Source organism: Panicum virgatum, chromosome 9K, assembly GCF_016808335.1.
Source record: "Panicum virgatum strain AP13 chromosome 9K, P.virgatum_v5, whole genome shotgun sequence".
Classification (NCBI taxonomy): domain Eukaryota; kingdom Viridiplantae; phylum Streptophyta; class Magnoliopsida; order Poales; family Poaceae; genus Panicum; species Panicum virgatum.
In genome coordinates, this window is record NC_053144.1 from 19,743,002 (window position 1) to 19,813,926 (window position 70,925).

A 70,925-nucleotide genomic window follows, 5' to 3' on the forward strand; every position below is an offset into this window, starting at 1 on the left:
TACTGAGCATTCGCAGCTTTGCAGGTGGGCGGGTGGGTGGGTGTGGGGGGCTCCTATGCATCTTGTGGAAGTGGATAAGCTAGTCATCTTTAAAATCCATTTGGCCCAATTAGCTACTGTAAACTGTTCAACATTTCTTTTAAATACGTTCAACATTTTTTTAAATACGTTCAACATTTGACGTTCGAAATGTTGAAACTCTATAGATAAAATGTTGAAATTCTAGATCTCAAATGTTCAAATGATAAATTTAAAATGTTGAACCCTTTTTCTCCGGCAACCAAACGGCGGCGCGCGCGGCCTAGTCAGGGCGCGGCGGTGGCCCGACGGCGGCGCGGAGCGGCGCCCATGGCGTGGAGGGGGCCAGGGGCGGCGTCGCGCGGTGGCCAGCCGCTGCGGCGGGGGGGGCGGCCATGGCGCGGCAACGCGGCCCAGTAGGGTCGCCGGGGGCGGCGGCGCGGGGGGCCCATGGCGCGGCCACGGTCGGGGGCGGCGGCCGACGGCAGCCACGGCGCGGCCGCGGCAGCAGCCGGAGGCGGCCAGGGGCACCGTGGGCGGCGGTGGCGGCGCGGCCCAGTAGGGGCGCCGGCGGCGGGCACGGTGAAGGATGGAGAAGGAAGGGTTAGGTTTGAGTGTGTAGATCCAATGGTTGGTAATAGTTGTACGAATCTCAAACACTAGAAGTTATGTTGGGAAAAAACTTCCGGAAGATGTATAGGTTTTCCGTTGCAGGTGTGCTCGTCACGTTTCGAGCCCAACCCGCGAGTAAAGAGCAGCCCACTACCAATAGCGTCGAAGCTAACTGATCAAAAAAGAGGCCCACTACCATCCTCCACAGTCCACACCACAAGTACCAGAGCGAGGACAAGCTGCAACTTCTCGTTGATTAGTACCACCTCGGCAGTTAGCACAGATCCCAACAAGCTTAAATGTCCCGTGCTCACTGCTTCGCCGAGCCAAGTAGCGATGGCTTGTCACCCGAGCGGGGGCGTTAAGGTGGTGAGGATGCCTCGTGTGGCCGTGCAGGCTTTGGACCTGCAGCTGCATTCCGAGCAGCCAGCCCCCCTTCCAAGTTGCGAGTAGCGATGGCTTGTCACCCGAGCGGGGGCGTTAAGGTGGTGAGGATGCCTCGTGTGGCCGCTTAGGCTTTTTGGACCTGCGGCTGCATTCCGCGCAGCCAGCCCCCCGTTCCAAGTAGCGATGGCTTGTCAACCGAGCGGGGGGCATTAAGGTGGTGAGGATGCCTCGTGTGGCCGCTTGGGGTTTTTTTTTTTTGAGGGCGTGGCCGCTTGGGCTTTGGACCTGCGGCTGCATTCCGCGCAGCCAGCCCGTTCCAAGTTGCGAGTAGCGATGGCTTGTCACCCGAGGGGGGGCGTTAAGGTGGTGAGGATGCCTCGTGTGGCCGCTTAGGCTTTGGACCTGCGGCTGCATTCCGCGCAGCCAGCCCATTCCAAGTTGCATAGTGGGCTTTGCGCAGCCAGCCCGTTCCAAGTAGCGATGGCTTGTCAACCGAGCGGGGGGGCATTAAGGTGGTGAGGATGCCTCGTTTGGCCGCTTGGGTTTTTTTTTTAGGGCGTGGCCGCTTGGGCTTTGGACCTGCGGCTGCATTCCGCGCAGCCAGCCCGTTCCAAGTTGCGTAGTGGGCTTGCGGCGCCTTGGCGAAGGCCTTGGCGTCTCGGCACCTAGAGCGGTGTCACAGAGCAGCGAATACCATCCACTTCCAACGGTGGGAGGCTAACCAAGTAGGGATGTCAAGTAGCGATGTCCCGTGCTCACTGCTTCGCCGAGCCAAGTAGCGATGGCTTGTCACCCGAGCGGGGGCGTTAAGGTGGTGAGGATGCCTCGTGTGGCCGCTTGGGCTTTGGACCTGCGGCTGCATTCCGCGCAGCCAGCCCCCCGTTCCAAGTTGCGAGTAGCGATGGCTTGTCACCCGAGCGGGGGCGTTAAGGTGGTGAGGATGCCTCGTGTGGCTGCTTAGGCTTTTTGGACCTGCGGCTGCATTCCGCGCAACCAGCCCGTTCCAAGTTGCGTAGTGGGCTTTGCCCCCCGCGGCCACACGAGGTGGGTCATTAAGGTGCCTCGTGCGTAGTGGGTCAACCGAGCGGGGGGCATTAAGCCATCCTCCTAACGTCTCATGTGTGGCCTGCGCCGTGGGGGGGTCACCACCTCGTGAGGCGCGGCGGGAGCAGCTGCAGGTTAGATCTGTGAATCGACCTCCGGCGCCGCTAATCGAGCTCCGGTGCTTCAAATTCGCTGCTCCATGCCACCGGTGAGTGCCACAACTCCAGGGCAGAGGCGGAGCTCCACGAACCTCAGGACAACGACTGGAGATTTGGGGCCGCCGTGCACCCATCCCGTGAACCCATCGCGCGGTTGTCGACATTCTGCACCGCCTCCGTCGCCGGAACGGGAAGTGGAGGGAGGGGGTCAACCGCCGTTGCCGGCGGAGGGGGCGGACAGGGCCGCCGGGCTAGGGCGGAGGGGAGCAGAGAGGATGGTGAAAGGAGGGAGGAAGAAGAGGAAGACACATGGGTCCCACATGTCAGTGGGTGTGGAGGGGAGAGAACTGAAGCAGCTGTTGAGATATGGAGGGTGGAAATAGAGAGTCTGTTGGAGGAAATCTCTTAATATGGGTAGCAATTTTTGTAGAGAATCAGATTGAGAGTCCAATAGAGAGTCAGAAATAGCTATTCTCGAAGTTGCTCTAATTTGTGATGCCGTTATCGACGATTTTTCTCCAGCACCTGACTCGAAGCCTATGGATTTTCCCCACGCGCGTACGCTTTACCCTGGCTGCTCCAGCTAACCCAAGGCGAATCACGAGACCGCCCCCCACGCGCCCGTCCCAACGGTCGACGGAATCCTGCCCTCCACCATCGCCCCGCGTCCACCTCCCACCGTCCAGATCGCCCACGCCTGGCCCGCGCCGAGGGCAGAATCGTCCGACCGCGATGCCCTCCTCTTCCCTTTTAATCAGGCCCGGGCAGCGGACGCCGCCCAGTTCGAAATCTCAAATCCATCCATCCCACAACCCCCCCACCCCGCTCCACGCCTCCACTCCACTCCACTCCACTCCATCCCCATCCCCCGATCCTCGAGCGGCGGCGGCCGGCGATGGCGGCGAGCAACATCGGCATGATGGACGGCGCCTACTTCGTCGGGCGCAACGAGATCCTCGCGTGGATCAACACCACGCTGCAGCTCGGCCTCTCCAAGGTGGAGGAGGTAAGCGACGCCTGCGTCTCCTGTCCCCGATCTGGGTGGGGTGCCCGCGCCGGTGTGGTGCCGGAGGTTTCTCGGGTTTGCGGGGAGGATGCTCCGTTTGTACGGGTTGGGGCCGGGTGGGTTCTGCGCGAGGCGAGTCCCTGAGAGGCTGAAACCAGCGGTTGATTTCGGTGGTCTGCACTCTGCAGGCGGCGTCGGGCGCGGTTGCATGCCAGCTGATGGATGCGGCGCACCCGGGGGCGGTGCCGATGTACAAGGTCAACTTCGACGCCAAGACGGAGTACGACATGATCCAGAACTACAAGGTCCTGCAGGACGTGTTCAACAAGCTCAAGATCACCAAGGTGAGTCCCGGATTGGTTTATCTCCCCTCTTGCTGCCGCCCGCGTGCGAGATCACATCATGGACATTAGATTTCTGCTACTAAAGTAATAAGTTTACATGCCATATTTTGCTAGGTATTTCTCATAACCAATTTTGGTGGGTTTCCTGCGTTTAGGCTATTGCTTAGTTTGGGGACCACATAAAGGGATCTTAAATTTTCTGGTTTCCTCTGCTAATTCAAAGTAGATTGATGACGCCATAATCTTCTTACCATATGCCGCGTTGTTTCGTAATGTTGGAATATGACAAGAAGAATCGGACACTCTGCATTCCTAGATCCTTCTGTTCGTACTGCTAGGAACTTTTGAAATCATGAGTTAGCAATGTAGCTTTTCTTGTTTAGGTTGTTATTAGTTGCTATTCTAAACAGGCTTTTGGTACAACTGGGATCTTACTCTTTGTTGTTTCCTTTGTCTCAGCACATAGAGGTGAACAAACTCGTCAAAGGAAGACCCCTTGACAATTTGGAGTTTATGCAGTGGATGAAAAGATACTGCGATTCTGTCAATGGTGGCTTCATGACCAGGTAATCAGTGATCTGGTCACTATTTATAGCCTGTAGATGATTTGAGTTCGAACATTTCCCAGTACCTAGTTTCCGTGATTTCCACCAAGTGTAACTGATCTGTACTGTAAGAAATTATCTGGATGCTTACATTTTATTATCCTATTCTGTATGACACAAACAGCTACAATGCTTCTGAGAGAAGGGAAAGCAGCAAAGGTGGAAAAGAAACCAACAGAAGAACATCAGTGCCCTCTCACACGCCGGCCAAGTCTACATCTACAGGACACAAGGCTCAATCTTCATCACATGGCGCTAAGCGGGGAAGTGGGCAAGCTGCGAATGCGCCACAACGCAGTGCTAAACCATCACCAGCCAACTCTGGTGGACCAGCTTATAATGAACAGGTTATTCTTAGTAATCGGTCTATGTGAATGTTTCTCCAAATTTGTTCTCCATATGCAACATTATGAAGACTTGTGCCATGGTTTGCAGATCACTGAGCTGAAGCTCCTGGTTGATAGCCTGGAGAAGGAGAGAGATTTCTACTTCTCCAAATTGCGGGACATTGAGATCCTGTGCCAGAGCCCTGAAGCTGAGCACGTGCCGGTGAGTACTGAGTAGTTGCAGTTTATCTATCATTTGAAGGACTTCTGAACAAGTACTATTATGTTGTTCTATCCATTGTTCAGAGTTGTGTTTTGATGATGGTGGTGATGTGTCCTCTGCTCTCAGGTCCATGCTATCCAGAACATACTCTATACATCAGAGGACGACCCCGCAACAGTGGCTGAAGCTCAGGCGATGGTTTCACAGCAGCAGCAGCCGGCGCTGAGCCCCATCCTGGAGGCGTCCGATGAGAGGCCGAAACCAGAGGCGGCGAACAAGCGGAAGAGCATCTCCGACCTGGAGGAGTTTGGGATGGCATCCAGCTCACGGCAGAGGCTCTCCGACATCTCTGACGTGCAGCTGTCTGGATCCCCACTGATGAGTTTCAGTTGAAGCAACTGTCGTTGCTACAAAATCGGTCTCGTCATTGCTGTTATGACCTAGTTTTTGTAAGGCAGTGAAACTATTGGATTGGTTTGTGGATCCGTCTGGTGTACCGGTCAGTGGTGAATTGTCGTGTGCCCTCGTTATCCGCCACAGAATTTGTGGCCATTTGCTACAAATTCATATATTATTTTATGATCTAAGGTTGTATTACTCGTTGCTTCTATGACTCTGTCCGATTGAACTATTTTGTGTGGCTGCATGCTGCGGTCAGCCTGTAGGTTGCCGGTTGCATGGATGGCCATGTTTGGTTAGCATTTTGAAATTTTTTTCGAAAAAGACGAATGTATGTATAGAGTACTAAACAAAATTTATTTGCGAATTTTTTTCACGGATGAGTGTAACTTTTCGAGATGAATCTAATGAGACAAGTTCCACCATGATTGGCTACATCGATTCTACAGTAACCGCCCCTAATCATCCTCTAATCATGTGGTCAAAGATCTTATTAGCTACATCACATGCTACAGTATCATAATTGTGGAAATTGTTTTGTAATTAGACTTCATTTAATACATCTAATTAGTGGTCAAAGGTGTAAAAAGTTATCATGAAAACTTTTTCACCCCTAACCAAACAAGGCAGCAGATGCTTTTGTCGAATGCCTTTCAGACCCATCTCCTCTATGACAGACCAGACTATTTTTTTTGGACAACATCAAAGTGGTCAGGTCCTGACTCCTGAGGTCCTGATTTCTATACGTCCTTCAAATTTCTTGAGCTGCGCTGCATGACATCTTTCTTTCTTTTTTATCGGCACTGCAAGAAATCAAAACACTCGACAACATTTTTTAGAGAGACAACCATCAATCAGGAACTTGACATGAAAATCACGAGAAAAACAGGCGATGGTTACAGCTGTGTAGAAGAATAGAATAGAGCTGCTGTCATTGATCTGATGATGACATGATTTTTTTGGGACATTTGGGAAAACTAGGGGAATCTCTCCTCTGAGTTGGTTTGTGGTTTCATCTGCTGTATGGTGGTGTAATGTCCCTAATGCAACGTATTATCTGCCAGAGTTTGTGCATTCTGCAATGTATAAGCAGGCATATAGATCTAATGTTAAGCATGATGTTACCAGTAGGCATATAGATCTTTTTATTGTTCTGACTGTTTGGAATGTGCTTGCATTCAATTGAGTGAGAAAGCATTTAACAGCACTGGAGGAACATGCAGCACCCTTGATGGCCGAAATTCATAACCCTGCAACCTTCAATCGTCTGAAAGGCACACGAGATTAAATGCTCGCAAAGAGTACAGGCAAAATCCTGATACTGGGTAAACAAGACCAACCTGTTCTTACATGGATTCAATAGAAATGAATTGATAGTGTTAATTACAACGGGATGTATCAGCTGTTTAATAAACACAATTACATCAGCAACATCATGTTTGATGCAAGCTAGGTAATCCTCCCATGGTAAGGAAAAGGGGGGAAACGTATCTCTCTATGCAGCGTTCTATTCTGCATCAACAAAAATCTGCAAGGCAGAAACATGTGTTGGAAGGGTTTCAGCAGCTTCATGAAAGAACTGGAGGGTGACTTCACATGATTGCTGCTTAACAATGTGAAGTGCTAGTGTGTTAATGTTCACAGAATAAACATGATTTTGTACCTCTATGTCAGGCAAAGGTTCATAGTACTTCTTTTCCTGCACGGCGTACATGGTAATTCCGGAAATCTTTTGTACTCCTAGCTGGGTGGCTACCATGCTCTGCATATTATTCCAAAGACAGTCATTTCACCTTTATTGCCATGAAGGGGGGAAAACATTTCATTTTATTGGCCAAAGAAAAAAAAAGAAACACACAATCTCTCACTCATAGACATGTATGGTCAGACAAGTATAGTTAACATAAGAGCAAAAGTAAAAGGATAGACTTCTATGCTCACTTATAGCTACTAATTTTTAATAGTATGCTTTCACTTTAAGGCCACCTCCAGCATGTGGGAAAAGCGAACCGAGAGCTGGTCGGATCGAATCATCAACATAGTGGCCACTGAATTGTTGGTGTCAGAGTGAAAAACGATGCGTGCAGACGAGTCGGCTCGTGAGCTGCTGCAGCTGATTGAGTGATTTAGTTGGCCGCTGCGCTGGCGGGAGGGAGGCTTCCAAGTGATTGAGTGATTTTTTCCCCCGTAGGTGGGCCCAATGAAAACGATGTTGACACAACTAGAATCGAACACTAGTGCTATTCGATTTGTGATGTCAGAAGGATCCAAACCAGCACTGGAGCTGGCCTAAGCATGCTTCTATGCAAGAGACATGAGAGCAGTGCTAATTTCTCATTTATCTTATTATCTACCTAGGCTTTCCTAATTAATCAACAAATGACAACACCTTTCAGATTATAAATAGAAGACAAGAATGGCTGAAATACAATTAAAAACTGGCAGACACTTGAGTTTTGAAAAGACAGGAGATATTTACGAGTTCAGATAATTTCCTCACCAGATCAAATTTGATAGACTCAAAAGCCTCCACCAAAGGTAAAATCTGCACGCAGGTAAAGCAGGATATAAGAAAACATGCTGCCAGGATTATGTTCATGATGTTACTTGCAACCTGTGGAGGAAGATGGTGATTTAGTGGGTGTGAAAGTTTGCCAGGATGGCTCCTGAACTCAACTCCCCACCTCCCTCCACCGCTCCCCCTCCCACCCTCCAGCCCCACGCCGGCGTCCACTCCGGGCCCGGCGGCCACTCACACCACCACCACCACCGCTGGTCGTTCGAAGGCCCAGCGGTGGAACGACAGAACCCCCTCATCCAGTGGGTCCTTTGGTTGTTCTCCCTATCGCTCCTTTCGGGACGTCGTCCTGGCAGTTCCTCCGGCGGCGTCACGCGCTGCCGATATGCCGCAGCTGCAATCACCATTGGTTCCCCCCTCCTCGACGCGCATCGTGCTGAAGGTGGACCGTCGTCCAGGCCGGGCGGAGTCTCGCCGTCCGTGCCCCGATGGTTGGGTCACCGTGGTGAGCCGCCAGGCCCGCCGCGACCACCGTCGTCGACTGGACTCTCGGCGGCCGGTGCCGGCGGATCTCCGTGGCCGCTGTTTCAACTGCTTCTCCCTGCGTCACCGAGCCGCCGTGTGGCGGGACAAGCCCCGCTGCTTCCACTGCCGTGCCCTAGGACATCTTTCTTACTCCTGTCCCCGCCGGCAAGCTCCGCCAAGCCCTGCCCATCCCCAGCCTCGGCAGTTGGTCTGGCGGCCAATTGCTTCGGGGGAAGGCCGGTGCAGGAAACGGCGTCGGCGCGTGCGATCTAGGCGCGGTCAAGTGGCTGGTCGTGGTGCACCATACTCCAGGGGAGATGGCTGTGACGGTGGGGATGTGGGCGGCGATGGTGACGGTGCTGACGAAGGCTCCTCGCGCTCGCCCGTCCGATCTGACCCCGGCGACGCTGCGGCGCTCCAGAAGCCCCGGCGAATCCTTGATCGTTCGGCTGCCATCTCTGAGCGTGAGGACGACCTCGCCCGTGCTCTGGTCGTCACCCTGATCGACGGTGCGGTCGAATCCATCTCCAGCTTCATTGCCCACCGGTTTGAGATCCCTGAATCCTCGCTGGCTCTGCATCATCTTGGCCCAGCGAGATTCTTGCTGATCTTGCCTGGCATTGAGCTGATGGAGAGGGTGCTTAACGGCGGACGGGCGCTCGTCACCCCGGACCTACGGCTGCACGTGATGAGATGGACTCGTTTCCTATACTCCTCAGCGAACTCTCTGCCGGCCGCCGTGGAGATCGACCTGAAGGGTATCCCGGCCCATGCTTGGGACTACAAAACTGCCCAGCTGCTCTTGAGTGATCATTGCTCGATTAGCGGAGCGGACTCCAACCCCTCAATGAGAATCGCCGTGATGTCTTCAGGGTGGCGGCGTGGTGCTCCGACCCTGGCCAGATCCCGTCGGAGATGGTTTTGGAGATCGTTGAGCCCTCGCCGGCGACAGGTGATCCTGCTACGGCGAGGAGAACCCTGTCCTACCCCGTCACGATTTCTGTCTCGCCCTACGAGCTGCCGTTGAGCTCCGGGGATTCGCCTCCCCCAGCTCCGGTAGATGACGATCGTCAAGGTCATAGAAGACGGCGCAATCCTTCCTCTCCGAGGAGCTCGGCACGTCGGGCGGCAAGCTCGCCGCCGACGAACCATGGTTCTCGTGCCTCGGTGCATGCACGGCTGGGTCCTCTCCCAGCAACATCCCACCACGTGGCAACGACGGACCGGCGCGTCAACTCGGCTCCTGCGACATCCTTGGGTCCTGCGTCCTGCATGTCTCCCGTCTCGCGGGGTCCCGAGGAGCTTGCGCAGCCTTCACTCGAGGCGACGCCGGCTGTTTTGATGAAGGCTTCAAGTAGATGCAGCCCAGCACTCGAGGGACCGCCCCTCCCTCAGCCTCTCTCAGCGGCCGCCGGCCTGCCTTTCCTACCTGGGCCGTCATCTCCGCCGCTAGGAGTTGATGGGCCAGAAGTAGCAGGCTCCGACTGTGATCTGGCTGCAACAGGGCTCGAGGGCTCTGGGCTGGTTGAGCCGTGTTTGGGGACACTATCTAAGCCCACGGATGAGCCCATCTTGGAATTTTTCCTGGAGGACGGCGCAGCCAGATCGCCGATCCTCGGAACTCTATGTGCTACGCCGCCTGCTCCCCTGACTACGCCTGTGGGCGCCAGTGGTCTGCACTCTGAGCCGCCTGTCGGCGAGGATCCACCGTGCGCGGCTGGGTGTCTGGAGGCGCCCGTTCCTCCCCCTCATCCAACAACTTCTAATGCCTCGTTGATGGTCCCTCCTGCCGCCGGATGCTCGCCGGACGAGGATTCGACGGGCCCAGCGGTGCCCTCTCCTCCGTCGTCACCGGCCCAAGACAGGAGGGAGGTTCACCCACCGCCGGATGGGGTCGTCGCCTCGCCCCCACTCCGGGTCTACTCTCGACAGCGGCGCCGAGTCAGGACTCCGCCAGCTGCTGCAGATGGCTCCCCAGCTGGTTCAGGGACGGATTCTCCTCTCCACAAGCTCGACAAGGTGAGGAAGCCGGTGGATATGCTGCTCCCTCTACCTGTGATTCATAAGCGCCGGAGGAAGGCCCCACTGCCGGGGTCATTACCTCGCCGTAGCCGGCGGGTCGCTGGCGCTGGTCCCTGTTCCCCAGGACCGGTGGTTACGGCGGCCCAGAAAAGGGTGATGCGGCATCTTGGTTTCGAGGAGAAGGAAATAATTGACCCAAGCGCCCAAGACAAGTACTGTAAGATCTTCAGCCCTTTGCTCTCCGCAACCCATGCGCGAGCATTGTCTGCCATCTTTGGTTGGGAGGTTGGTGAGGGGGAGGAGGTTCGTGCTACGAATGTCCTTACAGTCTCGTAAGGTTGTTGGTTTCTGTTTTTTGGGGTCGTTCTTGTTTCTGTCAACATGAATCCTGCTGCAATTTTAATTTGGAACGCGCGAGGCCTAAACCCTCGCCGGAATTCCGTCAGAGATGTCATCTTATCTAGCAATGCTGACATTGTGTGCTTGCAAGAAACCAAGGTCGCAAATATGTCTCAGCACTTGTTTCTCTCGGTCTTTGGAACTGCTTATGGAAATTTCGTTTCGCTCCCAGCCAATGGCACCAGGGGGGAGTTCTGATTGCCTGGAAGGATAGCTCTTGTCAAGCAATTGCCTCAAGGGTGGGTACCTATTCAGCATCTGTATTGTTTTCTGAGCAAGAGGGTCGCAATTGGTGGTTTACTGGAGTTTATGGGCCACAGGACGATGATGAAAAGATACTGTTCTTACAAGAATTAAGGAACATCCGGGCCCTATGCAATGGACCTTGGCTTGTGGCGGGAGATTTCAATTTGATTTACCAAGCTGCTGACAAAAACAATACAAATTTAGATAGGGCCATGATGGGGAGATTCAGGCGGTTTCTGGATGATACTGACCTTAAGGAGATACCGCTCTTAGGCCGGAAGTACACTTGGTTTAATGAGAGATCACCTACTCTTGTTCGATTGGACCGTGCTTTTTGCTGTGGTGATTAGGATGGCCTCTTTCCTGATGCAGTTTTACAGAGCACGGCTGCAGGAGTCTCTGATCACTGCCCCCTAGTTCTTGGTCTGGCTGTAAGCACAAAGGGCAATCGCCGATTTCACTTTGAAAGTTTCTGGACAAAGATCCCTGGGTTTCTAGATGCAGTGAAGCAAAATTGGGAAGCTCCTGTACAATCTAATTGTGCGGTTGAGCGCCTGTTCATGAAACTGCAGCGTCTCAGTAAGGGACTGCAAAAATGGGGACAGCAGGAGGTGGGGAATATCAAGTCTCAGCTTGAAATGGAAAAAGAGATCCTCCATCGTCTGGAAATTGAGAGACTCCAGGGCACTTTCTGAAACTGAGGAATGGCTACGCAGGAAGCTTAAGCTCCATTGCCTTACGTTAGCCTCGTTAGATCGAACCATTGCCCGCCTGCGTTCCAGGATTCTATATCTTCAGGAAGGGGATGCTAACGCTGCATTTTTTCATCAGCAAGCTAGATTCAGAAAAAAGAAAAACTTCATCCCCAAACTGCAGGTTGGGGACCAAGTGATCGTCTCACAAGAAGGGAAGCAAGCAGCTGTGTTTGATTATTATGAAAATATTCTTGGCAAAGCTGAAGAAAGGGAATATACTTTTGATCTAGACGTGTTGGGCTTTCATCAACATGATCTGTCCTCTCTGGATGTTCCTTTCTCTGAGGAGGTGGTGTGGGCTACCATAAAGGACTTACATCTAGACAAGGCCCCAGGGCCGGATGGTTTTGTTAAGGGTATAATGGTAAATGTACTAGTGTCTAGGGTTTGGGGTGTGTCTCATGTACTCTATATATGCCCAAAGGGTCTCTCAATACAACTAACCAGTTCACTCTCTTCTTCCTCTCCTCTATCGTAACATGGAATCAGAGCTCCAGGTTTCTTGAATCCGTCCACCACCCTCCGTCGTCGCTGCGCTGCCCCTGGGAGCTTCGTCTAGCTCCTGGGGGCGGCATCTCCATCCCCAAACCCATTTCCTAATAAGTAGAGTCGCAGCAGCAGCAGCAGCCACCACTCCGTTCGGCGCTCGCCGTCGTCGATCCGCCCGCGGGAGGGGAGCAGCAGCCCCTCCCCGTCATGGATCTGTCGCCGCCGTCCTCTGTCCGCCGCCCGTTGCGGCGGATCCATCCGCGCCGTCGAGCGTCGCCCGTCCGCATCCGCCGCACCCGTCGCGCGGTCCGCGCACATCGCGCGGCGCCCGTCGGCGCCATCCGCGGCCACTTCCTCCGTCCCGGCCAGCTGCCGTCGTCGCGCGTCGCCGTCTGTCTGGCCGCCGTCGCAGCTCTCCTCCGCTAGCCATGGCGGCCGCCGTCCGCCTCCTCCTGCGCTGTCGCGGCCATCCAGTTGTCGGCCATCCTCTGCAGCGCCTCGTCTCCGCCCCGTCGCAGCCTTCCTGTCGTCCGCTTTTTGCGGATCTTGCCGGGATGCTGCTGCCCGTGCGGTTATGCGGCCGGGATTGGAGTAGCAGAGGCCTACTCATCTTTGGCTCCTTCAAATCATTCTCCGTCATCCTGCCGCCCATCATCGCAGAGGAGGTCGTTGTTGCTTGTTCACCTGCATCATCCGCTCGTGCGTAGCAGGTTCCTCTGTTTCCGCCCGTCTTCAGTGAGTTCAGTCTGTCCGAGCCTTGGTACTCTGTGCTGCAGTAGTCCTCTGTTCTGTGGGTGCTCTGTTTTGCTAAGTGCCGTCATCTTCAAGTAGCTTGTTATCTTGTGCATCTTCCACCATGTCATTGCTAACTGCTGCTTGATCATCTCCATATTTTGTCGCTCCTGTTGTCTGTCTGCTATATAGAATCAACTATATTGTGTCATATTTCCATCAGATTTTGCCTGTACCTGCTGCTATCTTAGTCCAAATTGTCCAATTATGTCGTATCCATCCAAATCACTTTCAATCCAAGTCCAATTGCATACCTTCAGTTCGTCGATGCCGTGCGTGTCCACATATTCAAGTTGTCAGTCAGCCATCTTCTCTTTACGGTTAGCTGAGTCCCGTCGATTTAGTTAATCTCATTATCATCATTGTGGTGCAACAATGCCCTCTTGGTCCCTTTCGGAGCCGTCTTGCTCTATGTCATGATCAATGGTCGTCTATTTGTCGTCATTACCTTCCTGTCTCGCCACTTGCCGTCTTGCAGTGGTGCTTTCTATCTTTGGCTGGTTTGACACATCCCACTACTTTGTCGAGTTCAAAGTCTCCAAAGCAAGACTCATCTTTGAGGAGTCGACGTACTGGTTTGTGAAGACTTGAGGTATTTGCTGAAGTACGGTTGTGAAGGCGGTACCCTCTTGTGGAGGAGATTATCTACATCGACATGTTCAAGAATTGCACGCTTCGACGGGATCTTTCATTTTGGACTTTGGATGTATCACTTTCTTTTTGTTGAGTCTAGTGCTTAGTGTCAACTCTCCAAATGCATCGTCATTGCATTCATGTTGCATTTGAGAAGGGGTGTTAAGGGTATAATGGTAAATGTACTAGTGTCTAGGGTTTGGGGTGTGTCTCATGTACTCTATATATGCCCAAAGGGTCTCTCAATACAACTAACCAGTTCACTCTCTCTTCTTCCTCTCCTCTATCGTAACAGGTTTTACTGGGAGGTTCTATAAGTCTTGCTGGAGTATTATTAAAGGCGACATCTTGATGGCCCTGGACTCTATTCAGCGAGGTCATGTCTTCAAATTTCGTCTTCTCAATACAGCCTTCATTACTCTGCTGCCCAAAAAGATAGATGCTGTGGAGGTAAAGGACTTTCGGCCAATAAGTCTAATTCATAGCTTTTCTAAATTGGTGACTAAGCTCATGGCTAACCGGCTAGCCCCCTTGTTACCTTCTTTGATCTCCACGAACCAAAGTGCCTTTGTGAGAGGAAGGAACATACATGATAATTTTATTCTGGTGCAACAGATAGTGAAATCTTTGCATAAAAAGAAAGAGGCCCATATTCTTCTTAAACTAGATATATCCAAGTCTTTCGATTCTGTTTCTTGGTCGTTTCTCTTGGAAATTATGAAAAAAGTTGGTTTTGGCCAGCGGTGGCTGGACCTCATTTGCCTGATTCTATCCACTGCTTCAACACAAGTCCTGGTTAATGGTGAGCCAGGAGAGACTATTTTTCATCATCGGGGCCTCAGACAAGGAGATCCTCTTTCTCCCATGTTGTTTTTACTAGTGATAGATGTTCTGAATTCTTTGGTCAAGTTTGCCACCATGGAAGGATTGCTGCAGCCGATAGCTATTCAGGAAGCTCGACATCATGTATCCTTCTATGCAGATGATGCTGTTATATTCCTGAGGTCTTGCAGCTTGGACCTAAATGTAATCAGGCATCTTCTGAATATGTTTGGACATGTCTCCGGCCTTAGAACAAATCTGTCCAAGAGCTCAGTGTCTCCAATCCATTGCTCTGATGAGGAGTTGACACTAACAGCAAATGCTCTCTCTTGCACCATCAAGGCTTTCCCCTGCACTTATCTTGGCCTCCCGCTCACAATTGGCAAACCAACTAAAGAGGTGCTGCTGCCTTTAGTTGATAAAGTAGCAGATTATCTCCTTGGATGGAAGGCATCACTAATGAACAGGGCAGGACGCTTGGTTATGGTGAAAGTGGTGCTGACCGCTGCCCCAATTTATCATCTAATAGCCATGGACTTACCAAAATGGTTTTTCAAGGCTATTGACAAGAGAAGACGAGGATTTCTTTGGAAGGGTCATGATCAGGCCAATGGTGGCAATTGTCTGGTTGCTTGGGACAAGGTGCCAAGACCACTTGAGTATGGAGGCCTGGGGATTCATAATCTTGAACTTCTTGGTTGGGCATTAAGGGTCCGCTGGTTATGGGCACAAAAAACAAACCCTGATAGACCCTGGGCTGGACTTCCTGTTACTGTTCCTCCAAAAGCCGAGGCTCTCTTTAATATGGCAGTGGATGCTATAGTTGGAAATGGGGAGGAAATTTTGTTCTGGAAAGATAGGTGGCTGGATGGGCATACATTGGCTGAACTGGCTCCTAACCTGTTTAGAGCAGTTCCAAAGCGAACTGTTAAAAGGAGGACGGTGGCGCAGGCACTGCAAAATAGGAGTTGGGTACGTGACATCAAGGGAGCTCTTACTGTAGAGGTGTTGGTGGATTACCTTCTCATATGGGATATGGTGGATGGGGTCGTCCTACATCAAAACGTATCTGATCACTACAAATGGAAGTTAACTCAACATGGTTCCTACAGCAGCAAATCTGCCTATGAGGCCTTCTTTGTGGGTTCCATCAAGTTTGGTCCATGGAGAAGAATTTGGAAAACCTGGGCACCTCCTCGCTGTAGGTTTTTCATCTGGTTGGTGATCCATAACCGAGTGTGGACAGCTGATCGGCTAGCCAAGAGGAATCTGCCCCATCCAGAGGCTTGCCCCTTTTGTGATCAGGAGGAGGAAACTATAAATCACTTGCTGATGGGGTGTGTTTTTGCTCGCGAAGTTTGGACCACATGTCTGCAGCAGTTAGGATTGTTGCAATTGGCGCCACAACCTACGACTGTCCGTTTTTCAGGATGGTGGAGGAAAACAGTTGCAGCAGCTCCGAAAGAGGCCCGCAAGGGCCTGAACTCCTTGATAATCCTGGTGGCATGGGAGGTTTGGAAGCATCGCAATGCTTGTGTTTTTGAGAAGAAGAGGCCAAGTATACAAGATGTCCTTAGGTCTGTTAGCCTGGAAGGAGGCCTTTGGTACTCAGCAGGGGCTTCCAAACTCCAGGAGTTGATGTCCAGGTCGTTGTTTTATTTGGCTTAAAGCTTGGGATTGTTTGGTCGTCTATCTGGTGTATTTGTAAATGTAAATGTCTGTGAATGTCTGAGCGGTGCTTTTCAGGCACCTAGTGTGGTCTTTCTAGACCAATGTACTTTTTCTACCTTAATGAAATGACGCACAGTTCTCCTGCGTTGTTCGAGAAAAAAAGGATTATGTTCATTATAAAAATAGAGAGGCGAAGGCCCACTCAAGCAAATAGCTGCCATCAGCTGGCAGTGTATTCTGATATGATGATTTTCTTTCTTTAGCTATTGTCCACTAAAGAATAACTTGAGTGGAAACAAGTTTAATAATGTAGAATAATCATTATCAGAGTTAGGGGAATCCAGCTAATATTAACAATGTGCACCTGCTATGTACATGTAACCACTTTCACATAGCCAAAACTGAAAGTGAATATGGCTAGGAATTGTAGATGCATTCAAAGGGGCAATAGCCGGTTACATATATAGGCAAGGAACCCTAATGGTTTATAGAATACCACCAATCAAGGGATCCTTGCCATGTACATGAGGGAGCATCTAACCTAGGGTCAGCACACACATCCAGTGTGGATGGCGGCCAGGCGCCATGGGCCCTGGAGGGCCGAACCAAGCACAGCCCAATACAGGCATACATTATCCTCTAACAAAAACATCACTAGCCCAAAGCATGATTTCAAAAGGAAATTCTGTCAAACATTTTTATTTTTTCTTTTTAAAATCAGAAATCTAATACCCAAACCAATTTTCAACTAATTAATGCACACCAAAATAAGGGGCAACTGTTCAAGTAAAAGCCCAAAGCAAGTAGAATGCTGATCTCAATTTCATAGGATAAATGTTTAAGCAGATGTTAAAATTTGGAAAGCCCCCACCAAAATGTATTCTAATGAAACCATTGGTAAATAAATCACCTAATCTAGCCATGTTCCATAATAAACAAAAAAATAACGTGCAAGTGAAGCAACTAACCAACTTCTGTAGTCCATTGACTAGAACAACTCTTTCTTCACTGGTCATACTTGGAGCTAGAAATACTTCAAAAGGGCCAACAGTTTTGTCTGTTTGGTTTGTAAGACAAAGATTGACCTGAAGATGTGTCCATTAGACAACTGCAGTATAAATGTGAAAACCATCTTATTGCGTACTAAAATTAGTGCCCTAATCACATGACTTCATCCATAGCAATAGAGAAATCATGTTCGTCAAAAAAAAAAAAAGAGGAGAAACCATGGAAATGCAAAGTAAGGGGGGACCTTCAAATATCACTGAACGTCTGAAACCAACAAGACAGAATGGGACCTTTGCTGGTTGCCATACGGATGAAACCAAGACAAAATCCTAACAGATTTAACAAGAAAACAGTAAAGACTGAAGGCCTAAGGCAAGTTACAAGCTTTCAGATACTGTTGCTAATACATAGAAAACAACCTTGCTAAGTGATAAATACTGTCCCTGAGCTTCTGATAATACTGCTTTTGAAGTCATGCAATTTAAATTTTAAGACACTAGTAAACTCTTAACGTTGAACATTTTGGTACTGGGTAAGAGTAGATTACTGTGGGTATCATCCAGATAAATAGGACCATGAGGTGAACTTATTAAATGTAAAACATAGACATCTTACAACCTTGTGCTATTGAAAAGAAAATAAAGGGAAACATAAAAGTGGAATGAGGGGAATGGAGCAAAATAATACAGGAACAGGATTCCTGACATCCTGCTGTATAGCTTGCCTTCTGCAAGTTTAAGGCCAGTTGCAATTAATTATGGAAGATACAACGAGAAAATGGATTCAGATCAACTTGATTTTATAACAAGCCAAAAAGCTAAGAGCCTAAGAGGCTATAGGCATCATTGACCTCCATCTAATATTTTCTTGAAAACATTGGACAAGAGAAGACAAAAGGAAAACAATATTTCCCAATTTGGTTAAGAATGCTAAAATATGAAATTTAAAAAGACTCATAAGTAAACTACAATACATCAACGCCAAAGTAATTTTATTATGCATGAAAAGTAACTGCACCCCCCCCCCCCCTTCTGACTTCGCCCTTAAGATGACTCTCCAGGGAACAGTAATCTAGTATGCTTAAAAAGAAATGCACACCAAGATTTACCATGAATGGTCGTTCTGCATATATGATTGGTGGAACTTTCACAGCACGTAGATCAACATCTTTGCTTGCAGTTGGCTGAAAGAAAAAGTTGTAACAATTATATACAATGGAATGTCCCTAAAAAAAATTATATACAATGGAAGCAATTCAATAATGAGGGAGCGTAAAAAGAAGAAGATAATATTAGGCTCAATGTCACTGTAACTAACAAAAGTAAAGTCCCAGAACATAGCAATAAGATTTTTAAAACGGAAGCAGGAACTTCACTAACAGTGCTATGAATGTTTTGAGTCTGCAAGCGACCTGGTTCACCCAGATTTGTCCGCCATGTTATCTGAAATTTACCAAGTATACTGCTTAACTCAAACTTGGGTTGACCAGCCTCATCAGATGATGATCTGAGCTGATAAAGATAATTGTATATCCCTCCCCCAGCTCTGATGAGGACAGGTTGTTTGCAGAGGTTCCTACATGAAAAATGGACTCCAAATCAGATAATTTGCTTGACGTAACCATTCCTTGAAATTAATAAATTTCTCTTGTCGAACAAAAATTGTTCATTTCATTCATATATTAAATTGCAACAATAAAATGTCAGAACACACGTGCCACTCAACACGCTCGCATAGCCATAATGTGTTCTTATCAAAATAAATATGATTTTTAAGTGCTTGAATTACCCTATTTCAGACTTCACTGCTGAGGGATGCTCATCAGCTTCCAATTTTGTAGCTTTCCATTGTTGGGCAGGCTCAAAATCAACTTGATCCATGTAAAGATTAGATTTTGTATGGTTCTCTATACAGGCTTCCAGATATGTAATGTCCTGACAACATAGACTAACGATATAAAACAAAGGACTGCCATGGTGAATTAACAAGTGTCAAATAAGGCAGAAAATAACAAACAGCACAGGCTGTTGTTTTAACAACAAAATACACCCAACCAACTCTTGATGAAAATAATTTGTTAAAACATAATGTAGATATATTAAAATTGGAATGAGGCCTCTGCTTTGTTAAGAAATTCAAATTGGCAAGGAAAATGCGAAGTGTCATTTTAAGCAAAGCAAAGAAAAAAATGCAATGGATCAGAAGGCTGTAATTGTGAATCGTTTTTAAGTTAAAATTATCAATAATGACCTTCAATATACACCGATTAGCATTTCTAAAGACAGCATCTACAATTAATCAAAGGACTTACAGTTGTTGTTTAGACTCAAAACAAGAGATAACCTACCTTGATGGTGCGAACCTGAAAAGGAAAAAGTTGCAGAAAAATTATTGACTTGAATTTCATATAATATCATTCTCTTCTATCAATCATGAGATCATGAGATATATACTGAATGTATTGGACAGAAATAAATTCTTGAAACTAGTTACCTTTGTCCTTACAGATAATGGATTTGAAACAGAGAACTTAAAGAACTGGGGAAGATATTTACGCTCCCCATCACCGTCATTATATAAAGCAGTACACACAAGTCTGGATTCAATCACAAATGAGCAAATCAACTGCAAATATTGCTTTCAGCAAATGAGAAACATACACATAAAACGAAAATGCAAAGGAGCGTACGTATGTGCTCCTAGTTCTTTGACGTCATGCTCCACAATGAAATCATACCGACCCCCTGATCTAATTGACTCAACAGGGGACTTCGATGTATCTAGAAGAAGTATTCTCTGTCTCTCCGTTTGTATTTCTGCCTAGTGTAAGTAAAGCACCAGTCAAACACATTAGATTTTAAAAATAGTGAATAATACATTTTTTTAGAAAAAATAAGTAAAATCTTGCTGCCATGATTATATCAATGGAAATGTTTTTTAATTCAAGTATATGCAAAAGTTATCAATAAAAAGCATATGGCCATTTACAGTTTACAAGCATGCAAAAGTAACATAAAGTAATATTTTAGTTCTTGACCATAAGATCAAAAGCATGAAATTGCACAAATCTTAGGTTATCAATCTTATCATCAAGTCATCAGACAGTTAGTTGTTTGACTTGATCATAACTCAAATATATATAAGAAAATGCACTATTGAATCCAGTTATTGCTTGCAAACCTCAAGGTAACCCTGTACCACAAGTATTGACATAAGAGAGAAACATGCCAATCTAACAGCAAAGCTAACCTCAATTGAGCACTAAAGCAACATCAAGAGCATCTAATATGTGGATATATAGCATATGAGAAACAAGTAGACTGATTAATCATTTAATCTAGTGATTGATCTAAAGCTTGGCTCATGAGAGCAATCCATCGCTCATATTCAATATTCTGAATTTCTGACACTAGACCAAATGCAGAAACCTGGACGTTTGACCTACTATACTCACATTATGATCAACCAAAAAACTTCACCCGATTCAAATCCAATTTGACAGAAATGATGCAAGAGCTTAAATGCATTTTTAGAAATTGCGAGACGAAAAGAGGTTCCACTGGATAGAACACCTTGATGACGACGTCCCTGGCCTCGAAGCTGGAGCTGTTGTTGATGCTGATGTAGCTGCAGAAGGTCTCGCCCAAATAGATGGCCCTAGACACAGGCACGCGAAAATCAGCAATCGCCGCACCTGGAGCAGCACAGAACACTACGGAATCGGGACTTGGGAGGGAGGAAGCGAACCCGAATGACTGGGGGAGGACGAGGAGACCCGGTAGCGCGAGGGCGTCGGCGGGGTCGCGGAGGAGGAAGCGGTCGCGGAAGGTGAATTCCCCAGCGACGGTGGCGGTAGGGTCCGGCGGGTGGAGGAGGCCGTGGAGGAAGTCGGCGGCGGCGGACGCGTCGGTGCCGGTGAGCGCGTCCTCCGGGAGGAAGACGTCGCGCGGGTCGAAGCGGAGCAGCGCGGCCGGGTCGGGCTGGAGCGAGGGGCGGGACAGCCGCATCACGCGGAACGCCAGCGAGTGGTTCTGCTGCTGCTGCTGCGCCGCCGCAGCCGGGGACGGCGACTGCACGCCGCCGGCGTAGGGCGACGCCATCGCCGGAGATGGGGGGCGCTGGGGGTAGAGATCTGGACGCGGCTTCGGTTCGGGAGTCCGCGCGCCCGCGGCAGCCGAGCTGAACCCAGCAGAACTGATGAAAACCGACGGCTCCGATTCGGCCGTCGTCAAATTACTACAGAAATCAGTATAAGACGTGTTGAGAAATTTAAATCTCTATGAATTTTAAATCACTGGAGTAGATTTCGATGCGCCGGCGTTCAAATTTCACCAGGATTTCTCACCCGTGAATTCTCAATGGTAACTATCGGTATCAGGTCCGCATTGCTGCTAGTAGAAGCTACGACAAGGCCAAGCAAACGGACATGTAACATGTTAGAAGATATATACGGCGAGCGCATAATTCCCTGGATGGAGTCGTCACTGCGCTTCATACAAACAATCTAAACACTAACACAAATTTTGTGCGTGCGTACAAATTCTTGATGTAGCCTAGTATGGCAAATTTGCTAAGCCGCCCCGTTCACAAGCAAATATGAAATGAGAACGAAGGCTACTTCTCGAGATTTTTTTTTTTTGGCGTCTCCAGAGGAAGCATCTCTCCAGCAGTACACGTATAAGTACATTTCAAGACAATATTGTCAGCCAATCACCGAAATTTCGTTTCATCTAAGGCAAGCATAGAGCAGGAATTCATTTCACCAGTAACCATGTAGCGGATAAACTGTAATGCCATTGTTAATAATACACTATGTACACAAAGACAGCATGACGCAAATGTTAAATCACATGGACTGGACATGGTTCGGACCCCGGAATTGCTCCTAATTCTAATCCTCCAGCCTGAACCCACAGTCTAGAGTTAGATGCAAAACCCACGATGCTAATACATATTTTTGCCAAGAATGCTATGCGGAGCGAAGTTGTCACCAAAGCCAGTGCTTGGACAACTTTCACCCACGAGCGAAGTTGTCAGTAAAGTCAGTACTTAAACAACTTTCACCCATGAGCCCCCGCACATTGGGCAGGCATGACTCCACCGGCTGATCCACCAAGCCTCGCGTTCATTTGTCGGGTTTGTCGCACCAGGCTGCGCAAATGCACAAGTTTGCCGCAAACATCGTATGCACTGGAAAGAACATATGATTCATGAGAACACATACATGTCCCAATAACTTGTTAAAGAACTCTGGATTGGCCTTTGTTAAAGCAGCTTTAAGCGTACTCACCTTATACCATTCACCGTCAAGACCTGTTCTCCACACCGCCGTGACAACATCCCTTCTAGATCCCATGACACCTAGATATCCTCCCAGACCAACGGATGTTTTCAGACCAAATGCTGCATCCCTTTCAGACAAGCGGCGCTTTCTTGGCCAAAGACTTTGAACGCCAAGGGAATTCCCATAGTCCTCTTCCATGTCAGACAAATGAGGGTTGATGGAACTAACTTTTTGACGAGGCATGTTATCCAATGGACCAAAATCATCAGGTTCTGACCATGGTCCACCAAACATATTGCGCCTATGCCATTCTTCTGCAGGAGGTTGCAGTTCTAATTCTCTAAGTAGAAGACCAGCAGCATCAGCTCCTCGGGGACGAGGCATATTCTACACAGATATGGGAAATAATGAATCCAAATAGCATTGGACCTAGGCATAAAGGGGCCACTGAAAATGTCAAAATGGCATGCTTAGCCATGACCTTAACAGTGCATGTTTCCTTCAAAGACAACTACAAAATGAATAGCTTCTGCTAACAGAACAATAATAAACTTTTGAAGGAGTCAGTCCTGAGTTCAGCACAAAACAGGAAAAAAAAACTGTACTATCTCTAATTGAGGTGCACTTGAACATCAATTTATACTCCCATCACTGACATATAATGGAAGCTCAAAATATGCCCACATAAAAAATATACAAATGCAACTAATATAAACTTCCATGAAAATTTCGACTAATACCTGCATGTGGGGACCAAGAGATGCTTCCACTACCTCAGGGAGCACAGTGTAATTGCCGTCGATGTAGTGCAACCTTATGATAATGTTGTTGGAACCAACCTGAGAAGCAGGTAATGGATGTGGCAAGGTGGATGTCCTTCGACACAGATCAACCAATATGAGAAAAAGGACCTTGACCTATGATAATGAAATAAAATTAAGCAGATAATTAGATATAAGCTAGACAAAAGAAATCCTCTTGTCAGAGAACAGAAAGAGAAATCTGTTAGGCCAAAAACCTAAATATCATAAATAAGCAAATTAAAACCCTATCCATGCTGTGCTGCAACAAAATTTAAAACTGCTTAAATCAAGGATTCAAAAACAACGTAGAGATGCAATAGCACTGTATGATGGCTATAATCGAAATGTGTTTTCTCATAACAATTAAGACTAGTTATTTCCAAAGAAATGCACAAACCAAAACATTGTTGTTTCCATCCCGGTCCAGGTCAAAAAAGTATTTCAGACCACTTAGAACATTGTCAATTTTTTTACTACAGAGAAGTTCAAATGCATGACCGATCCCTTCAGTCCGATCACACCAACTCCCAAAAATTCTTTTAATGTTATTAATCTTGAAGTGTGTGATAAAGCAAGAATTTTTGCAGCTATTCACTGAATCACTAACATACATACAATGTTGTATATTTCCATCGAACAAACCCCAGGTTAGGGGGGGGGGAAGCATTTTGCTGATAATTTGATAATCACCTCGTCTGAAGTATACCCTTGGCCAGCGTTGCCAGAACCTATTCTAACAGATTTTCCAATTGGATTTTCTTCAGGACCCTTTGCTCCAAGAGAAAATTGCCCACCACGCATAGCCTGCCCATCTTCTACTTTGGGAGCCCCTAGACCAGACCTTACTGTTGTACTGCTGTCCTCTGTCTTAGCATTCATCATGTGCTGTATTTTCTGGATAGCAGAATCTTGATTTTTTTGTGCATTTGCGAGTAACCTTGGTGATTGCCTTCTCCGGAAAAGTAGACAAAAGAGCAATAACTGACATAATCTATGGAGAAAATGGCAATCCCCAATAAGCCTAACAGCAGGTGTGCCAGGGAATGTGCCCGTATTAATGCTGATGGGCATAAACGATGACCTCCCACTCATTGGATTTGGTGTTGTAGTGGCAGCACCATCAGGGTTGTTACTAATCTTAGCAATTGCACCTTGGACCCACTCCTGCATTTGTGAGTTGCCTGGTGCAGATGTCGCTCCCCCTTGATTACCTGAAATTTGCAGGTGAGCATAACTAAATTGGAAGTAAACAAACACTTTGGCCTCAAATATGCAATGGAGAAATCGTAAGTTCAGCATGCTATTTTTTGTGTGGAAACAAAAGAAAAGCACAAGCTTTGGCAAGAGCAGACATAACTAACCTTGATTATTTGATGGCCAAGGGGAACTATTTGTTGGACTTGTAACCATATTTCTAGAAGTGCCTGTTGTAGAAGATGGTCCAACATGGCTAGCCAGAGTTCGACAGAAACTTGCATAACGCCGCAAGCGTGTGATGAAATGTGATGCTAAATCAAGAACAGCATCAACATAACCCTGCATTTGGATACTAAAAAATAAGCTACGTTTAAAGTAAAATGAAGAATTTCTATGCAGATAACCTGTACATGAGTTCAATACATCAATTTTGGCAAAAAGCATAACAGGCACTGAACATGAGTTCAGTGTCACACAACTAAAGCAATATATATGTGGAAGTGATAAAGAATACCAATACTGCTCAGTGGCAAGACCTAGAAGAATAAACTCGAGAACAAAAGAAATGGACTATAGCTGAATTTAAGTTCCATGACAATTAAATGAAACCAATTCACGTAAAGTAGACAGCTAAACCTGGATGCTTGGAAGTAGAGCTGGTTCAACAGTCATTTTATCAGGTTCAATGCTAGATAACATATCACTGGAAGCTTGCCAGGGCTCAGGTAGCAGAGTTGATGGATTTATAAGGGCAGACTCAATTCCTTTGCCTAGCATATCCAGAAGCAATCTTGCTTGCATGTCCAGCACAAGTGCTCGGACATCTTGGGCATTTGTTCCTTCCAGCAACCTACACTTAATCCTGTCGAGGTTCTGCATGAAGTAGATCCATTAATCGCAAACTTTTCAAAAAAAAAAAAAGATCCATTAATCATGAGGAAGAAAGGTAGTTCAACAAGCCCTTAATCATTGAAGTCAAAAGGTAATTTAGTGCTACCTACCAAACATGGTAGCATCTAAACTGGTACATGAAAAATTCAACTAAGAAAACGGATGGACAGAGTATGCAAGCATCTATCATCATGCCAATTTGAGGCTGAACAAAAAATAGTACAACCTGAAACAAAAAAGAGAAATCAGTACTTGAAATAGCTGCGGATGTAATTTTTTCACTGATCCACAACCCATAACTAAGTGCTGATTTCTCTTTCTTTTCCTCTTTGCACAAGTTTTTATACATCCCCAAACTTAGCATGATAATGAAAGCCAAGAAGGCTCGAAGGTAGCCCAGGAGGTTGGGGTGGTAAAGGGCCTCAAATTTTATCCTAGATAATTTAAGGGCCGGGCTCTTATCTTATACAATTTTGAGCTAAAGATACATAAGGGCCAGCTTGGTTTGTGAAGAGAGCACTAGGGCCACGATCCATTACCATCCCTGCCAGGAGCTCATAAGCAGAGAAAATACACGAGCACTCAGTGTTTTGGTGCTTCAATTGCTTGCTGCATCTTCTAATTTCTTTCCTACTTGTACACAGCCGTACACTTCAATATCCATCCATATTTACTGACAGAGTAGAAACTCCAATACTAAAAGGGGGCAAAAGAGATATCTAAACAGATTGCTTTATACCAGTGGGGCCAAGATATTTTGCCTTATTAAACGTAATAGTGATGTATTATAGAATAGAATTGTATTTTCAGTTATAAGATTTATCCCTGCTATAGCATAATGAGAAATAGAAAAATGAAACATATTGTGGCCTGCAACAATGCACTCGAATGTTCTATGGCTAGTTGATACGGAAGCAAGCAAAAGAGAAAGTGCTAGTTGATATGGAAGCAAGCAATGTTAGCCTTCCCTTGATGCAGACCACACTCACACACCCTCTTGCTGTGGGTGGAAGATGAAGAAGAAAGAAAGAAGAAGCCCAGGACGAGCACGGAAGTGTTGCTGCTTAAACTACCAGAGCTGCAGCTGCCCTTGCTTTATACACACACGATCAAAGTGGAGCATTTACAAGGTATGGCTTGACTGCCGCAACTACTACTTGCTACTGCTATTCCTACCTCTAGCCATGCTGCAACTTGCAGCTGCTGCCGCCCAAAAAATCTAGTGGCTGGCTTGACCAAAAACAGGAGTCAAGACCAAAACAGGAGTCAAGACTCCCCCTCCTACCAACATTAAATGACAAGCAAGGGCATGGGTAATTATCTAACAATTCTTCCCCTAATTGCACTGCTCTTGCTTGATCTCCTCAACGCCAATCTTGGTCCTCAACTCTGTGAGTCGAACGCGCCCGAGTGGCTTGGTGAGGATGTCCCCGAGCTGTCGAGCAGTCTCGACATGCTCGAGCTTGATCTGTCCACCATCGACGCAGTCACGGATGAAGTGATATTTGGTGTTGATGTGCTTGCTCCGGTTGTGGTGGACGGGGTTCTTTGCTAAGGCGATGGCGGACTGATTGTCCACCATCTGGACGGGTGCTCGAGCTTCTTCTCCGGTGAGCTCTGCCAGCAGCCGCCCTAGCCAAACTCCCTGGCAACATGCCGTCGCCGCCGCAATGTACTCGGCCTCACAAGTGCTCAGCGCGACGACCTTCTGCTTCATCGATTGCCAGGAGACCGGGCACGCTCCAAGGAAGAAGAGCACGCCAGTCGTGCTCCTCCGTCCATCAACGTCGCCCGCCATGTCGCTGTCGCTGAAGCCGATCAGCTCCAGCTCTTCTATGCTCCTCCTTGGGTAGACGAGCCCGTAGTCGCGCGTCCCTGCTACAGAGCGGAGCAGATGCTTGACCGCGGCGAGGTGATCCTCTCGCGGCTCCGCCATGAACCGGCTCACGTATCCCACGGCGAACCCAATGTCCGGCCGCGTATGCGTGAGGTAGCGCAGCCCGCCGACGATGCTCCGGTAGCTCGTGGCATCTACCAAGGGGGCAGTGCTGTCCTTTGACAGCTTGAGCTTCTCCTCCATGGGCGTCTGGCACGCCCTGCACTCGCCCATCCCGCTCCGCTCCAGCAGCTTCCTCGCGTAGGCACTCTGGCGGAGCGTGATGGCGTTCCCGGTCTGCTCCACCTCAATGCCAAGGTAGTAGGTGAGCAGACCGAGGTTTGACATGCGGAACATTGACTTCATCTTCAACTTGAATGCGTCGATGTCCCGCTGCTCAGTTCCGGTGACGATGAGGTCGTCAACGTACACGCCGACGATCACAAGTCCTCCCTTCGACCGGCGCGTGTAGAGGGCGTGCTCGGTGGCGCACTTGGTGTAGCCGAGCGACGTGAGGCTAGCGTCGAGCTTGATGTTCCACGCGTGCGGCGCCTGACGCAGCCCGTACAGGGCCTTGTGCAGGCGGAGCACCCTGTGCTCCTCGCCGGTGATGACAAATCCCGGCGGCTGCTGCACGTACACCTCCTCGGCGAGCTCTCCGTTGAGGAACGCCGACTTCACATCCATGTGATGGACCTTCCAGCTCCTCGCCGCCGCGAGCGCCAACAGCAAGCGCACGGACTCCATGCGCGCCACCGGCACAAAGACTTCCTCGAAGTCGATGCCCTCGCGTTGCACGAATCCTTTTGCGACGAGCCGCGCCTTGTGCCGCACCACCTCGCCGCGCTCGTTCCGCTTCACTTTGTACACCCACTTGAGCCCAATCGGCCGACAACCGACCGGCGGATCCACCAGCTCCCATGTGTGGTTCTCCTCCACCGCCGCCATCTCCTCCAGCATCGCCGCCCGCCAGCAAGCCTCCTGCTCTGCTGCGGCGAAACTTGGCGGCTCCTCTGCGCTGCCCAGATGCAGCTCGAGGTCGTCCAGCACCCGGGCCGCCTGCCCGGGCGGACTCGTGTCACCGACGAGATCTTCCACTGCGCGGAACCAGAGTGGCTCGCCCGGAGTACTCAGCGTCGACGTTCATGGAGGTGCTTGATGGAGGCGTGACGAAGTGGATCGGCGAGGCTGAGCTCGATGTCGGTGCCGGGGGTGTGGCCGGCGATGCCTGCCACGTAGGCAAATGCGGAGCCGGCCCGACTTCCCCTGTTTCCGAAACAGGGGATGCTGGAGCAGGGGAGCCGCCGCCTGGGCTTGCCGCCACACCTGGAACAGGGGAGCCGCCACCTGGGCTCGCCGCTGCTTCCCCGTCAGCGTCCACCCCGTCCTGGACCTCCACGTGCTCGATGACGGAAGTCCCTCCAGGCTCCACGCACTGCTTCCCCATCACCGTACTCTTCTTCCCAGCTCCAGCTTGCCGCCTCGTCGAAGATGACGTCGCGGGACACCACCACGCGCCATCCTTGCGGATCGTAGAGCCGGTAGGCCTTGTTGCCACGCTCGTATCCCAGGAACACCATGGGTGTGCTCCTGTCCTCCAGCTTGGAGAGGTTGGGCCTCATCTTCTTCACGTGCCCGACGCAGTCGAACGTCCTCAGGAAGGACACGTCCGGCTTCCTCCCGTGCCATGCCTCGAACGGCGTTGTGCCCTCCAAGCTTTTGGTGGGCACGCGGTTCAGGATGAACACCGCCGTGCTCACCGCCTTTCCCCAGAACGCCGTCGGCATCTTCTTGGCCTTCAGCATGCTCCTGGCCATGCCGACCACCGTCTGGTTCCTCCTCTCGATGACGTCGTTCTGCTGCGGTGAGTACGGCGCCGTGAGGTGGCGCTCCACGCCATGTCCCGTGCAGTAGAGGCCGAACTCGACCGAGGTGAACTCGCCGCCGCGATCCGTCCGCAGCATGCGCAGCTTCTTCCCCGTCTCCGTCTCCACCTGTGCCTGGAACTCCTTGATCGCCGTCGGCGCCTCATCCTTGCTCGACAGCAGGTGCAGCCACATGAACCGGCTGTAGTCGTCCACCAGGAGCAGGAAGTAGCGCCGCCCGCCGTGCGTCGCCGGCGTGATTGGCCCGTAGAGGTCGCCGTGGACGAGCTCGAGGACGTCCCCGGCGCGGAAGCTCGCCTTCTTGGGGAACGGCAGCAGCCTCTGCTTGCCGGCGAGGCAGCTATTGCAGAGCTCGCCGGCGTGCTCGATCTGCGGCAGCCCTCGATCTGCGGCAGCCCTCGCACCATTCCTTGCTGCACCATCCTGGCCAGAGAATCGAAGCTCAAATAGCCAAAACGCGCGTGCCAGCGCCATGCCTCGTCGTCGCAGTGCGCCGCCAGACACACTGGGCGCGCGATGCGCAGCGCCAGTGTGTAGAGGCGATTCCTGCCGCGCTCGACCTTGGCAAGCAGCTTGCGCTCGCGGTCCCTGATCCGAAGCACGCCGCCGTCGATCAGCACTTGGCCGCCATACTCGTCAAGCTGGCCAATGCTGACGATGTTGCTCCGAAGCTTGGGGATGTAGCACACATCCGTCAGCGCCTTGTGCTCGCCGGCCTTGCACTGGAACACGACCGTGCCGCGCCCCCGGATGTCGACGCCGGAGTTGTCGCCGAACTTCACCGTGCCGACGACGCCGGTGTCGAGCTCGGAGAAGGCCGCGCAGTTCCCGGTCATATGGTTGCTCGCGCCGGTGTCGAAGTACCACATCTCCTCTGTTTCCTGCTCTTCTCGCCCGAGGTTGACCTGCACACGCGGCTCGTCGAGCACCACGCGTGCGCTCTGGTCCTCCTCTGTTCCGGTGTTGATGGCGCACACCTGGGCCATCAGCAGCGCCGGTTCCTCCTCGTCGTCCTGCGCCAGATGCGCCCGCTCCTGGCGCCTCGGCTCCTTGCAGTCGCGGCCCAGTGCCCGATCTTGCCGCAGTTGCGGCACCGGTCCTTGTCGGCGACGTGGTCACCGCCGTCCTTGTCGGCGCCCTCCGCCTTCCGCCGCGGCTTGCCGCGCCGCTTGCCGCTCGCACTGCTTTTGCCGCCGCTGCGCGAAACAGAGCCCTCCCCCTGCTTCCTCTCGCGCACGCGCGCCGCCCACTGCTCCTCTGTGAGCAGCAGCTGGCCGCCGGCAGCCGTGCGGGCGGGCGTCTCCGCACGGTCCTCGACCGCCTTGAGCCGCCTGGTGACATCCTCGATCGAGAGCGTGCTCATGTCGTGCAGCGTCTCGATCGAGAGCGCGATCTGCGCAAACTGGGGCGGCACGACGCGCAGGTACTTCGCCACCGCCTCCTCCTCGCCGATGTCGACGCCGACCTGCGCTAGCTGGCTTACCAGAGAGGTGAGCCGCAGCGCGAAGTCCTCGATGGCCTCGCCATCGCGGAACGTGATAGCCTCGTACTCCCGCCGGAGCTGCTGCGCCTTCGCCTTGCGCACGCGGTCGCCGCCCAGCCGCATCGTCTCCAGGCTATCCCACACCTCCTTGGCGGAGTCCTTGGCGCCGAGCGAGACGACGTACTCGGCCGGCACCGACTTGAGGATGGCCTCCATGGCTGACTCGTCGTCGTCTTCTTCATCAACGGTGCCCACGGTCACCGCCGCCCACAGGCGCCTCGCCTTGAGCATCACCTTCATCAGCACCACCCACTCGGCGTAGTTCGTGCGGGTGAGCATGGGGTACTGCGCGCTGCTGGCGTCCCGCACCGTCTTCTTCACGACGTACGTTGTCTGACGCCCACGTCGCTCCGAGGAACGCCCGCGCCCACGCTCACGATCAAGGGAGGCCATGGCCACCAGGCTCAAGAAGTCAAGCTCTGAATACCACTTGTTAGCCTTCCCTTGATGCAGACCACACTCACACACCCTCTTGCTGTAGGTGGAAGATGAAGAAGAGAGAAAGAAGAAGCCCAGGAAGAGCACGGAAGTGTTGCTGCTTAAACTACCAGAGCTGCAGCTGCCCTTGCTTTATACACACACACGATCGAAGTGGAGCATTTACAAGGTATGGCTTGACTGCCACAACTACTACTTGCTACTGCTATTCCTACCTCTAGCCATGCTGCAACTTGCAGCTGCTGCCGCCCAAAAAATCTAGTGGCTGGCTTGATCAAAAACAGGAGTCAAGACCAAAACAGGAGTCAAGACTCCCCCTCCTACCAACATTAAATGACAAGCAAGGGCATGGGTAATTATCTAACAAGCAAAAGAGAAAGTGGGCCATGTGCAGGAAAGGAAGAAGCCAAGAACTGTACACTAAATGTCTCGATCAAACTTAACTGGTGACTGATGGTATGACCACTGTGGTAAATGATGAATTGACTGTGGTTAAGACTGTGCATGCAACATAGCAATTCAGGTATAAAAGAGATAAAGATATAAACAATCAGATACCACGTTGATCTAGTATAGTTTGTCAAAAGCAACAACTTACAGGACAGTGCTGTTGCCTCTGTTGCATAGTCGGAAGAGAATGGAAGTCCGCATCCAGAAAAGCTATCACGCTGTTAAGTGAGACTGGAAAAAAACAAATAATTGAGTTATCCATGGATGATCATAAATATTGGAGGTGTCGAACAGATCAGATGCTAGAAGCAGACTAAAGCATTAAACACATTTTTATTTGGATAGAAAAATCATGTCACAACAGGAAATACCCTAATATTGTACAAAGGAATATAGTTTACATGAATAAAAACTGAAAGAACAACTCCATATATGTCAAATACAAAGTTAACTGCTTCAAATTTATCATTTGCAAACTTCCAGACAAACAATAAGCATAACCACATATTTATTCCACTAAGACATGATGTCTCAACTAAAGCAGTTCTAAATATTAAAAAGCAATTTTAATCTCCACAAACCCCAGAATGTGATTGTAGGGTATGAAGTGTTTGCCCATGAGAATGAATTTTATTGCCATAGCTCAGCCTCCAACAAGCAAACACTGGAAAATTGATACCAATTGGACAGCAGAAACTAAACACAAAAGAATATCAGCAGCAGTAATGCCCCTACCTATACCATCTTCAGCAGCACTCTGTGTACAACCGACAGCATCCCACCAATCCACTCCAGCCAACAGACTCCACCAAAATCTGACAGGATTATCAATTATCAAAGAGATAAAAGAACAGCAACAAAGCCTTAGCCCTCAAGCAAGTTGGGTTAGCTAGACATGAACCCCAACAAGGGATACAAAATTATCTAATGATCAAGAATACAAATCACATTAGTTAAGAACCAGCATCTATAAATTTGGTGACATACCTATCTGCTATTGCCCGTTCCCATGCTGCTGAGTTGGCCTTTGTTTGCGTGCTAAGAATTGCAGGAGGAAGCACACGTATTATCTTCAGTATTGTTCGATCTTTGAGCGTATCATGCCAAACTGATGCCAAGCAGCAACTACTGGAGGAAAAGGCTGGTGGAGCAATAGCTGAGCCAACATTGACATGGTAACTGTCAACTTGATCAAAATCTGGACCTGAGAAAATGTGCACTCCTCCACGGAGGAAAGCAACAGCAACTTCACCACCATGAGCAGAATAGACTATTTGAGCCAGCTGTCTAACATCATTTGGAAGATCATAAGGGTCAAAGCTGAGTCTCTTTGCTCTGTCAACACTGCACTCGGAGGAGCTCCTTTCATCTGATGTTGTTGGCATTGGAACATATGTTTGAGGATTTTTAAGGTCCTCTGTTGGTGGAATGCTTTTGTTAACTCTAGTGGACCAAACAATTTGCATGGGAGGTTGCCCACCAAAGCTAGTAGGGCTTCCAAATATTGGGTGAAGAACAACAGGTTGCCGTGAAGATTCCCAGCACTGCACCCTCCATCCAGTGATGGAAGGTCCTTCATCAGGATCATAAGGAGACATATACTGCCCTGCAAGAAGTAATTTAAAGATAATCAATAAATAAATAAACACCAACTGATGCAAAATAAAAAAAAAGGAAGAAGAATGTCGATTGGATAGTTGCTGATTGAGAAATCATGTTCTCTAGACTATGGTCCACGATGTAAGAAACATGGTAGTCCAAATAAAATTTGAGGGCATGGAAGCGTACAGAGATCCATATCTCTCTTCTAATTTCAGTTACAAACATATGTAGTTAAATTAAGAGTGTACACATAAGTGTGTGGATGTACGTTTTCTTTTTCCTTTTTGGTGGGGAGAAGGGTGCGTCTTTGGAGATGTGCAGAGTATATGATCATGACGGGTAGGAGAACATCATTAAAATCAGGTTCATGCCATGTTTCAGAATAAATTTGGATTATTACTGTGACTTCAGAAAGGAAAATTATATCAAGAGCTAGCTCATCTCCCACCTTCAACTATTACAACTGTAATGACTGATCCTCCACGAGTCGGATCAAAAGCAACTGAAGTAACCCCAGACCCCCAGGTAGTAGTGGTGGCTGACTGTGCAGCTGCTTCTGGACTGACATAAGCTGAAAAATTAGAAACTGGGCAACAATGGATTGATGCAGCCTCAGTAGTCTCATTCTCTGTCTGTTTTTTTGTTTGTGCACCCTCAGAAACAAGATAATCTTGCAAAGAAAATAGGTAGGCCGCTAGCGGAGCAAAACCAGGCCAGGAAGGAGGATTCAATGACGGAGGAACAGAGCTTGTTGCATTTATCTTCGCAGTTGCCTGAAAACCATTGCCAAGTCCTGGCATCACCTCCCAAACAACTACAGTGGATGGATTAACAAGGGGTACTCCAGCAACATGTAAAGCTCCAGATTCCGTTATAATAGCATCAGCAGCCATTATGCCACTGGGTCCTGCTCCTAGAAGTCCTTTGCTAGTAGAAAACCATCTAGGCTGCGCTGAGTTTTGAGAAGGCCACTGTGACCAATGAAGCTGAACAGAACCTGATGAGAAAACCGAACAGACGCATAGAATATTTGGCCATCCTGCTGCAACAACAAGTTTAAGTCAGATTTTTAAGAGTAAATTAAATGTTTAAAGTTTAAACTCAAAGACTTCACAAAATCAATCTGTTCAGTAATATGCTCCATTTGGTTTGCCAACCTGAACTTTGAGGCTGTTGGGTGAGGAATTTCTCCTCGAAGGTTTTCAGGTTTGAACTAGTGGAGGTTGCAGGAAGCCATCTATACTGCAGGATCAAGAAGAAAAATAAATTTAGCAGCAGTACAGGTTCATAGCTTTTATTCTTATATCTAGAATCAAATTCTTTCAAGTTAAAAAGGTAATCTCATAATACTGTTACTCCCTCTTCCTTTCTATATGATGCTTTAACGTTGCACAAGCATTATTTTAATTACCCCCCCCCCCCCCCAACACACACACACACACACACACACACACACAATTTAGTATATGCTGCTCCGTACGTTTCCAAATGCTTTCAACTTTAACCGAGGCACATATATGTTGGTAGTAGCACTTTTTAATAGAGGAATACCCAAATGCCCTTTAAAGGTAATTCAGATGTATATACTGAGGTGTAACATAGGCAATCTGGATTTCAACCAAGTACTACAATTGGTTGAGCATTGTGTTTAAGAAATAAGAAAATGATGGTCCATATTTATAATCAAGCAATTCATGATCATTAAGCCTTTACGCTACTACGCTCAGGAAATCTGACCTGTGAAAACAGGATCATTCAAATGTATTGTCGCAATAACATAAGGGGCATGTTCTATGGTGAAAGTAAGCAGCATGGAGTTTAATACTATTGCGTGTGTTAGCAACGTACCGGAGAAACCCCTGACAACCACTTGGTCACCACAGAAAGATCTTGACGCCATTCATGTTCACATTGCCAAGAGCTGGCATCACGTACAAGATTTACGGGACCCTTCACCACAAAAAATGGTGATTAATATGAGAAGATTTGATGGCATTTAATATAAACTTTGAAAAGACAACTACTAGAAAAACTCAGTTCTTATCACACTACAAACTACAAAGCAAACTCCAACAGAAATGGTGGAACCAATCTCAAGGGAATAGCTTACCTTATTTGGCTGCGTCCATATTGTGATCCGCCCATGAAAATTAGCCACTAGCAATGCACGAGGGCAGGACCGCGGCGACCATTCAATGAACTGAACAAAGTCACGTGGAGAATCTGTTCAATTGACAATACCATTACAGTGAAACATGCTGTGAACAGATAGATTTATTTCAGATGAGTTGTAATAATTTCATAAAAATAATTTCAGAAAGAAACCCAATCTATGTTCTTACAGACAAAATAAAGTATCGAACTTGATCTGCATATGCTTGTACACAGTCATAATCTGAGTACAACTACACCACTAAAATACAACTAGGGTTGAAATTGAGACATATGCATATATGTAGCAATTAGCAAAGAACAGCATGCAAGGAAATTGTTGCTATGAATATTTTGTGCAGCAGATAAAATAGACATGTACCTGCTTGCACATTGAATACAGAGCATTCTGTTGGTCTCTCTGGATTCAGGATATGTATAGGGATCCAAAATGGAGGACTCGAATTGGAGCTGGAGAAATAAATTCACATTATTTTTTGCAAAGAAAATTTCATACCTAAAAACAATGGATAAAACAATTCCACTAAGAGGGTGAATACTCAAACATTCTTTGCTAGGAATTGACATTGGGATCTAAGTTTTACTTCTCTTGGTTTACCTATTTTCATGTTTGATTTTCTATGTTATCAGTCCACACCTCCTTTCTTTTGATGTATGTTGTACAAGGCTTGTAGCCCTGTTCCTGGAGTCCTAAGGAACTCTTTATAAAGTGCTTGTGCATTTTTACTCTACTTATACATTACTTATAATTTTACCAGAAGGACTCTCTCCTGCAGTTTCTGTTCAAGTAAAGAAACCGCACTTTCTACCACAGGCTCCACTACCTAAGACGGCCCTCATAGTTTAAACATTATAAATTATATGTGTGCAGATCAATCAAGGGACAAAACAAATCAGAGAAAGAAGGTGAAGGAAATCTAACCTTGGAATACATGCACAAGTCTCTGATGCACAAGCAATTGCATTCAGTTTCCCACACCAAGCAACCGCACTGCAGCAGAAATACCCGCCAATATTGAAAAAGTTAATAAGCAGTTTACATGTGACATTAGGATCAAACTGGCACCTATACCAGGTAAATAGGTAACAGAAACAGGAAACCAGAAAAGTAACAATAATAATACATTGTTCGGACATTTGTAATTCAGGAGGTATCTGAAGAGGATTGTTCCAGGAAATTTTGGATTTAATTAAACCCAACGATTTGAATCAACCCCCTTTCCCCCTACCACCATTGTTCTCCCTCTATCCTAACAAGTTGTCAAAGGAGGTATAAGACTGTCAGCTCTGGAACGCAGCAGCATGCTACGAGAGTTGGCACATACAGATATACAACAATTGGTAAAGAAACAATTATTTTTTTAAAATCAATGGAGGTCGACCCCCATCAAAATCACATTATGAAAAAGTTAAAAAGGTAGAATGAGCTGCTGTCATTCAAATTAGTCTAACAAGATGAAGCGCACAGCTTCGTAAATTGCTATAAGCAACAAAACTTCAGTCATTGCCACAAGAAACAAAGCTGAGCTAAAAACATAAGCAAATGCATATCCTGTAACCCTAAAGGACTAATAAAAAGAAGCAAACAGTACTGAAATATCTTCAAAATTCATGTTAGCTGAGTCCTAAAAAAATCTACCAACTTCTAAACCGGCGCTAACACATAAACATATTCTCTTCGTAATCCCAAATTTGGTGTACATAACTCAACGATTCCACGATCTACCACCCATCATCACAACTTCATCAATCAAGCATATAAGAGCACGAGACATTGAAGTCTTCTGAAGTCATCAGAAGCAACACCACCAAAAGAGTAAAAAAACCAGCTTTGGCACTCGGGAAGCTCAGCTGCCTGCACCTGAAGTTCCTGCAGAGCTCGGGCACACGCATCTTATGCCGGAGGCTCGCTGGCGACTGCTTGAGCCGGATCCGGAACACGGTCGCCGGCGACGCCTGCTGCCCACCTCCGCCCGCCGCACCGCCTCCTCCCGCTCCCACCACGCCGCCCGCCTCCGCATCCCCCGCGACAGAACCCCCATCCACCTCCATAGCCTCGCCCGCAACACCAGCTACTACTCCAGCCTCCGCCGCCTCGGCGCCCCAGCCATCCGCCGGTGCTAACTCCTCTTGGCCGCCCGCCTGCTGCTGCTGCTGCGGCGGCGGCGGCGGCTGGTCCTTGGGCGATGAGGCGCTCCCGTTCGCGGTGGGGGTCGGGGTGGGGACGGGGACGGGGCTAGGGTTCGGGGGGGCGGAAGAGGTCATAGGGGCGGAGAGGGACGGGGGCCGGGGGGAAAGAAAAGAGGGGGAGCGAGGGGGCGCGGGTGCGTCGCTGTCGCGGGGAGAGGCGAGAGGGGTTCCTGAGTTCCCGTCGCTGTCGAGTGGGTGGAGGTGGTGGTGGATGCGGGCGTGGAAAGGGGACGCGCGGACAAGGGGAGGGCCGGAGCCCGGAGGGGAGGGAGACGGGCGGCCGCTGCCCGGGTGGGTCTCGTTGGGACGTTGACCGGCCCCCAGACCGCATGAAACGCTGACTTCAGTGTTGGAATAGACCATCGTCAAGGGCCCTATTTGGTTTTTGGTTAATGTAGTAAATTTTAACCATTAATTAAATGTATTAAATAAAAATGGTTTATAAAATTAATTCCACAATCCCTACACTACTTCGCTAGACGAATCTAATAAGGCTTTAACCACATAATTAGAGAATATTTACTGTAGTATTACTGTAATAAATCATAAATTAATTAGACTCATTGATTCGTTGCGCAAAATTTTATCCATCTGCAAAAATAAATTTGGAAATATACTTCATTTAATAGTCCATACATACAAGATTCTCTTCTAACCCTAGCTATGTTAGAATGAACCAAACAAGTCCGGATAAATTTCTCTCATCTCAACTGCGGCCGGAATCCCAGGATCCTTCTGTTTCGAAGTCTGAATATGGCCTGGATCGGTTTGGCGTTCTGTCAGTCGCTGCGGTGCATGTCAGAATTTGAACGCCACGTGCTCTATAGAGCTCACATGCCAGCCCGAGCACCAGCTATACAAACTCCTGCTGTCTCTTTTTTTTACTCCCATTCAGGGTTTTTTTTTACCGACCGGCCCCTTGAAACCGCTGGCCTCTGATTCCGGTGAACCGGACCGGTTTGACCGGAAATCGGTAAAAACCAGTCAAATTCAAATTTCAAACTATAGACGCCAGTTCAATCGGTTTCCACCGGTAAACCAGTCCGGTTTAAGTGGAAACCAGTCCGTTGAAAAAAAACCGACTTTGTTCAAAATTTGAATTTTTGTATAACATGTTTTTAGCCTAAATGAACCCTCCAACTCTCTTTTGTACTATTTTTACACTAATATAATGTATAACATGTTTTACATTGTATTTGTATACTTTTGTATGCACGCTTTTTTTTATTTAACTTCAAATGCCCGCAAAGTATACTAAATGAACGAATATTTAAAAAAATGACACCATTAGATTCGTCGCAACTTGAAGTATTTTCAGGATTTTTTTTGTATTTTTTCATTTTTTTTTGAATTCAAATTTGAATTTTAAATTTGGGCCGGTTTGAAACCGCCCCAAACCGGAACCGGTCCGGACCGGTTTGACCGGTTACCGCGGTATCCGGACCGGTTCCGGTCGGTAAATTTAACCCTGCTGCCATTCACTCAAATCCTCTCTCTAACCCAAGCCATGGAGAAGCTCCACCACCTCTCCCACCACTGAAAACGGTGAAACCTCTTCACCTCGCCGGAGTTTTGCCGGAGGATTGCCGGAGCACGACGTCGACAAGCTGCATCACCTCAAGTTCATCTCCTTCCTTGAAGTTAGGAGCTTTCACCAAGTTCTTCTTCATTTCCATTTTCTTCCTCAAGCTTCGAGCAAAGAATGAGTTCAAGCATCACCAAGCCTCTCTATCTCAGCTTGCAACTCTTGCCGGTGTTCCTCTCGTCGTCGGTAATCTCATCCCAAAATAGGCTCCTCACACAAACAAATCCCATCTCAAACGGTGATCGTAATCGACTGAGTCGGAAATTTCCACCCTGGGTCGGAGATTTCCGCCAACACCAAAAAGTTATGCTGGGGGTCGGAAATTTTAGACAGCGTCCAATAAAACATCCATAATTTTTTACTTTGGACTCCGAATTCGATGATTTTGGACTCTACGAAAGCTTATTCAGATGGTTATCCAACCTAACAAAAAACAAGCCTAAATACCACCTAGTTCCAGTGATGTGTTGGCCTAAATACTACCTATCTAGCCTACTTCATTATAGTTTGCAATGTTATTAAGCAGATTTTCTCATATCATTCGCATATCATTGCAATCTTTCATGGCATGTTTAGTTATCAAGCATCATTGCACTCGTGTAGATATGACGCTAGAGCAAGAGGAAGGTGAGCTCGAGTTGGAGGTTGTAGGAGACGACATCCTCGTTGTGAATCAAGCCAGGCACCTATGCATTTTCCCCCTCTATTTTGGATCAATTAAGTATATGTGTCTTGTTTGTGCATGAGTTACTATATATATCATTGATTGCTTAAAATCTATTTGATGCATTGCCAACCTTGCTTAGAATATTGTTGACACAAAAATCAACACACTGGAATCCGAGGGCAAGTGTTCGCCAAGCTCCGGAAAGTCAACCAAGCGTGCCAGTCAATTTGACCTGAAATTGACAAGGGATAAAACAAAGTCAAATTCGAGAGCGTATCGGCTAGGATTCCGAATATCTCTCAGACAGGCGTATCGGCAAACTCTGCTGATACGGTAGACGACAAAAAGATATTAAATGCGAGCGTGTAATGAAAGAGCGCGTCGGCAGGATCAGCCGATGCACTAAACGACAAAACCAGCTTGAGATAGCCGATTGGACGTATATAATAAGATCTAAGCTACAAATGTGCAACTTAGATGATGTAAACTAAAAACAAATCTAAACCGGCTCTTAAGATAACAAAATTGTTATTGCAAAACCTAAAGCCGATCTAATATGTTTTTAGCGGATAGATCTGATAATGGCCAAAAAGTATAGGAAAACCTACAAATCTAGCCGATATCGATAATTTGTGAATAAATCTAGACGAGACGACAGCGATACGCCCGGAAGTCAAAGCCTAGATAAACTCGATAACTTTTGAATAGATTTGAACGAAACAACAGCGATGCGCCCGATAGCTAAAGCTCAAATATACTCGGTAAAAGGAAAACTCACCAGCAAACCAAGTCGCTCGAATGTGAGACGTCCTTGGTCAACTTGAAAGAACTCATCGAAAAAGAAAAGAAAAGTCGAAGTCGCCGAAAAAGTGCAAAGGAATTGTAAATTGTTGTTGTATTGGATGTGTATCATGTTTTTCCGGTCCCTTACAACTCATATTTATAGCCTAGCGCTACCGAGTTCTAGCCGATTACGGCAAACGTTAGTTGACTTAAAAGAAAAAACTTACTAAGGATAAACTACTCTAAATATTACAACCGAATCGTCATGATTCTCGTAGAGTCTGGGTCCTCTTCTCCTTCCTTAACTTCATCGGCAACTCTCCATCGGCCGAGCACCAGAACGGACAAGTCAGCATCTTCGCAGCATAGCCCTTCACAAAAATCAACTTCCTTGACACGTGTCAAAAAACGGTGTCAACACATGCCCCCCCAGTTTCGAAATAATTTATTTTGTTCCGAAACTATTCCAACCAGCATTTAGAGCCATTTCTCGTACCCCGTGCACTTGGCTTACTCCGTACAACTGGGTAAAACTCTTCTTTGCCCCTAGCCCTTTGTCTTCCGTCCGTGCAAACCCAACGTGCCGATTCACCTTCCGTCTTTTCACCTACCTAGACTGGTCCATAAATATCACCCTTCGGCTTCGTATCGGCAACAAGCCCCCATTAGCTACAGCACATTCTTTCTTTCTCCTTTAGTAAAAACCCTAGGTCTTCCTGTAGCAATGGCGGGCTCCAACCGTCCCGAAGAGGGCCTTTCTGACGCCCCACCGGCGATCCGCCGCCATCTGGAGTAAGTCTCCTTCTTTTATCTTGGATTGCCATACTTTTGCTCAACTCCGATCTTTAATCTCTCTGCCCCTTCTCCATGAAGTGACGACGCTTCCTCTGGTTACTCTAACTCGGAGGGCCCCCCTTTCCCCGACATCCCGGAGAGCACCAAGGAGTTTATTCGCCAGCTTCTTCGCTAGAAGGACGAAGCTCGGCAGAATTACTCCGAAGAGACCATCAGGTCTCAACGCCTCGCCTCCGAACTGGAGGCGGCTGTAACACCTCAGGTGTTTAAAAAATAATTAGCAAGGTCTTTAACCATGTCATCATGCATAATCATCAAGGTTAAACTAAATAATACATTTCTTGTATGTTTACAAATGCATGTGTATGTATGTATGTGTATATGTGTATGTGTGCAAGTATAGTGTGCCTAGGTAATTTTTTTATAAACAACTCAAAATTGGCTAGTAAAATGCATTTACACATCCCTTTTAACAGGGTCTACAAAAGCCTAGTTGACATCATGATAAAAATAATAATGACTCCACATGAAATGACAAATAATTTGAATCCTAGTTTTTGAAAATTTAAAATAACTTTCAAATCATTGCTCAAATGAATTTTGGCCTGAAAGGAAAGTTGTAGGAATTTGAATTTTGAACAACTTTCGTGTTCAAACTTTTTCGAGTTTCCATGAAAAATTTTGAGAAAATCACGAGTCAACACGTTGACCTCTCTCTCTTTAATTCTCTCTCTTCTCTCTCCCCTCACTCTGCTCCTCTGCTTCGGCCATGGCAGAGCGGCTCGCTGCGCCCTGCCGCTCGATGTGCTGTAGCTGCAGCCACTGCCGGCCATGAGTGCCTCGCGTGCACACCCCCACTGACTTCCCTCCCATCCCGTCAAGCCTGCCACGCTGCTGACCTTCTGCTCCGTCGACGAGCACGCCACACACGACGAGCGCTTGGCGCCGCGCCGCGACGCCGCCGTAGTGCCAAACGAGCCCGGCCACGCACCTGCCCGAGCCACTGACCGCGCCCGGTCTTCAATGCCGCGTGCCACCGACACCCCAAACCTCCTCCCTCTCCTCCCTTGGCTCGTTTTAAACGGCGCCCAGGAAGCCTCGCTGCCCGCCATGACCGCCGCCTCCACCTAGCCCGCCGTGGAGCCCCCTCCCCCCGCCATCCTCCACCCTCGGGAGCCCTCTGAATCGGTTCCCCACCTCCCACTAGTCCTCTCCGGCCGGTCCTCGCCGCTCCTCCCTCGCCGGAGCGCCGCCGGCGCCGCGTGCCCCCTCCGCCGGAGCTGCTGCTCCGTGGCACCGCCACCACCGGTCGTCCCAGCTCCAACCGAGGCTATCCACCGGTTCCTCTCGACGCCGTGGAGCTTCTCCCCCACTTCTCCCACACCTCCGGTGAGCCCCCACGCCGGATTCCGGCCAGCCATGTTCGCCCCCACCTCTGTTTTCCGGCCATGGACCTATTTGTAATCGCCTAAATCTTTCCAGGGGCCTAGATGCAAGATCTCGTTTCTTTTCTTTTTGTTTTCAAAAATAGCGAACTTGTAAAATCGATATAAATTTATATAAAATCAGAAAAATACGACATCAATTGATCTGAGTTCCTTGTTACTAGATCTACAACTTTTCTTACATGCACTTTTTCTTTTGCTCATTAGTTTTTACTCTTTTTAAAATACAAAGAATAGGTAGTTTTTATGGTTTCTCAAGTTATATGCATGTTCTGGTTCTGATTTTTGGACAGTGTTGTATTACCAAATAGTATGCCTCTGTGTAAAAATTTCATGACCATAGGAGAAATCTAGCTATAGGTTTTAATAGATCTTGATTTATGACTAGGTTAAATAGTTTTATTTATCCAAGTTGTTATGATATGATTCATGAGTTGAAACTTTTACAGTTGCTCTATTGAGATGCATGTATTCTTCAAAAAAAAGTTTGGAAATTTTTAGTTAAGTCAAAATGGTCCAAATAATTTATGGTAGGAAGAAATGTACTAAATCATGAAAAATAGTTCCTGTGCCTAGAAAAAACTAATATTTTTACTACAGTCTTTAATTAAGTTCCTAACCCTTCTAAAAAATTTTGAGGCTCATAATCTTGGTATAACAGTCTATGGAATTTAGTTTTAATCCATGCAGCTATATATTGTGCTATTTTTCATGCATGGTGTAATGCTTAGTTAAATCTGAAATTTTTACAGTAGCTTCATAATAGGATCATCAACACTCAGTTTAAGTTTCATTACCATCACTTGCATATTTTGCCCTGTACAAATTCATCTTGTTTTCAGTAGAGGCTAGGTAAAAGATTTTTCATGGTGTTTCTGCTGCAGGAAATGGACTGAAATTTTTATGGTAGATTGCTTATCAAGAATTGCCTACTGTGTAAAAATTTCATTACCAGGGAGTGTAGTAAACTATAGATTTTGATTTATACATGGATAACTAGTGTAAATAAAGTATTTTTGAGTTGCTTGGTTGAGTAGTGTTTTGGGAAAACCACCCCGGTTCCTTGTGAACTAAATCATGTTAGTTAATACCCGATAAATGATTGCCCTGTGAGATGATTTTGAAAATGGTTGTTTCCAAAGTTGGGTTTGGTTGGATTACAACTCTATAGTGAAGAAATGAATAAATCGTTACCACTAAAGTAACTCACGCATATGCATTCATGTAGATTCGACTACTCTCGCTGACGGTACGTACGAGCTGGTGCCGGAGTCCGAGAGTGAGCAGCGTGAAGCTCAAGTTAATCTAACTGAAATTACTGAAGACCCGAACCAAGATTCAGAAGAGCCCTAGGCTAGCTACGCTCAGGAAGGCAAGCCCCGGAGCATGTCCCGTCTATTTTAAATTTATGCAACTTATTGTTATTCCTATTGACTTGTGCATTTAAGTTTACAGGGGTTGATTGGAATCTTAGTTGCATGATCCTAGGTACCTATGCTTGAACACTAGTATGTGTAGGTCGCTAGTTGGCTATGCTAATGGTTCGGTAGAAGTCGAGTGATTTCCTGTCACTCGCGAGAATTATAGGAGTTGGATGTTTACTACATGCTGCAATTATAAGGTCTACGGGCGGGGCTGTGGTACTTGTGATGCCCCGTCTGTTTAGTGAAATTTGTTAAGGCCGCAGTGTGTGGTAGTGACGGTTAAGCGTTTGAACGTACTAACCACATGCCGAGAAATATGGTAATTGGTAAGCATAAGTACCTGATTGGCCTGGCAAGTGGACTTTACTTTCACCTTCTTTGAACGTCGTTTCTCAGGCGCGCACATGCGGGTGCAGAGTCGTCGTACTCTGTAGTCGAGGACGGTGACCCTGATCCACAACCCGGAAAGAAAGGGGAAATGTTGCACGTGTGACTCTGGGAGTAACCACGTGACATGTGTTTATGTCTGCCTTGCAAGGTTAACAAATTCGATTCGAATCGTCCGCCTCTCACGGATATTGGGACTTCTTAACCCTTTTGCCACATAGAGTAAGAAGTGGAACAATGAGGATGATGAATATGGTTGAATGATGAAAAGTAATTGTTTTTCACCATGTATGCTATTGGATAGATGCTCACTTAGAATGGTCAATTGAACTAGAATTTTGAAGCTAAAATTTGAAATTAAGGATTTACTCTTAGTTGCTTTTCGGCGAAACAAACCTCTCCAGCCAAAAGCCTTGCATGTCTAGGTAGTGGGCTAAGTATACCCATAGTCGGGTAAGCCTTGCTGAGTATTAGTATGCTCAACCTTGCTTGTGGCTCAACTTTGTTTCAGGTGATATGTTTGAAGATCAGATTGCTAGCTTGACTTGGCCGTGTACTTTACCTCCTGGTTGGTCGGTGGAGAGGGAGACGACTCCGGCCAACTATGACAATGCTGAGTGATGTCATGTACGGGCTTCATCATGACATCTTGTATCGTCGTTTAGAACTCGCTTTATTTCCGCTGCAGTTGAACTCTGAAGTACTTTCAATTTGAATTTCAAGTACCTTTCTGAGATTTCGAACTTGGTTTGTAATAATTAAGTTAAGACTCGGTAATGTAATATATTTGTGAAATGTTGTACTCTCTGAACTCACCTTCATGTGAGTTCCATGTAAGCTTTGGGTTCGATCGACGCTCAGATGGATTCTTCGGGACTTTACCCGACAGCACTGTCGGATTACTCCGTTTGAAGTGCGTGTTAGCCGGGATTACCTTTAGGGTGATGGTTAACGCACTTGAGCCGGATTAATTTGGGTGGTTCTGCCACAGCTGGTATCAGAGCCGAACAAAGCGCACACCTGAGAGTGCGATTAGATTTCAAAAGTTTTCCTTAAAACTTAGCCACACAATCGCGTTTAGAAAATACGTTGGTTCGCTAAGGATCGTGTATAGTACGTAAAGCCCTAGGGAAAAACTATGGGAGTAATATGTGGCTATCTAACTTATGTTTTATTTATGACTGACTTCCAGCACATTTCTTTCTGTACTTTAAATTCAGTACTTTACATTATGTAACGACGCACCTACGCTAAGGTAAGACGGTAAGGATCCTCAGTCAACTGAGAGAGCTTGACTTTCCCGTCGGTGATGCGAATCGAACGCAGCGCTCAAGCAGTGGCCTACTTGAGCTGCTGCCAATATACCGGCCATCGGTCGATTATATTGGGAGTACAAGAAACCGTGAATACGTCGCCTCAGTAGCGTATGAGCACTGTCCATGCAGTGTTGGACGCATGGATGCCGCTTCTATAGTGAGCGGTAATGTATGGGGACGCTTTCATGAGTGCTAGCATGAAAGGTTCAATGAATATATGTCTGTCAATTTTTTGCAGGTACACTAACCACGATTACGTAAGTTAAGAACGGTTAGAACTCGGCTAGAAATATATATATATATAGAGAGAGAGACGTAAATTGTGCCATGCCACCGGTGCTAACCCCGTAAGTCCAAAGCTATTTGGCAATTATTTTTTCTTGTGAGGACGAATATGTCGTGCATGCATCATGATCATAAATTGAAAACCAATGAAAATGGATGTGAGTTAGTCAGGAATGTTAAGGTTTGCAAATGAGCACGGTTCATTTTCTCTCGATTAAGGTCTACTAGAAATCTGTCACTTTCTGCTATACCCTAAGAGATGAAATTATTGGACCTATAAAATGACCTTGTCCGTAGTTCTTCCTGTGGAGGATTTTGATCCAAATCTTGTTTTCTAACTGCTGTTTAAATTTGAGAATTTTTCAATGAGTATACAGAGGGGTACACTAGAAATTTTGACACCCTGTTTTCTGTCAGTTTTGAGCACTTCGGTTGCACGAATTTTTAAGGCCTTCCTAGGGATGTTTTCTGCAGATGTGTTCAACACAAAACTTGTGCCAAATTTACTCACCGAGATTCTGTCAAAATTTGGTAATTTTAGGCTTAGTAGTTTGCCCTCAGCTTTGTGTGACACCTCAGGTGTCAATACTTTGAAATCCAATCAATACACATTAGGGAAAGTTAAAAGAAAAATTTGGGAAACTAATTCAAAGAGAAAGGACCAAATAAAATACAAATCATACAAAAGAAATTAAAGGAAAAAGAGAAAGGAGTGAAAAACTACTCAAATTTTAATTCAAAAATGTGCACAAAATTTTTGTTGGCTCATGAGAAGTATTTCAATTGACATGTGCTCAATTGAACTTCAGCCAAAGTCAAGTCAAAAACTGATTAAAACTAAAGTCCTTTTGTGCAAATATGTAAATGTACCAATAGTTCAAAATGTGAGTTTCAAACGAAAATTTGCAGAACACAAAAGTGGTAGATCTTGAAAAGTTATACAAAAATGGTATTCAACACTTTTCCATTTGAGCCCTCCAAGTAGGAGATAATTTTTGTTTACCGAGAGGTCCCTGAAATTTTCAGAAATCGCAAAAGAGCCCCCATCTCCATCTCTCTCTCCCGGCTGGCTCTGTTTCGCCCGCCGCCCGCCGTACGCCGCCGGTGGACTTCGTCCACCGCGCGCCCACGGCCAAATGGACCCGGGGAAACCGTTTAACGCCACCTGGCCCGCCCCTTGGCACCTCCTCGCGCGCACACGCGTCCCAGGCCGCTCCCGAGCCGCCACGACACCCCGGACGGCGCAGCGCCGCTGCCTCCTCCGCCCGCTCGCCGTCGAGTCGCCCAGGGCCAAATCGACCACCCCCAGTCACTACATTGCTCACCCAGGAGCTTTTTGGCCTATAAAGACCCCCAGAAACCCACGGTCGCGCCCCTTCTTCCTCTTCTTCCTCCTCCCGCCGCTCCGCCATGGCCGCCGAGATCCAGCTCGCGCGAACCGGCTAGCCCAGCCCCACATTGCCCCCTCCGACCACCGTAGAAGCTTCTCCACCTCCTAGTTACGCTCCACGCGCGCGGAATCGAACCCAAAACCCCTCCCGAAGCCGTTCCCCTTTTGCGCCGCCGCCGGCGAGCTCAGGCTCACCGCGGACCGGCCAGCTCCGGGGAAGGCCGAGCCCGACAGCTACCCTAGAAGCATCCACGAGCTCACACGGTGCTCGTGCGCGCCTTGTTCCCCTACCCCGAGCCCTCCTTCACCTCCAGCGCCGGCGAGCCGAACAACCGACCCGCCATCAACGCCGACGAGCTTGAACCTGTGCTCCAAACGCTCGAACGTCGACCAGGGTAGGTGTTCCTCGATCCTTTCTCCCCCACGCGCCTCCCCGTGGCAGCCCCGGTAAGCCCTGCACCGCAGAACACCACCGGCAAGATGCCACGGCGGAGAAGGCCGGCGAAGGACCCGGTTGTAATTTCTTTTTTTCGTTCAAGGGTGTCTCTGCAAGTTTTACAGTGTATATCAGTGAACTTCTAAAATGCGAAACAAATCACAGAAAAATCAGAAAAATGCAAACTCAACTGATCTGGAATCCTTGTAACAAAATCTACAAATTTTGTAACATTCACATTTGCAGAAACTCAACCGAATTTAATCTAGGGAAAAGATTAAGAAAATCACCTTATGCATGTTCATGAAGTTCTGCTCATCAAATGACTTTGATTTTTGGATATGTTATAACTAATGGGATGCTAAGATCACAGTAAAAAGATGACAACAAACCAAAACAGTTATCGGGTTAGAACAATCAAGATTCTCTAATCTGTTGTTAGCAATCTCGATTTAATTCTGGAAAATGTGTACATGAACTTGCTCTGAAAATTTTACTACAGCCTTGTGCCACTGAATCCCTGCAAATCTCTAAAATTCAAATTTATTAGAGTTCATTTGCTATATACCATGATTTATGCTTGTTTAATCAACTTAATTCCTCATATATAGTTCTTATGCTCAGAAAAATTTATATTTATTTCTGGAGTCTCTTTTTAGCTCTATATTCCTGCCTAAAAATTTTGAGCTGCAGTTACAGAGTTTTGCCTTGGTGAATAATCATGCTTAACATCTTAGGGCTAGATTTACTATTTTTGTTCTGAGTAATCTACAATGTTTCTAATCATCATTTTTGGGCATGATCTTGTTTAGAGTATGTTATACCTGTGATAAAAAGTTCAGATGCAATACTTGTCGGATGCATCTTGAGAAATTCATGCAAACTCATGTTAAATTAACTGAATAACTAATTTATCATAGTGAGTTAAATCTTGAAAAATTTTCTGGAGTATGTTTAACTCAGGACCAGTCTCTGGTAAAAATTTGAGAAGCAAATCCTTAGTAAAACTTTCTGTAGATTTAATCTTTGTTAATGGCTTGCTGTTTTTAATCTTTTTATCACCTCTGATATATAAGTGTATAAAATCTGGAAAAATTTCAGTACTAAGTTTATGCTTTGAAGTTGCTTGCATAAAATTTGTAGCACCAGAATCCATGTTGAACATTCTGTACAAAAAGATGAAGTAACTAGAGTAATCCTTTTGCATGAATAGTTATAGTTCTTGCTCTATGGTAGATGCTGAAATTTATACCCTAATGTTCAAGTTGAATCTGAGTTACTTTAGTGTTTCATCACTAGCTCTTTAGTAGTGGTGTTGTTAAGGAATAATGAAAGCATGCTATGTGTTGAAATAAAAAAAATGAAAACCCAAAACCCCACTCATTCATGAATAACCGTAGTTATGTTTGCTACTCTATAAACGGTTGCCCATGCAATGAAATGTGAAATCATCACTAAATTAACTTTCATGGACTACAACTTTATCGTGAAGGAAAGAAATTATATCCCTGAATAACTCAAAATCTTGCATTGCATATAGAAACGGTTAACCTCGCGGACGGAGACTACGAACTGGTGCCCGCGGACTCTCGTGCGGAGCAGGAGGTTAATCTGAACTGTACTAACTTGTCTCAAGACCTGGGCCAAGCCCCAGAAGCTTTTCTGTCTGACAGTGCCCAAGAAGGCAAGCCCCGGAGCATAATCCCACTATTTTTTTTCCGAATTACCATTCTGCTATCTATTTATTAATGTATGGTAATAGTTGGTTTTCTGCAATTAAGTTCTCTAGGCGTTGATCGAAAACCCTAGATGCATGATCCATAGGAACATATGTTTGATACCGGATCTTTTTATCGACTAGTTGCCATGCTAAATAGGTTCGGTAGAAGTCGAGTGGTTCCCTGCCTCTCGCGAGCAAATAGGATTTGTACTGACTTTAATTCCTGTTGAAATGTAAGGACAATGGGCGGGGTTGTGTAGTTGTGATACCCCGCTGGTATAGTCAAAAATGGCTAAGGTCGCGGTGTGTGGCTCATTTCGTTAAGTGTTTGAAAGTACTAGCCACATACCGAGAAATATGGTAATCGGTAAGCTTAAGTACCTGATTGGACCGGCGAGTGGAACGATCTCGCACCCTCCTGGTAGAAGTAGGGTTTATTTTTATGTCGCGACGTACGGGTGCAGAGTGGTCGGACTCTGTAGTCGGGGAGGGTGTTCCGGATCCACGGACTGGAAAGAAAGGGGAAAAGTAGCGTGGGCGGGAGCGAAGTCGATCCCCATGCGTGTGGTCTAGGTTCCCCTGGCCAGGTTGAAATTCGATTCAGAATCGTCCGCCTCTCACGGCATGAGATTGCTTAATGTTTTCGGTCACATAGAGTAACAAGTGAAATCCAATGATGAAAATACTGTTGGTTGATTAAATGGTTGCTCTACCATGTTTGAGTAGAGTCAGTTGCAAATTTAGAATGGTTAATTCTACTAGAATCTGGCTAAGTAAAACCTGAAATTAAGGATCAACACTTAGCGGCATTTTTGGCAAACAAACCCTACCAACCAAAAAGCTTGCATGTCTAGTTATCGGACTATGTTATATCCGGAGACGGGTCAGTCTTGCTGAGTATTAGTATACTCAGCCTTGCTTGTGGCACTGTTTTTCAGGTACTAACTTTGAAGACCTGTTTGCGAGTCTTACTTGGCCTTGTACTCTGCCTCCGGGTTGGTCTGTTGAGTGGGATGGCCCTTCAGCTGGTGCTAATCACCCTCCCGCTGAGTGACGCATTCGTACGGGCTTTACCGATGCGTCACGTTATTTCGTTAGTTATCTTTTAATGCTTCCGCTGAACTTTGAGACTTGAATAATTTGAGGAGTTGGAACTCCGTAGTACTTCGCTAGTCTGAACATGGTTTGTAATAAGTTTTCTTTCCGCTGCAATCACTCTGAGATGTATGAAATGGTTTGTGTTGTAATCTCTGGGCTCACCTTCGTGTGAGTGTTGTCTGCTGATCCTGGAATAGCGTGGCTTTTATCGAGGCTTCACTCGAGGAACTGCCGGTGAGTGCCAGATTGGGTCAGAGTTGCTTAGCAACGAAGATCAGTGCACCCGGGCCCAGTAGTTTTGGGTGGTTCCGCCACAGCTGGCATCAGAGCTCGCAGACAGCCTACCAGGGATGGCAACCTCGGTTTTCACAACAACAACTTAAAACTTGACTTCAAAGCTACTAAAGTTTTGAAAGAGTTTAGGATCTCCAAGGACAAGTCTAGGACGTAAAGCCCTAGGGAATCTTATGGGTATAATCAGGTGGCTTATTTTGTATGGCTAACTTCCAGCACCTTACTTCTCAGTATTTAAATCCTGTAATTTAAATTCTGCAACTACATCATCGCCACGAAGGTATGCTTACTCAGTCAGCTGAGGGAGTCTGACCTTCCCGTCGGTGATGCGAGCCGAACGCTGGAGCTCAAGCAGTGGCCTACTTGAGCTGCTGCCCATATACCAACTTCGGTTGAGTATATGGGGAGTAATAGTTCGAAATTGGAATTCAATTCCCCGTCAAAGACGGTACTCAGTCAATACGTTGTTTCGATAACGTATGCTTAACGTTGTCCATACGGCGGTAATGGTATGGATGCCGATTCTATAGTAATCGGTAATGTATGGGGACGCTTTCGTGAGTGCTGGCACGAAAGGTTCATTTTATATACTGTCAATCTTCTGCAGGTACGCTAACTCGAAATCGAATTATAGGCTATCTAGCTATGTCGAGTAGCTATATAGTGAGAGACGTAATATGTATGCCACCAGAGTCATTGCGTAAGACCAAGGTTACTTGGCAATTTTTTTCTCCTTGGTGAGGACGTAGGCTCTGCATTCATTCTCAAAAAGATTAGCAAATAAATCTCTGGGGAAATCGCAAGCAAATCCGTTAAAACACTATCCTAGGGAGTATCCAGAAAGTCTGCAACCTGGTTTCCACGAATTTTAACCTTCTGATAAGTTACTTAAATCGACTTGGGGTAGTAAGACTAAATGATGCTTCCTAAGTTATCAAGCTGCTGTAAAAATTTGAAAATTTTTGAAGCCTTCTAGCATGGTATTTGTATTTTTGGATCAACCCTGTGTAAAACTGTTAACTCTGAACCGTCTATACAACTGAAATTTTTCGACCTTTATAAGTTGCTCAAACTAAAAATCGTTCAACATGAAAGTTGTAGACAACTAAGTGATGAGCTTACCATAAACATTTGAAGAATTTTTGACGACTGGGTTGAGAGTTATAGTCAAAATACACCCTCTCTGGACACTCAGTTTTCCTGGTTAACACCACTCTGAATACCTGAGCATATCAACCCCATGGAATCCGAATTGAGCTTAGTGATGACTAGGTGAATTGTTCCTTAACATCAGAGGGATCTTGTGTAAATTTTTGAGAATTTTTGAAGCAAGCTCTCTACAGTTTTGGCCATTTCTTTCACTATTCCAGAGTTAGTAGTTCTTGTTACCATCAGCTGATCCATCGGCCTTTTGTTGGGACAGATGGAAGAGCTGCTGGTCGTTGACGCGCAGGGGCACGTGCACTCCGCTTGCCTGCACTGGGACGGGTTTCCCCGCCGTCTTTGGGAGCTTTTGAGTGCAGCCGGTTACCTCCAGCCACCGGTTTACGACGGCCACGAGTTTGTGGAGGACGGAGTTCGTCGCTGCAGTGTGACGATGGTGATCCCGCAGCACCCGCTCAACGGGTGGGAGCCGATCGTGACTCAGATGGTCGGTCACTACCTGCTGGACACCTGGGAGCTTACCGCCATGAGGGCGATGACCACCTTTTGCTCTTTGCGCCCTCTGGAGGTGGTTCTGACCGCGTTCGGGTTGTTCCCTGCACCTGACCTGGCAGACCCGCTTTGGCTCGACCGGATGGCACACGTGGACGTGGTCGCTACCCTTGACCCGGTCGGGGCACTTCGGACGACAGCGATGTGCTTGGACGGCCTTTACAGACTTCACACTTACCAGAGTTACGCCGTCGCTCAGTTGGTGGACCACGCTCAGGCCTTGCACCTGGCGGTCCAGCTGAGAGATGGGCAGCTTCAGGAGGCTAGTACCGAGCTCGAGAGCAGGGCTACTCTTATCGCCCAGCTCCACGGCCAGGTTCACAAGCTTCAGGACACTGTGTCGGATCGTGACGCTACGATCAACTTCCTGGAGGACCAGTTTCACGACCTGCAGCTTGAGTTGGACGAGGCTCAAGGGCAGCTCCACGCGATACAGCACGCGCAGGATGCCCTTCACGCACCTCCCGACGAGATGCAGGTGGACGAGGAGGACGAGCCCCAGGAGATAGAGGGCGTTTCAGAGATGGACTCCGAGGACCAGGCGCCGCAGCCCGCACCGGTTGAGGTTCACACTCCCGCGGCGAGTGAGGCATCGGTCAACATGTAGACCGAGGCGCTGTTTCTTAGCTTTTGTAGACTCCTCTTAGTGTAGCCTACTTTTGGATCATGGCTACTAGGCTAACTTAGAGTTGAGTAACCCCCTTAGTACTGATGTTAGGAGTGACCAAGTAGAAATGAGAGAACGATGGATGTAATGAACCCCTAATGCTACTAGTGTTAAATATCAGTGATCTGCAAAAAGCTGAAGGCAGCAGCTAGTTCGAATTTTTATCCTCTTTTCCTTTCGGATTTAGCTCCTGAGTTGAATACCAAAGTTGTTCCAAATTTCATCAGGAACCTGCTCGCAAAATTTCAGCCCAAACGGATTGGTATTGCAGGAGATAATCGCAAATTACAGAAGCTCTGTTTTCTGTGAAGCAGAAAAACCAGAGGAGGAGTAATTGAATTTTTCGACTAACCTACTCTGGAAATCTGACTTTGTGATGACTACCGAAGTTGTAGATCATGAAATTTCCTATCTCTTGTAAAAATTTCAAGTCCATATCATGTACCGAACTCCAGTTATGAGCGTTTTCGTATCGCTGGTCTTGCTGCACAACCTGATTAAGCAATTTCCAGTATTTCCATGTCATTTTGAGTTGTATATTCCATTTGAAATGATGATAATGATGAGCCTAATGCAAAAGTACTCACATTTCAGATGGTTGGATCAACTCGAGGCACCCCTAGTGGTTTTGGAGCCGGAGGGAATGGCGATCCACCTCCACCTCCTCCACCAGTGGGTATTGCTGAGGTTCTTGCCGCCCAGACGGAAATTTTGCGGCAGCTGGTTCAAGCTCAGCAACAACCGCGGGGTGGGCATCATGCTCATCACGCACAAGAGGCGAGCTACCAAGAATTCCTCAGCACTCAGCCTCCGCTGTTCAATAAAGCGGATGAGCCTCTGGACGCTGACGCTTGGATTCGCACGATCGAGTCCAAGTTTTCTCTATTGACTACTCCTTGTTCCGAAGCGAACAAGACTCGCTATGCCGCGCAGCAGCTTCGTGGATCAGCTCGTATGTGGTGGGATCATTACCACGGGATGCTACCGGCTGATCATGTGGTGAATTGGAATGAATTCAAATTGGCTTTTCGAGATCATCATATTCCAGCTGGACTTCTTGACCGTAAGCTCAATGAGTTCTTGGCCTTGACTCAGGGCACTCGTACCGTGGTGCAGTATGCTCAAGTATTCCATCAATTGTGTCAGTATGCTGGACATCATGCCGATACCGACGCTAAGAAGCGTGAACGCTTCCGTCGAGGCCTTAGTACCAAATTACAGGAGAGGCTAAATCTTGTCCGAGCAGACTCATTCAATGAATTGGTGAATATGGCTATATCTCAGGAGGATCTGATTTCTGCACACCGCGCTGAAAAGAAGCGCAAGGCACCTGCTGGACCCTCGAGTGCCTCTGCACCGAGGTATCGTATTGTGCAAAATAACCCACCCGCATCCTCTCAGAAGGCCCCTCAGCCAGGGCGTTGGATTATTAGGTCTCCTCAACAGCAGCAGCCGACTCGATTCGGGCTTCCCCAGCAAGCTCGATTTGCACCTCAGCAGCAGCAGAACGGCCCTAGGCCGAATGCTCAGCCAGCCGCTCGCCCCGATAATAATAACCGCTGTTTCAGATGCGGGAGTCCGGATCACTTTGCCAAGATGTGCCCCCAGGCGGGACAATCTCAAGGGCAGGCTTCTCGCAGAAATGATCAGTACAAGGGCAAGAGGCAAACCATTCAAGTCAGGCAGGGCCGACTTAACTTCACCAACCTTGCTGACCTTCCTGAGGGAGCACCAATCATGTCGGGTACATTCTCTATAAACCAACACCCCACTGTTATCTTATTCGATTCTGGTGCATCTCATAGCTTCATTAGTTCTAAATTTGGAGCAAGGGTTGGGTTAGATTTCTGTCACACAAAAGGGTCATTCATGATATCTACCCCGGGTGGTAAAGTCGCATCAAACCAAATCGTTCATAATGCGCCACTTAGTTTGGGTAGTAAAACTGTTCCTACCACCTTGATATTGTTGCCACTAGAAGGTATGGACATTATACTAGGAATGGATTGGATGAAAAGACATGGGGTAATGTTAGATATCTCTTCCCGAGCCGTTGAAATAAATTCTCCAACTCATGGTCATTCGGTTCTATATTTACCACATCCTCAATGTCACAACTCTTGTGCCTATGCCATGAAAGATATTCGTCTCGAAGATATTCCGGTAGTCCGTGAGTATGTAGATGTTTTTCCGGAAGATTTACCTGGTATGCCGCCAGACCGGGATATCGAATTTGTCATTGAACTTCAGCCTGGTACAGCACCTATTTCAAAAAGGCCATATCGAATGCCGCCTAAAGAATTGGCTGAACTAAAAATCCAGCTACAAGAACTGTTGGACAAGGGTTTTATTCGCCCAAGTGCTTCACCTTGGGGCTGTCCAGCATTGTTCGTAAAGAAGAAAGATGATAGCCTGAGGTTGTGTGTTGATTACCGGCCTCTCAATGCGGTGACCATCAAAAATAAATATCAACTTCCCCGCATTGATGTATTGTTTGATCAATTGGCTGGAGCAAAGATTTTCTCCAAGATTGATCTTCGTTCGGGTTATCATCAAATTAAAATCCGGCCTTGTGATATTCCCAAGACCGCCTTCTCAACCCGATATGGTCTCTATGAGTACTTGGTTATGTCTTTCGGTCTCACCAATGCTCCGGCCTATTTCATGTACCTCATGAACTCGGTATTTATGCCGGAACTTGACAAGTTTGTCGTGGTCTTTATTGACGACATTCTGATCTATTCCAAAGATGAGGCAGAACATGAGCAACATCTGCGCATTGTTCTTCAACGTCTCAGAGATCATAAGCTATACGCAAAATTCTCCAAGTGTGAATTCTGGCTGGACACAGTCAAATTTCTGGGTCACACTATATCTAGTGAAGGCATTTCAGTTGATCCCAGCAAAGTGCAAGAAGTGATGGACTGGAAACCTCCTACTTCAGTTCATCAGATCCGCAGTTTTCTCGGCTTGGCGGGGTATTACCGCAGATTTATTCCGGACTTCTCCAGAATTGCTAAGCCCATGACAGAACTACTAAGGAAAGATGTCAAGTTTAAATGGAACACGAAGTGTGATGAAGCATTCCATACATTGAGAGCACATCTAACCACTGCACCAGTCTTGGCTCAACCTGACAACAATAAACCATACGACGTTTATTGTGATGCTTCAGGCACTGGTCTTGGTTGTGTTCTAATGCAAGACAATCGGGTGATAGCTTATGCTTCCCGAGCTCTACGGCCACACGAGCTAAATTATCCCACTCATGATCTGGAACTAGCCGCCGTTATTCATGCTCTCAAGCTTTGGAGACATTATCTTATGGGCACTCATTGCAATATCTATACCGACCATAAGAGTCTCAAATACATTTTCACTCAAAGTGAGCTGAATATGAGGCAACGAAGATGGCTGGAATTAATTAAATATTATGATCTGGAGGTTCATTATCATCCGGGCAAGGCGAATGTGGTAGCCGATGCGCTCAGTCGCAAGGTTCACTGCAATTGCCTTTCAATGGAGTCGTATAATGACACATTGTGTGCTGAAATGCAAAGGCTGAAATTAGAAATTATTCCTCAGGGCTCTTTGAATCATATTTCGGTGGAACCGACACTCTATGACCAGGTCATCATGGCACAATTACACGACAAAAGTGTTGGTATCATCAAGCAGCAAGTAGTAGAAGGTGAAAATAAATATAAGTGTTTCCGAGTGGACCATAAAGGAATTTTGTGGTTCGAGGATCGCCTAGTCGTTCCCAAGAATCCTGACCTGCGGAAACAAATCCTGGACGAAGCACATCTCTCTAAATTCTCTATTCATCCGGGCAGCACCAAGATGTACCAAGATCTCAGGCAAAATTTTTGGTGGACTCGCATGAAGAGAGAGATTGCCAAATATGTCGCAGAATGTGACACCTGCCAGAGAGTGAAAGCTAGTCACTTGAAGGTTGCTGGAACTCTTCAACCTCTACCAATTCCATCTTGGAAATGGGAAGATATCAGCATGGATTTCATTGTGGGCTTACCAAATACTTCTCAGCACCATGATACCATTTGGGTCATAGTTGATAGGCTCACAAAGACTGCTCATTTTATTCCAGTGCATACTGAATATCGAGCCAAGAAATATGCTGAGATCTATATTGATCGGATTGTCTGCCTACACGGTATACCCAAAACAATTATATCGGATCGTGGTCCTCAGTTTGTGGCAAGGTTTTGGGAGCAACTCCAAGAGGCTCTCGGAACTAAATTAATTCGAAGCTCAGCTTACCATCCACAGACTGACGGACAGACCGAAAGGGTTAATCAAATTCTTGAAGATATGCTTCGAGCATGTGTCATCCATTATGACAAGAACTGGGACAAATGTTTATCCTTGGCTGAGTTTTCTTATAACAACAGCTATCAGGCCAGTCTGAAGATGGCACCCTTCGAGGCCTTGTATGGTCGACGGTGTCGAACTCCTTTGAGTTGGTCCCAGACTGGAGAACATCAAATCTTTGGACCTGAATTAGTGGTCGAGGCTGAAGAGAAAGTAAAAATAGTACAAGCAAATCTCCGAGCAGCCCAGTCTCGGCAAAAGAGTTATTTCGATAAAAGAAGGGATCCTTTGAAGTTCATGGTTGGTAATCACGTCTATTTACGAGTGTCCCCAACTCGAGGCGTTCAACGTTTCGGAGTTAGGGGTAAGCTCGCACCTCGCTATGTCGGGCCATATGAAATCATTGAAGAATGTGGACCCGTGGCTTATCGTTTGCGACTTCCTTCACGACTTGCCGCCATCCATAATGTTTTCCACATATCCCAACTCAAGAAATGTGTTCGAGTTCCTACGGAAATCATTGATCAACAGGAAATTTTAGTGGAGCCCGATCTCTCATATACCGAATATCCACTCAGAATTCTGGATCAAAAAGAGAGAGGTACTCGTCGAAAGGTGTTAAAAATGTATAAAATTCAGTGGTCTCATCACACTGAAGAAGAAGCCACTTGGGAGACGGAGGATTATCTTAATCGACACTATCCGGGTTTCCTTAGCTCTACCTCAGGTATATCATTTTTCCCCGCCTCAATTCAATCATCCAATCTCGGGACGAGATTCTTTTTAAGGGGGGTAGGTTGTGACACCTCAGGTGTCAATACTTTGAAATCCAATCAATACACATTAGGGAAAGTTAAAAGAAAAATTTGGGAAACTAATTCAAAGAGAAAGGACCAAATAAAATACAAATCATACAAAAGAAATTAAAGGAAAAAGAGAAAGGAGTGAAAAACTACTCAAATTTTAATTCAAAAATGTGCACAAAATTTTTGTTGGCTCATGAGAAGTATTTCAATTGACATGTGCTCAATTGAACTTCAGCCAAAGTCAAGTCAAAAACTGATTAAAACTAAAGTCCTTTTGTGCAAATATGTAAATGTACCAATAGTTCAAAATGTGAGTTTCAAACGAAAATTTGCAGAACACAAAAGTGGTAGATCTTGAAAAGTTATACAAAATGGTATTCAACACTTTTCCATTTGAGCCCTCCAAGTAGGAGATAATTTTTGTTTACCGAGAGGTCCCTGAAATTTTCAGAAATCGCAAAAGAGCCCCCATCTCCATCTCTCTCTCCCGGCTGGCTCTGTTTCGCCCGCCGCCCGCCGTACGCCGCCGGTGGACTTCGTCCACCGCGCGCCCACGGCCAAATGGACCCGGGGAAACCGTTTAACGCCACCTGGCCCGCCCCTTGGCACCTCCTCGCGCGCACACGCGTCCCAGGCCGCTCCCGAGCCGCCACGACACCCCGGCCGGTGCAGCGCCGCTGCCTCCTCCGCCCGCTCGCCGTCGAGTCGCCCAGGGCCAAATCGACCACCCCCAGTCACTACATTGCTCACCCAGGAGCTCTTTGGCCTATAAAGACCCCCAGAAACCCACGGTCGCGCCCCTTCTTCCTCTTCTTCCTCCTCCCGCCGCTCCGCCATGGCCGCCGAGATCCAGCTCGCGTGGACCGGCTAGCCCAGCCCCACATTGCCCCCTCCGACCACCGCAGAAGCTTCTCCACCTCCTAGTTACGCTCCACGCGCGCGGAATCGAACCCAAAACCCCTCCCGAAGCCGTTCCCCTTTTGCGCCGCCGCCGGCGAGCTCAGGCTCACCGCGGACCGGCCAGCTCCGGGGAAGGCCGAGCCCGACAGCTACCCCAGAAGCATCCACGAGCTCACGCGGTGCTCGTGCACGCCTTGTTCCCCTACCCCGAGCCCTCCTTCACCTCCAGCGCCGGCGAGCCGAACAACCGACCCGCCATCAACGCTGACGAGCTTGAACCTGTGCTCCAAACGCTCGAACGTCGACCAGGGTAGGTGTTCCTCGATCCTTTCTCCCCCACGCGCCTCCCCGTGGCAGCCCCGGTAAGCCCTGCACCGCAGAACACCACCGGCAAGATGCCACGGCGGAGAAGGCCGGCGAAGGACCCGGTTGTAATTTCTTTTTTTCGTTCAAGGGTGTCTCTGCAAGTTTTACAGTGTATATCAGTGAACTTCTAAAATGCGAAACAAATCACAGAAAAATCAGAAAAATGCAAACTCAACTGATCTGGAATCCTTGTAACAAAATCTACAAATTTTGTAACATTCACATTTGCAGAAACTCAACCGAATTTAATCTAGGGAAAAGATTAAGAAAATCACCTTATGCATGTTCATGAAGTTCTGCTCATCAAATGACTTTGATTTTTGGATATGTTATAACTAATGGGATGCTAAGATCACAGTAAAAAGATGACACCAAACCAAAACAGTTATCGGGTTAGAACAATCAAGATTCTCTAATCTGTTGTTAGCAATCTCGATTTAATTTTGGAAAATGTGTACATGAACTTGCTCTGAAAATTTTACTACAGCCTTGTGCCACTGAATCCCTGCAAATCTCTAAAATTCAAATTTATTAGAGTTCATTTGCTATATACCATGATTTATGCTTGTTTAATCAACTTAATTCCTCATATATAGTTCTTATGCTCAGAAAAATTTATATTTATTTCTGGAGTCTCTTTTTAGCTCTATGTTCCTGCCTAAAAATTTTGAGCTGCAGTTACAGAGTTTTGCCTTGGTGAATAATCATGCTTAACATCTTAGGGCTAGATTTACTATTTTTGTTCTGAGTAATCTACAATGTTTCTAATCATCATTTTTGGGCATGATCTTGTTTAGAGTATGTTCTACCTGTGATAAAAAGTTCAGATGCAATACTTGTCGGATGCATCTTGAGAAATTCATGCAAACTCATGTTAAATTAACTGAATAACTAATTTATCATAGTGAGTTAAATCTTGAAAAATTTTCTGGAGTATGTTTAACTCAGGACCAGTCTCTGGTAAAAATTTGAGAAGCAAATCCTTAGTAAAACTTTCTGTAGATTTAATCTTTGTTAATGGCTTGCTGTTTTTAATCTTTTTATCACCTCTGATATATAAGTGTATAAAATCTGGAAAAATTTCAGTACTAAGTTTATGCTTTGAAGTTGCTTGCATAAAATTTGTAGCACCAGAATCCATGTTGAACATTCTATACAAAAAGATGAAGTAACTAGAGTAATCCTTTTGCATGAATAGTTATAGTTCTTGCTCTATGGTAGATGCTGAAATTTATACCCTAATGTTCAAGTTGAATCTGAGTTACTTTAGTGTTTCATCACTAGCTCTTTAGTAGTGGTGTTGTTAAGGAATAATGAAAGCATGCTATGTGTTGAAATAAAAAAAATGAAAACCCAAAACCCCACTCATTCATGAATAACCGTAGTTATGTTTGCTACTCTATAAACGGTTGCCCATGCAATGAAATGTGAAATCATCACTAAATTAACTTTCATGGACTACAACTTTATCGTGAAGGAAAGAAATTATATCCCTGAATAACTCAAAATCTTGCATTGCATATAGAAACGGTTAACCTCGCGGACGGAGACTACGAACTGGTGCCCGCGGACTCTCGTGCGGAGCAGGAGGTTAATCTGAACTGTACTAACTTGTCTCAAGACCTGGGCCAAGCCCCAGAAGCTTTTCTGTCTGACAGTGCCCAAGAAGGCAAGCCCCGGAGCATAATCCCACTATTTTTTTTTTCCGAATTACCATTCTGCTATCTATTTATTAATGTATGGTAATAGTTGGTTTTCTGCAATTAAGTTCTCTAGGCGTTGATCGAAAACCCTAGATGCATGATCCATAGGAACATATGTTTGATACCGGATCTTTTTATCGACTAGTTGCCATGCTAAATAGGTTCGGTAGAAGTCGAGTGGTTCCCTGCCTCTCGCGAGCAAATAGGATTTGTACTGACTTTAATTCCTGTTGAAATGTAAGGACAACGGGCGGGGTTGTGTAGTTGTGATACCCCGCTGGTATAGTCAAAAATGGCTAAGGTCGCGGTGTGTGGCTCATTTCGTTAAGTGTTTGAAAGTACTAGCCACATACCGAGAAATATGGTAATCGGTAAGCTTAAGTACCTGATTGGACCGGCGAGTGGAACGATCTCGCACCCTCCTGGTAGAAGTAGGGTTTATTTTTATGTCGCGACGTACGGGTGCAGAGTGGTCGGACTCTGTAGTCGGGGAGGGTGTTCCGGATCCACGGACTGGAAAGAAAGGGGAAAAGTAGCGTGGGCGGGAGCGAAGTCGATCCCCATGCGTGTGGTCTAGGTTCCCCTGGCCAGGTTGAAATTCGATTCAGAATCGTCCGCCTCTCACGGCATGAGATTGCTTAATGTTTTCGGTCACATAGAGTAACAAGTGAAATCCAATGATGAAAATACTGTTGGTTGATTAAATGGTTGCTCTACCATGTTTGAGTAGAGTCAGTTGCAAATTTAGAATGGTTAATTCTACTAGAATCTGGCTAAGTAAAACCTGAAATTAAGGATCAACACTTAGCGGCATTTTTGGCAAACAAACCCTACCAACCAAAAAGCTTGCATGTCTAGTTATCGGACTATGTTATATCCGGAGACGGGTCAGTCTTGCTGAGTATTAGTATACTCAGCCTTACTTGTGGCACTGTTTTTCAGGTACTAACTTTGAAGACCTGTTTTCGAGTCTTACTTGGCCTTGTACTCTGCCTCCGGGTTGGTCTGTTGAGTGGGATGGCCCTTCAGCTGGTGCTAATCACCCTCCCGCTGAGTGACGCATTCGTACGGGCTTTACCGATGCGTCACGTTATTTCGTTAGTTATCTTTTAATGCTTCCGCTGAACTTTGAGACTTGAATAATTTGAGGAGTTGGAACTCCGTAGTACTTCGCTAGTCTGAACATGGTTTGTAATAAGTTTTCTTTCCGCTGCAATCACTCTGAGATGTATGAAATGGTTTGTGTTGTAATCTCTGGGCTCACCTTCGTGTGAGTGTTGTCTGCTGATCCTGGAATAGCGTGGCTTTTATCGAGGCTTCACTCGAGGAACTGCCGGTGAGTGCCAGATTGGGTCAGAGTTGCTTAGCAACGAAGATCAGTGCACCCGGGCCCAGTAGTTTTGGGTGGTTCCGCCACACTTTGCTAGCTCTCTGGTCACTGAAAATTCTGGGCAGACAGCAAAGGAAAACTCTAAGGATAAGACCTTCTTAGTCTGTGATCTAGCTCTTGGGTTGACTATCAAAGTTGTGTACAAAGACCTTATGAATGTTCTGGTAAAATTTGAGAATTTTCGGAGCAATATTGTTTTAGTTATACTTGTTTTCGTGCACTACCCAGAATCTGCTTTTAAACATCACTCACTTGTGCACATCTTTTGTACAGATGGCTGTCCCTTCTCTCCTGGTGTTTGATGAGGATGGGCGTGCACACTCCGAGTGCACACACTGGCAGGGTTTTCCCTCCATTCTTTAGGAAGTGATGTGCGATGCCGGATATCCCAGTCCCCCGCGCTATGTGGGCGAGGAGTTCCATGAGATGGGAGTCGCGCGCTATCGCGTGCGCATGACTCATGCTCCCCACCCTTTTCCAGCTCACTAGGCTTCATTGGAGCTGGAGGTAGTTGGACACCGTCTGGTTGACATTTGGGAACTTGCAGCCATGATAGCGCTCAACAAGTTTTGCGAAAAAAAAATTATGCAGCTGTCACACTAGCCCCTATTGGCCTCTTCCCAGCAGAGCAGCCCAATGACCCTAACTGGCTTAGTCGGGTCGGACACACTTGGTACCTTCAGCAGAACAGAGCTGCAGAGACTATCTCCATGTCGGTGAAGTGCATGAATGCACTCTACCGCTTGCAGACCTTACAGGCCAAAGCCATGGCCCAGATCATTGGTTCTGCACGGACTAGCCATGAGATAGTGAATGCTAAGAACGAGCAGATCGCGGATCTTGATGCCCATATTGGCCAACTTGAGGGTCAAGTTGAGGAGCGTGATGCTCTCTTGGACGAGAGAGATGCTGACTTTGCACTTCTGGAGCAGCAGTTCACCGCCCAACAGGTTCAGCTAGATAATGCCTTGGATCACATCGAGATGTTGGAGGCTCAGCAGGCCCAGCCCGAGGCCATAGAGGAGGAGCCCCAGGAGGTTCAGGGTATCTCAGGACTTGACACTACGTCTGGAGTGCCCCTGCCACCACTTCAGGGAGCTCACTCACCAGTGAGGAGCGAGTCGTCAGTCAACAACCTCGACGACTTTTAGATGTTGTCTTAAGTAGTCTTTTGCGCATACTGCTCGATAGGGTAGCCTAACTTTTTGACAGTGATGTAATAGGCTAACTAAGAGTTGAGTACCTTGCTTTTATAATGAGTGCCACTCAGATGTAAAAGTACTTTAATCGCTTAGGCCTTGACTAAGAACTTGATGGATGGTTGTAATGGTTTGTTTGCGGTTGAATCTATCACTGCTGAAACTTGTCTAAATTTGTATCCATGTTTCCTTGCATTTCTAGGCTGTGTGTTGAATACCAAAGTTGTCGTGAATTTCATGACCTAGGTGCTCACAAAATTTCAGCATAATTAGACTTGTGTGCCAACAGTTGTAGCCCGAACATTGTACCTCGGCCTGCTGAAAAATAGACTGGACAGAGAGGCAAAATTGCATTTTAGACCATCTTAACTATCGATTTAGCTTTGGAGTTGAATACCAAAGTTGTAGTATGATAAATTATCTATCTTCTGTCAAAATTTGGGCACATTTCGATGAACAAAGTGCAAGTTATGGATTTTCTTGTAACGAACAGTGTTGCTGTCCGTGCTGTTATCATACTCATTTCAATTCTATTTTTCCGCGCTTACCCTTCTTGATGAGGACATGACCAATACGCATATGACCAAGGCCCAAGCGAAGATAGAGTTCAAAGCCCAATCCACATTGAAGTCCGATTTATTCGCGAGTCCGGCTCGGACTGCAGGAGCAGGCCTCACGAAAACGGACGCCCAGGCCATATACGGGCTTCGTTTTGGGCGTTCTATATATCGTTGGAAAGCTAAGGAGATAAGCTTTCCAACCCAACTGATCCCATATCAAAATACGCTCGGAGTTGACGGGAATCGTCGAAACAACATGACAACCAGAATCTGCCTGGATGCAGCGACGCCAGTTTTTGGGCCCGAAGGCCTTGTACTCCCTAGGGTTGCCCGGCCACCCCCTTGGCCGCCCCCTAGCCTCTCTCTTCTATATATACAGCAGCCGCCATTAGGTTACTGGGGTTTTGCTTAGATTATTCTGTCGAGAACAGTTTCGCCGCCGTGTCGGTTTGTGAGACCCCAACTTGAGATTAATCTTTCATCTGCAGAGTCACTTCAATTGAGCTGCGTTCTTTCGAGTTCTTGCTTGTGTTCTTCGTTGCGCTTGCAGGGATTAGCCTTCTTGGCGAGGTTAACCGAGTTGTGACACGGTTGATAACCAGAGGAGTTGTGGTGCTAAGATTGCTGGATTCGGGTCTTAGGATCTGAAGCCGGATCGGTGTGTCTCGCTCCGCCTACAACGAGAGTTATCCAGAACCTGACGGAAGATCGGGAACCCACGTCCCCATCATTTGGTATTCAGAGACTCAGGTTTACTGTCAGGTTTCACATCTATCTTTAGTTTCATCAATTTCGCCATTGTCCCACAGTCCACCAAAAAGCCCTAGAAAATTTTGTGTTCGTGCTGTTTTCCCATCCCATTAGCCCTTTTAAGCCATTGCATATTTTGACATCGGAGTCCGTATCATTGAGTTTGTGTCCATAGTCATGGTCTTGTTGCTGGTTTAGATCGAGTTCTTAGATTGGTTTGAGTTTTGCATCGTGTCACCGTGTCCTTTTCCATCCCGTCATCACGTCCGGTTCGGACTTGTTTCTGTCCAGTTCGGTATTTTGTTGATATCTCTCGCATATGAACTCGGATTTTTGTGTTCTAGTACTTTCTGGAAAGCTTGTGAAATTATCTACAACTTTATCAATTGTGAGAATTCCAGAAAATGTAGTTATCTGTGCCTAATCTGTATTGGAAGTAAATCTGTTAGTGACCCAGAAATTTCTGAGTAGTCTGTATTTCGGGGTCAATATCTTCTACTTCCTTTATCCAAAAGAGACTTTCCATATATTGCAAAGAAAGAGAAAAGGAGGATCTACAACTTTCGTGTTGTAAGTTTTCGTGTTTGAAGTCTCTAAATTTGTCAAACAACCTGTATAAGTTTGTGTAGCAAATCTGTAATTTACAGACAACAATTTTGTGATAGTGTGGAGTTGTCTCTTGCTCTTGTGGCACTTTTGAATAGAAAAAGAAAGAAAGAAAAAGGCAAGTGCATAAAAAAGAGCCGCACAAAAAAAAGGAAAAAAAATCAGAAGTGCTTGCATCCTTTTGTGTCCTTTGTGCTTGGTATATGTCGCCTGCTTGTTTGAACTAGTTCTAGGAACACGTTTAGGCCAGCAACATTGATAAGTACTTTGGATATTTATTCAATTTTTGCTATCTGATTTTCAATTGTGCTAATCCTTGCTACTAAATAAAGCCCCCCGAAGCTCCACATATTACTTCAGATCAGTACACCCAAAGGATCTTGCAATCTTGGTACCACTTCCTCACAGGTATCACGAACCAGCCACCGGTTGTACCATCCCCTGCTTTGTATTGGTAAGAACACTTGTAAGAGCTTGGTAAGATGTGCGAGATTGTGTTTCCACCATCCACATCCACATATAGTAGTTGATAGGGATAACCTTTTGTGTTTTCTCTTGTCTACTTACTAACAATGTCAGGAAACACTGAGATTGCTCAACGAGTGTTGAGTTCTCAAATGGAGAAAGTGGAGCAAAATCAATTCAACAATTTGTTCCAGACTTTTTTTGCCGTGATGGAACGACGTTGCCGAGTCATCATTGACGGTGAGACTTGCAACAACCTTGCAAGTTTAGAGCTGGTCGAGAAGCTTGGTCTGACCACAAAGCCACATCCAAATCCATACTACATGCAATGGGTAAATTCTTACGAAAAGATTAAGGTAACTGAATTTGCACATATTGAATTTAGCATTGGTTTTTACAAGAGTAGTGCTGATTTTGATATAGTACCCATGCAAGCATGTCATTTATTGCTAGGAACGCCATGGATTAATATAAATGATGTGGTACATAAAAAGGTTGCAAATAGATATTCTTTCAACTACAATGGAAGAAAAATTACACTTAAATCTATGACCGCAACTGAAATTTTAGAAGCCGATCTTGAAAGAGCAGAGAGAAGAAAGAATGAGCCTTTTAGAAAAGAATGGATTATTTCAGATGTTACAGTGCTTTCCTCTAAATCTGATTTTGTACAAATTAAAGATATCATTTTGTCTTCTGTTGGACCTAATATTTTGCAGCATGTATCCAAAACAGAAGACAAGGTGATAGAGAATGAACAGGTAATTGTCTCAGGTAAGAGCTCTCTTGATGTGCTGAAATTATCCACCACTCATGCTATAATAGAGCAACATTTAGTGGACACCAAATCTGAATTGACTTTGTCACATGATAAATATTCTACTGATTTTTGTGATAAAAAAGAGTTGTGTGATAGTTCTATGTTTATCACTGTGCCACAACTTGTGAAGGAAACTGATTCTTTTGTTTTGGAACCAAAGACTTATGCTAAAAATAAACATTTGATTCCAATTGCTACAGAAAAGGATGAAAGGAAATTGTTGTCTTCTTTAAATACTTTGGGTTATATAGAGTTTGATACTTTGTGTGCACTTAGTAGTTTGGAGGAGAAATTTAAATGTGTTGGATTGCCATGGTTATCTCGATGTACATATCACTTTATTGGCAATTATAATTGTAAAGGAGAGTACATGGTGCATCGTGTTTATATGTGTTCAAATCTGAAATCTTCTTTTGCTATGCAACAATTTGATGAAAAAGAGGGCTATTTTAAGACTAATCCTATCACGCAGAGTTCCTCTTGTTCTTCTTTGTTTATTTTGTCACAACAGGTTCAATTTCAAGAAGGGGACCAACGCAGGATCATGTCAAGAATGGGAACAACTACTTCCGCAAGCATCAGCGACTTTGAGTCGAGGACGACTCAAAACCAAGAAGGGGAGAATGATGAGGACATGACCAATACGCATATGACCAAGGCCCAAGCGAAGATAGAGTTCAAAGCCCAATCCACATTGAAGTCCGATTTATTCGCGAGTCCGGCTCGGACTGCAGGAGCAGGCCTCACGAAAACGGACGCCCAGGCCATATACGGGCTTCGTTTTGGGCGTTCTATATATCGTTGGAAAGCTAAGGAGATAAGCTTTCCAACCCAACTGATCCCATATCAAAATACGCTCGGAGTTGACGGGAATCGTCGAAACAACATGACAACCAGAATCTGCCTGGATGCAGCGACGCCAGTTTTTGGGCCCGAAGGCCTTGTACTCCCTAGGGTTGCCCGGCCACCCCCTTGGCCGCCCCCTAGCCTCTCTCTTCTATATACACAGCAGCCGCCATTAGGTTACTGGGGTTTTGCTTAGATTATTCTGTCGAGAACAGTTTCGCCGCCGTGTCGGTTTGTGAGACCCCAACTTGAGATTAATCTTTCATCTGCAGAGTCACTTCAATTGAGCTGCGTTCTTTCGAGTTCTTGCTTGTGTTCTTCGTTGCGCTTGCAGGGATTAGCCTTCTTGGCGAGGTTAACCGAGTTGTGACACGGTTGATAACCAGAGGAGTTGTGGTGCTAAGATTGCTGGATTCGGGTCTTAGGATCTGAAGCCGGATCGGTGTGTCTCGCTCCGCCTACAACGAGAGTTATCCAGAACCTGACGGAAGATCGGGAACCCACATCCCCATTACTTCTGTACATTGGGAAAGTCATATATCACCATACTAATGAAAGAATTTGCTGCTCCAGATGGTGGGAGCGATACGTGGCAACCCTGAGGGTTTCGGGAACGCGAATGGTAGCGGATCACAGCAGCCGCCACCACCGCCACCCAACTTCGCGGAATATCTGGCCGCCCAGACCGAGTTACTCCGCCAACTCGTCTAGGGACAGCAACAACAGCAGCAGCGGGGTGGGCCCAATGTTCATCAACCTCAAGCTGCTGGTTACCCGGAATTCTTCGCAACCCAGCCCCCTCTGTTCAACAAGACAGAAGAGCCGCTGGATGCGGATGCTTGGATTCGCACAATCGAGTCCAAGTTTTCACTACTTCTGGTGCCATGCTCAGAGCAAAACAAAGCTCGCTTTGCTGCACAACAGCTTCGTGGTTTGGCACGTCTTTGGTGGGATAACTATCTTGGCATGCTCCCGGCTGATCACATTGTCACTTGGGATGAATTCAAGATTGCATTCAAGGGTCACCATATTCCAGAAGGACTCATGGAAAGGAAGCTGAATGAGTTCCTGGCTCTTACTCAAGGGACTCGTACAGTTCTCCAATATGCCCAAGCTTTCAACAATCTCTGTCAGTATGCGGGCTATCATGCTGACACGGATGCTAAGCGGCCCGATCATTTTCGTAGAGGCTTAAGTACCAAGCTCAAGTAACGTTTGAACCCCGTTAAGGTTGACACTTACAATGAGCTGGTTAATCTAGCAATCACTCAAGAGGACTGTATCATGGCTCACCGTGCTGACAAAAAGAGGAAAGCACCAGCTGGACCCTCTAGTGCTCCGCCACAGAGGTATCGCATAGTGCAAAATGTTGCACCCCAGGCTCCTCAGAGAGCCCCTCAGCAAGGGCGTTGGGTTATCAGACCTCCACCACAGCAGGGCGTTGCACGTCTCCCTATTCCTCAGTTAACTAGCCCAAGGACAAATGTGCCACATCCAACCCGTCCAAGTGATGGAAATCGTTGCTTCAATTGTGGGAGCTCAACTCATTTCGCCCGTGAGTGCCCGCAATCCAAGCGACAAAACCAGGGCCAAGGCTCTAATCAGAACAACAAGAACAAGGGCAGAAAGCAGACTATTCTGGTCAGGCAAGGGCGCATCAATTTCACCACTCTCGCTGAACTTCCTGAGGGTGCACCAATGATGACGGGTACATTTTCTATCCACAACAAGCCTGCAGTTATACTATTTTGGTTCCGGTGCATCCCATAGTTTCATTAATGCAAAATTTGGTGCAAAAGTGGGTTTGGATTTCTGTCACACAAAAGGGTCCTATATGATATCCACACCGGGTGGGAAGATTGCTTCAAATCAAATCATAAGAAACGTTCCAATCAAACTGGGTAGTAAATTCATCAAAACCGATCTGATCCTGTTGGCACTAGAAGGCCTAGATATAATATTGGGAATGGATTGGATGACTCGGCATGGAGTGGCTTTGGACATTCCTTCCCGGGCCGTTGAAATCAATTCCCTGATCCAAGGAGCCACTACTCTTTATTTACCCTTCCAACAGTGCACCAATTCTTGTGCATTTGCCATGAGCGCATCCAAACTAGAGGAAATTCATGTGGTATGCGAGTACACCGATAGAGATATTGAGTTCGTTATTGAACTACAGCTAGGCACTGCCCCTATCTCAAAGAGACCCTATAGAATGCCACCTAAGGAGTTGGCCGAGTTAAAAATTCAACTTCAAGAACTTCTAGACAAAGGCTTCATTCGCCCGAGTGCATCACCTTGGGGTTGTCTAGCTCTCTTTGTAAAGAAAAAGGATGATAGTTTGAGGTTGTGTGTGGACTACCGACCTCTCAATGCGGTGACAATTAAAAACAAATATCCACTTCCCCGCATTGATGTTCTCTTTGATCAACTGGCTGGAGCTAGAGTTTTCTCAAAGATTGATCTTCGCTCTGGCTATCATCAGATCAAGATTCGTCCATGTGATATTCCTAAAACCGCCTTCTCCACGCGATATGGGCTCTATGAGTATTTAGTCATGTCTTTTGGTCTCACAAATGCACCTGCCTACTTCATGTATCTCATGAACTCGGTATTCATGCCTGAGCTTGACAAGTTCGTCGTGGTTTTCATTGATGACATCCTTATTTTTTTCCAAGAATGAGGAAGACCATGCTAAGCACATGCGCATTATTCTCCAACGTCTTCGGAACCATCAGCTCTATGCTAAATTTTCCAAGTGTGAATTCTGGCTAGGTAGTGTGAAATTCTTGGGCCATACTATTTCCAGCGAAGGCATAGCTGTGGATGCTAGCAAAGTG

The 70,925-nt window shown here is 46.7% G+C and overlaps 3 protein-coding genes across 5 annotated transcripts; 1 reads left to right on the forward strand and 2 right to left on the reverse strand.

The window, feature by feature from the left end:
* The first annotated feature begins 3,015 nt into the window (after nt 1-3,015).
* LOC120650631 (microtubule-associated protein RP/EB family member 1C) lies at nt 3,016-5,333 on the forward strand. The gene is made up of 6 exons (XM_039927803.1): nt 3,016-3,225; nt 3,414-3,569; nt 4,029-4,135; nt 4,299-4,521; nt 4,610-4,723; nt 4,850-5,333. The coding sequence occupies exons 1-6, from the start codon at nt 3,115-3,117 to the stop codon at nt 5,114-5,116; spliced, it is 978 nt and encodes a 325-aa protein (XP_039783737.1). The 5' UTR covers nt 3,016-3,114; the 3' UTR covers nt 5,117-5,333.
* A 1,073-nt stretch (nt 5,334-6,406) lies between these two features.
* On the reverse strand, nt 6,407-21,207 carry LOC120650632 (trafficking protein particle complex subunit 13-like). The gene is made up of 12 exons (XM_039927806.1): nt 20,750-21,207; nt 20,575-20,659; nt 19,692-19,822; nt 19,496-19,598; nt 19,350-19,364; nt 18,791-18,936; nt 18,382-18,577; nt 18,111-18,185; nt 16,963-17,079; nt 7,623-7,667; nt 6,786-6,884; nt 6,407-6,650 (listed from the first exon to the last, which is right to left on the reverse strand). Exons 1-12 carry the CDS (start codon nt 21,100-21,102, stop codon nt 6,630-6,632), a joined length of 1,386 nt encoding a protein of 461 aa, XP_039783740.1. The 5' UTR covers nt 21,103-21,207; the 3' UTR covers nt 6,407-6,629.
* A 519-nt stretch (nt 21,208-21,726) lies between these two features.
* LOC120650633 (mediator of RNA polymerase II transcription subunit 16-like) lies at nt 21,727-37,424 on the reverse strand. 3 transcript variants are annotated; one of them, XM_039927808.1, is made up of 16 exons: nt 37,006-37,424; nt 36,067-36,135; nt 35,506-35,594; nt 35,083-35,195; nt 34,821-34,922; nt 34,130-34,214; nt 33,421-34,011; nt 32,358-32,976; nt 32,106-32,185; nt 31,519-31,601; nt 24,923-25,159; nt 24,451-24,625; nt 23,780-24,300; nt 23,027-23,203; nt 22,293-22,673; nt 21,727-22,192 (listed from the first exon to the last, which is right to left on the reverse strand). In XM_039927808.1, the coding sequence occupies exons 1-16, from the start codon at nt 37,407-37,409 to the stop codon at nt 22,052-22,054; spliced, it is 3,867 nt and encodes a 1,288-aa protein (XP_039783742.1). In that variant the 5' UTR covers nt 37,410-37,424; the 3' UTR covers nt 21,727-22,051. The 3 variants fall into 3 exon arrangements, with proteins under 3 accessions (XP_039783742.1, XP_039783741.1, XP_039783743.1); XM_039927807.1 differs by having other exon boundaries at nt 33,421-34,014; XM_039927809.1 differs by lacking the exon at nt 37,006-37,424 and having other exon boundaries at nt 33,421-34,014; nt 35,083-35,172.
* Nucleotides 37,425-70,925: the final 33,501 nt, after the last annotated feature.

Coding starts and splice junctions, on each gene's coding strand:
- LOC120650631 (XM_039927803.1), top strand. CDS start 3,115: ATGGCGGCGAGCAACATCGGCATGATGGACGGCGCCTACTTCGTCGGG. Junction 3,570..4,028: donor ACAAGCTCAAGATCACCAAG/GTGAGTCCCGGA, acceptor CCTTTGTCTCAG/CACATAGAGGTGAACAAACT. Junction 4,724..4,849: donor CTGAAGCTGAGCACGTGCCG/GTGAGTACTGAG, acceptor CTCTGCTCTCAG/GTCCATGCTATCCAGAACAT.
- LOC120650632 (XM_039927806.1), bottom strand. CDS start 21,102: ATGGCGTCGCCCTACGCCGGCGGCGTGCAGTCGCCGTCCCCGGCTGCG. Junction 19,823..20,574: donor CCAGGGACGTCGTCATCAAG/GTGTTCTATCCA, acceptor TACTTACACTAG/GCAGAAATACAAACGGAGAG. Junction 19,599..19,691: donor AAAGAACTAGGAGCACATAC/GTACGCTCCTTT, acceptor GATTGAATCCAG/ACTTGTGTGTACTGCTTTAT.
- LOC120650633 (XM_039927807.1), bottom strand. CDS start 37,409: ATGACCTCTTCCGCCCCCCCGAACCCTAGCCCCGTCCCCGTCCCCACC. Junction 34,215..34,820: donor GGTTGTCAGGGGTTTCTCCG/GTACGTTGCTAA, acceptor TTGATCCTGCAG/TATAGATGGCTTCCTGCAAC. Junction 22,193..22,292: donor TTGACGGTGAATGGTATAAG/GTGAGTACGCTT, acceptor TGTTCTTTCCAG/TGCATACGATGTTTGCGGCA.